Source organism: Gossypium arboreum, chromosome 9 (assembly GCF_025698485.1).
Source record: "Gossypium arboreum isolate Shixiya-1 chromosome 9, ASM2569848v2, whole genome shotgun sequence".
Taxonomy (NCBI): domain Eukaryota; kingdom Viridiplantae; phylum Streptophyta; class Magnoliopsida; order Malvales; family Malvaceae; genus Gossypium; species Gossypium arboreum.
In genome coordinates, this window is record NC_069078.1 from 66226933 (window position 1) to 66299021 (window position 72089).

Consider the following 72089-nt stretch of genomic DNA (forward strand, 5'->3'; position numbering starts at 1 on the left):
AGTCAATCACGCATCCCCTCAACATGTCCTCGAGAATCTGAATAACCCTTTCCGATTGACCATTAGTCTGGGGATGGAAAGTCGTACTAAAATTCAATCGCGTCCCCAACGCCTCATGCAACCTTTGCCAAAACCGAGATGTAAATCTGGGATCCCGACCAGAAATAATTGAAACTGGGACTCCATGAAGTCGCACAATCTCCGCCACATACAACTTGGCTAACTTTTGAAGTGAAAAGTCAGTACGAACAGGTATGAAATGGGCCGATTTGGTCAACCTATCCACAATCACCCACACCGAGTCTTTCTTTGATGGTGTCAAGGGCAGCCCACTCACAAAGTCTATGGTTACCCTCTCTCACTTCCAAAGTGGTATCTTCACTGACTGTAACAGTTCAGAGGGTAATTGATGCTCAGCTTTCACTTGCTAGCATGTCAGACATTTCCCTACAAACTCTGTTACTTCTCGTTTAAGTCTAGGCCACCAGTACAATTCTCGTAAGTCGTGATACAACTTGTTCCCTCTAGGGTGCATGGTACAAAGTCCTCCATAAGCTTCCTTCAATATTGTTTGCCTCAAATCAGAGTCCTACGGAACACAAATTCTTCCTCAGAAACACAGAACTCCTTCGCCATTTAACCCAAACTCAGAAGTTTCCCCTTTCTTAACTTGTTGAAAACGAGCAACCAAAGACTCATCTTCCAACTGCTTTTCCTTAATCTGGTCCACCCAGGTTGGCCTCACTTACAACTCAGCCAACAGACTTCTATCATCATACAGACTTAGACGAGCAAACATTGCTCTCAGATCAGATACAGTTCTACAACTTAGAGTATCGGCTACCACATTAGCTTTACCTGGGTGATACTCGATCGAATAGTCATAATCCTTAAGCAACTCAACCCATCTCCTTTGCCTAAGGTTCAGCTCCTTCTGAGTCAACAAATACTTAAGACCCTTGTGGTCTGTGTATATAATACACCTCTCCCCGTACAAGTAATGTCTCCAAATCTTAAGTGCAAATATCACTGCCGCCAACTCCAAATCATGAGTAAGATAGTTCCCTTCATGAGGTTTAAGCTGTCGTGATGCATATGCAACCACTTTACCCTCCTGCATTAACACGCAGCCCAAGCCTACATGTGATGCGTCACTGTACACAGTAAAATCCTTCCCAGACTCTGGCTGAATTAACACAGGTGCTTCAGTCAGAACTTTCTTCAACTTCTCAAAAGCTTCCTGCTGCTTCTTAGTCCATACAAATGGTACTCCTTTCCTTATGAGTTTTGTCAAAGGTGCTGCCATCACAAACCTTCCACAAACCTTCTGTAGTATCCTATCAGTCCTAGGAAACTCCGTATTTCCGACACTGACCTAGGCGGCTTCCACTCCAAAATCGCTTCAATTTTCCGAGGGTCCACCTTAATCCCCTCAGCAGAGACCGCATGTCCTAAGAAGGTTACCTCCTCAACCAAAGTTCGACTTGCTGAACTTCACAAAGAGTTCCTTCTCCTTAACACTTGCAAAGACTATACGGAGATGCTCATCATGTTTCGCTTCAGTTTCAGAATATACCAGGATATCGTTAATAAAGACGACTACGAACTGATAAAAAAAATGGTTGGAACACACGATTCATCAGATCCATAAATACTGCAGGAGTGTTCGTCAGTCCAAATGGCATAACCAGAAACTCGTAATGACCATATCGAGTCCTGAATGCTGTCTTATGGATATCTGCCTTCTTGACCCTTAACTGATGATATCCAAATCGAAGGTCGATCTTGGAAAATACAAAAGCTCCTCTAAGTTGGTCAAACAGATCGTCAATCCTTGGCAGTGGATACTTATTCTTAATCGTCAGTTTGTTCAATTGGCGATAATCAATACACATCCGCATCGTACCATCCTTCTTTTTCATGAATAGCACCGGTGCTCCCCATGGAGACACGCTTGGCCTAATGAAGCCCCTATCCAACAACTCTTGAATTTGAGTCTTTGACTCCACTAACTCCTTCGGTGCCATCCTATACGGTGCGATGAACACGGGCGCCGTTCTAGGCAACAAATTTTTTCCAAACTCAACTTCTCGGTTCGGAGGCAATCTTGGAAGCTCCTCTGGAAAAACATCTTGGAACTCCTTTACGGTCCTAACCTTATCCACTGTCAGTCCCTCCTCTTCTGACTGACTTACAAATGCCAAATAGGCCTCATAACCTTTCCGAATCCACTTTTCGGTTCTTAAAGCCGACACCATATTGGACAAATAATCCCTTCGCTCACCTATCACTATAACCTCCTCATTCTTTGTGGTCCTTAACACCATTCATTTAGCAGCACAATCCAGGGTCACCTTATGCTTAACAAGCCAGTCCATTCCCAAAATGAGATCAAACTCTCCGAACGCTAACTCCATCAGATCTCCAGGGAAAATTCTACCTTGAGTTTCTAAGGGTATATCCCTATACAGTTTGTTTACCCTAACCGAGTAACCCAAAGGACTTAGTACAGATACCCCACTCACAATCTCCTCAGAGCAGTTCAAGTTGTCCATAATCCGTTCTGTAGTCTCCAACCAATATTCTGCCACATTCGAGGCGATACCAGACACACCCCTAAAGATCTCCGCTCCGTTGGCCCGGAGTCGTTTAGAAATCGATCCTCAAATTCCGTTGCCCGAACTTGTCCCAGTAACCCTTTCCAGAATATGAAGTATTGCCTGCGACAGGGCATCATCCTCGGCACCGTGGTCATGAGACTCTATCTCATCTTGGTGGTACGGTGCATCCACCGCAAGCATATGTCTCAAGACGAAGATCTCGCCGAGCACTTTCTTAGCTCCGTCTCTACCTCTTGTACTCATATCGTATTATCTTGATTACGAATTTTATGCATCAATTAATATTCCGGTGTTTATTACGGATGTTTTATGAATCGACAATAGTTCGAGTTTGTTTTCGCAGAATCGAAGTCTAGCTGATTTGATCTCTTATCGATTTTCCTATGGTTTCAGTATCATCCTATCTAGAGTATCCTACTAGGGTTTCAGTACAGACAGATAATTCAGGAAAATATTCAGAAAAGTTCAGAATAATACTTACAGACTTGAGCCGGAGATTCGGAATGCCACCTTTTAAAGATCTAAATTTTGAAAATCGAGTTTTTCGAATTTTTTATAAAATTTTTGTTTTTGAAAATCTTTGTTTTTGTAAACCCATTCCACAGCCGAGTTGTTGTAACCTAGGCTCTGATACCACTAAATGTAACACCCCAAACCCGGCCTAGACTTTGTGACCGGATCTGACATGCCACATCGAAGCGTTCAAAACATTTTATATTATTGATCCTGAAAAACTTACTTAGTGTTTTAAAAGATAATTTCATTATAGGTTAAAGTGAATGGAAGCTGTGCACCAAGTAGGAAACCAGAAAAGAGGTGGTGAGTCCATCGAACTGCTTAAGTACCAAGCTCCCTTCAGATCCAATCCTAGACATGCATACCGCCATTGCGACACCTTAACGTCATGGATATTTCTAGGAAACCGATTTGATTAAGTCATTTTTAGGAAAAGTGATTAATTTTGGAAAATACTTTCATTGCAGAAGCTTTGCTTGTTGTCGTGTTATTTTGAAATCAATTGTTGTTTTTGAAAACGCCTAAAGCTATCCAATTTCAACAGTTAAATATAAATATTACCTATCTTAATAAAACATATAAAACCATCAAAATAAATAAGCAGCCTTATTACATTTAAAAGCCCAAAACCTCAAACGTAATTAAAAGGATGTCCAGTTCACCGAAGAAAATCAAACTTTCGAATGGGTGGCCACTCAATTCCCTCACGACTCCAAGCCCACTATGGTTGGGGATTACTGCGTGGATGAAAATAAAAGGGTGAGTTTGGGGAAACTCATGTGTAAAATAACCCAACCATAGCCTATATCACTCAAACCACAGAAATAGAATAAGTTGGCCTTAGCCCAGAACAGAATTCAGAATAAAGTCCATAGGCCCATAATAGAGCAGAACAGATATTACATGTTTTTGCAGAAACCCGACCCAGATTCATCCATAACACCCCCGTACCAGCCTTACACTATGTGGGGAGACTACTCGACCCACCCAACGCTACACACCACAGAAATCGCAGCGAGGTTGCCAGATATTGTGACGAAGTCACCAGATACAGATATTGTGGCAGAGCCACCAGAACAGATATATGTGGCAGAGCCACCAGATTAGATAATTGTGGTATAGCCACCAGGACAGATATATGTGGCAGAGCCACCAGATCAGATAATTGTGGCATAGCCACCAGGACGCTTTCTCCATAATATAACCCATGTCCCCATGCAACAGATATATAATCATGGCATACATCATACAGAATCAGATCGTCATGCTTTTCAGTCAAAATTAACCCTAGGGGTATAACGGTAACTTTGCACCTAAGGGTATAACAGTAATTTTCCATATATAGGGGTATTATAGTAATTTAGCTACTTTTAGGGTTTTCATGCATATCCTAACTATTTACGTACTATCAGAACACTTACCGTGCATACTTACCGAATTGGGCCCGTTGGCCCATGAACCCGATCTTTGGCCCATTAAGCCCAAATTATCAAAATGTACGAAATCGCGCGTACTGCAGTTTATTACTTTAGATTACCAAATATACAAACTCAACTATCTTACGAGCATTCGCACATCAGAATTCCCAAAATACCGACTTTTCGGCATTTCGCTTTTCGCTTTTGCCAATCTAGTCTATGAGAGGTGTGATTACACAATTGCTTATGCGACGATATGCTAACGAGATACACACACGAACCGCCTACAATTGGATTACTAACACGTTAATCTAACTATTCAAATACAAACTACGTATTAACCCCTTAGAAAATTCGGCCAACCACACCTATAGATCATAGTAAGCTTATAAGAAATTAATAAGGAACTCATTAACAAATTTTTGTAAATGTTTACCACATAATCATAATTTCACTGCAAGCTGTCTTCCTAAGCAACAGTCACTAAATCATTTATAACTGGAGCTACGAAACTCCAAATCAAGTGCCGTTAATTTTCCGTGAAAATAGACTCATATATCTTCTATCCATAAAATTTTCAGAATTTTTGGTTTCGCCAATCAATACCAGATTTTTCTTAAAGTTTCCCATGTTTCACTGTTTGACTAATCTGACCACTCTTCATTACGAATCAAGTTTCTCATTGTACAGAATTCAAAATATGTTCTCGTTTATTTCATTTGAAACTAGACTCATTAAGCTTTAATTACATAATTTATTCACCTTCTAACTCATCTCTCACAATTTATGGTGATTTTCTAAAGTCACTTTACTGCTGCTGTCCCAAGCAGATTTATTACCAAATCACTCTTTCACACATAACTTGCATGCATGTTATTTAAACATGTATATCACCAATCAATCATCACATATCTAGAGTTTACTTAAGTATAGTCTCCATTTCATCATTTTAAAGCACAACATGTTAGCCGATTTTTCCCCTTAGCATCTAAGGCACATGCATGCTCATTTGTTTGGCTCAACTTCACCTATCTTCCATTTTTCATCAAAAGAACATGAAACAACAACCATTTCCTTCATTTTAATTCATGACCAAATGCTCACAACACAACCAAAAACCAAAATATGCTTCAAGAGTTAAGGTAGAATCAAGAAGAACTCATGAACATCAAGATAGAAGCAAACTACCATGAACTTACCTTCAATTTTCTTCCCCAAGTGACCGAGCATTCAAGAGCTTTCTCCTCTCCTTTCTCTTCTCTAACTTTAGGCTATGATGAACAAAGATGGATAAAAATTTGTTCTTTTCACCCCTTTTTCTTTTAATAAAATTTCATATTTCATCCATTTAATTCTTTAATACAAAAGACATGAAATGCCCATCATGGAACATTTACCTAAACCATTATCATGGAACATTTACCTAACCCATTATCATGGAATATTTACCTAATCCATTATCATGGAACATTTACCTAACCCATTATCAATTTGTACCATGAATTATGGATATCAAGTGCTCATATTGTCTACAACAACATGATGGCTGGCCACTTCATGTAAAATGGGAGGTTTGTCATGCAAATCCTCCTATTTTGCACTCCTATTTATTTGGCCACTTCAATTTAGCCTATAGCATTTTCAAACATTTTCACATAGGTTCTATTTCATAATTTCACTCACAAATGACAAAATCAAAGAATGAAATTTTGCCAACATTCACAGAATTCCCGAAAATTGGGGCGTTACAGAATCAATTCAATTTCACATTTCATCAATATACAATTCTATATCAATACTTATCCATCATCAAATCATTTTCCTTTTCAATTTCATAATAATACTTACCTAATTTACTTACCATACATATAATTAAAAACTTAACATTTAATAAAAATAACTTGAATTATAGTAATACAAACCCGAATTTATTCGGTCACTCCTAGACAAATTTTTCCTTTCCTTTCGATGTCCATGCCTCGGGTTCCTTGTTAGCTACGAAAATTAAAATAATGTATACTATTAATACAGCACTAATTCACAATAAATAATTGAATTTCTTTTTAATTCAAACCTTGATTTCAATTTGATCCTAATTAACTCATTTACTTTTATAACTCAATTCATACTTCATTTCTATTCAATTTCCTATCATATTCACCCTAACCATCAAATATTCATAGTAAAACCCTAATTTCAAGTTTCTTTCAATTTGGTCCCTCTAACATAAAACTTATAGCTTCTTTTACAATTTAATCCCTTAATTAATTCTAACTTGAAATTCATTCAATTAAATCCCTAATTCAACAATTTGTTCAACATGAACCATGCTTAAAAACCTATGAACTTCCAAAACCTCAACTTTATTTCAGCAAAACTTTGTTTTAAAGCTTCTAAAACATCAAAATTAAGTAAAAAGAGCTTAATTGACTTACCAATCAAAACTTTAAACCTTAAACCCTTAGTTTTTCCTTTTTCTTTTCCTTCTTTCCTTTTCATGCTCTGTTTCGAATGCCTGTGTTTCTTTTATCTTTGTTTCATTTCTTTTATATATATATATATATATATATATATATATATACTAATTAATACTAATAATAATAATTATAATAAATATCTTTTATTAATTATTGCATATACTACAAATGTATGTATTTTTATTAATACACTTGTCACCATTTAATTTATTTATCACATAAAATCTTATAATATAATTATTTAATTAATAAATATCTTTTAACTTAATAATAATAAGTAATAAATATCTATTTACTTAAATAAAAGCAATTAAATATTTATGTCACAATTGTATCCATATTGTTATTACATTTGTATATTTTTATCACCATCCACTTGGAAAAATCATACTATATTTATCACATAAAAATCTAATTATTTCAAATTTATTTAATAAAATTTTATAACTAAATTAAATATTTATATAATCATTGTTTAAGTAAAAATCTCAAATTTTTACTCCATTTTGTCATTTATCTTCCCAAATAGGCTTAGTTGCCTATTTGGTCCTTGTTATTTCCTATTAATCTATAATTAGACTTTTACCTCTTATTCAATTTAGTCTTTTTTTTCTAATTACTATTAATTAAGTTAAATTCACCTAATTAAAACTTAATTAAGCTCACTACTAGACTCATAGTTACTCCTAATAATCATTTACTAATTCGGTTCATTAAGACGGAGGCCTGATACTATACTTTTTCGGTGCCCGTGAATCTTGGGTCATTACATTTCTTTCCCCCTTAATAAATTTCGTCCTCAAAATTTACTTGAGAAAAGATGGGGATACTGGGATCTCATCGTCTCCTCCGATTCCCAAGTCGCTTCTTCCACACTATGGCATCTCCATAAAACTTTTACTAAGGGAACCCGTTTATTTCTTAATTCTTTTACTTCCGCTGCTAAAATTTGAATCGGCTCTTCTTCATAAGACAAATCAGGTCGAACTTCGATATCTTCGGTAGAAATGATTTGAGAAGGATTTGATCTATATCTTTGAAGCATTGAAACATAAAAACAGCATGAATCTTCTGCAATTTCAAAGGTAAAGCTAACTGATATGCGACCGACCCGATTCTTTCCACAATCTCATATGGTCCAATATATCAAGGACTCAATTTACCCTTTCGGCGAAACCTCAAAACTTTCTTCCACGGTGATACTTTGAGAAATGCTTTATCTCTGACTGAATATTCAATGTCCCATCGTTTCAAATCAGCATAAGATTTTTGCCCATCAAATGCTGCTTTCAATTTGTCTTTGATCTTTCTAACTGTTTCCTTTGTTTCTTGAATTAATTCTGGCCCAATTATTTTTCTTTCATTCAATTCAGTCTAACATATCGGCAATCTACATCTTCAACCATATAATGCTTCATATGGAGCCATTTGAATGCTAGATTGGAAACTATTATTATAAACAAATTTAGCTAATGACAAATAAACGTTCCCAACCTGATTCAAAATTGATGATACAAGCCCGATGTAACACCCCTTAACCCTAAATCGTCGCCAGATCAGGGTTACGGAGCATTATCGGACATATTGAATAACTTAGAAATAATTCATAAATAAATAACATTCATAGCATAGTTTAACTTTTAAGTCTTTCTAATAGACCCTCGAGGCCCAAAATACGTATCAGGAGTGGAACGAATTTTTTTTTAAAATTTTGGCAGCATTTTTGCTTATTTTGTATAAAACCCCTGCAAGTTCAAACCAAAAACAACTAATACCATATATAGATACTATATAAACTTTTATACCATTTCATTAGTATAAACATTAAAATACTAAATACCATTTTTTTTTTACAACAAAAGTCTTGTAACATTCTAATGTGATCAAAATAACACCTATGTACATGCCACTTTTAATTCAAAATATGGTACCTACTTATGAAGCTCTTGAGGATGTGATGAGATGAGAGATCTTCTAGCCGACTCTACCTCTTCGAGTCTAACTGTACCTACGCATTAAAATTAAACGCGTTAAGCCGGTGAAGACTTAGTAAGCACTACAAGAATAAATAGGCAAATAAATCCTATTAAAATATTATAATCCCATTTGATCAATATATATTTATATGCATATAAGTTTCTTTAGCTGTATCTTATGTTAACAAAATTTAGTTTATTATTATATAAGTTATAAAACTTACTTTAGTACATTGATAATTCGCTTTGGTTCACAACTTATAACTTTAGACCAAAGTAGACTTTATAGAACACACTGGATATACGGAACAAATACAGAAGTGCATTATTATGTACAAACGAACAGAGAGCACTAAAGTGCTATACAGAGAGCACATATGTACTAAACAAAGAGCACTTAATGTGCTAATAATAGAACGGAGAGCACTAATGTGCTAATAATCAGAGAGCGCACTAGAGTTCCTTAATGGCATATGCCACTAATATCCTAGTAGTTCTAAACTCATCTACTTGGGCATTAAAACTGAATTTCATACATTTAAATACTTTACATAAATATCTCGAAAAAGATTTCTCATTTCTTCATCATTACAATTTAGTGCATATTACACAATTCACAAATATCACATCTTTTTCACACATATACTTTTGTCACAACATTATTACTTAATGTTCAAACAATATAACTTCTTATATTCTCCAATTATAATTTTCTTTTCAAATTTCATAATTCCATAATCTATTATTGTTATTATTATTATTATTATTTATTTACTTATAAATTTAAATATATACATATATATATATATATATTACATTTTATTTCTAAATAATTCTATACTACAATATAAGCATCTAAATAAAATTAATTTAAAAAATCTTGTAGTACTTACAACAAAAATGTAACGCCCCAATTTTCGGAAATCCTGTGAATGTTGGCATAGGTTTAATTATGTTAGTGGGCCTCTAGAAGGCCCAAGCTTAAGATAGAACCCGATAATTTTAGTTAATTTTTGTTCCATAAGAAAAAGGGAGTGAAATTATGAAATAGAACCTATGTGAAAATGTTTGAAAATGCTATAGGCTAAATTGAAGTGGCCAAATAAATAGGAGTGCAAAATAGGAGGATTTGCATGACAAACCTCCCATTTTACATGAAGTGGCCAACCATCATGTTGTTGTAGACAAAATGTGCACTTGATATCCATAATTTATGGTACAAATTGATACAAATTGATAATAGGTTAGGTAAATGTTCCATGATAATGGGTTAGGTAAATGTTTCATGATAATGGGTTAGGTAAATGTTTTATGATAAGAATTTCATGTCTTTTGTATTAAAGAATTAAATGGATGAAATATGAAGTTTTATTAAAAGAAAAAGGGGTGAAAAGAACAAAGTTTTGTCCATCTTTGTTCATCATAGCTGAAAGTTAGAGAAGAGAAAGGAGAGGAGAAAGCTCTTGAATGTTCGATCACTTGGGGAAGAAAATTGAAGGTAAGTTCATGGTAGTTTGCTTCTATCTTGATGTTCATGAGTTCTTCTTGATTCTACCTTAACTCTTGAATCATATTTTGGTTTTTAGTTGTGTTGTGAGCATTTAGTCATGAATTAAAATGAAGGAAATGGTTGTTGTTTCATGTTCTTTTAATGAAAAATGGAAGATAGGGGAAGTTGAGCCAAACAAATGAGCATGCATGTGCCTTAGATACTAAGCGAAAAATCAGCTAACATGTTGTGCTTTAAAATGATGAAATGGAGATTATAGTTAAGTAAAATCATAGATATGTGATGATTGATTGGTGATATACATGTTTAAATAACAAGCATGCAAGTTATGTGTGAAAGAGTGATTTGGTAATAAATCTGCTTGGGACAGCAGCAGTAACGTGACTTTGGAAAATCACCATAAATTGTGGGAGATGAGTTGGAAGCTGCATAAATTATGTAATTAAAGCTTAATGAGTCTAGTTTCAAATGGAATAAACGAGAACATATTTTGAATTCTGTACAATGAGAAATTTGATTTGTAATGAAGAGTGGTCAGATTAGTCAAACAGTGAAACATGCGAAACTTTGAGAAAAATCTGGTATTGATTAGCCAAACCAAAAATTCTGAAAATTTTATGGATATAAGATATATGAGTCTATTTTCAGTGAAAATTAACGGCACTTGATTTGGAGTTTCGTATCTCCAGTTATAAATGATTTAGTGACTGTTGCTCAGGAAGACAGCTTACAGTGAAATTATGATTATGTGGTAAACATTGACAAAAATTTGTTAATGAGTTGCTTATTGATTTCTTATAAGCTTACTATGATCTGTAGGTGTGGTTGGCCGAATATTGTAAGGGGTTAATACGTAGTTTGTATTTGAATAGTTAGATTAACGTGCTAGTAATCCAATTGTAGGCGGTTCGTGTGTGGATCTCGTCAGCATATCGTTGCAAATAGGTGTGTAACTAACACCCTCTTTCTTAGTCTGGATTGACAAAAGTCGAAAAGCCGAAATGCCGAAAATCGGTATTTTGTAGATTTGCGAGTGTGTGAATGCTCGTGAGGTAAATCGATTAATATTTTTGGTAAACTGCAAAATTTGGACTGCAAAGTGCATGATTTCTGTGCCCTCGATATTTTTGGGCTTAATGGGCCAAAATTTGAAATGATGGGCCAATAGGCCCAATTCTGTAAGAACCCTCGGTACGTGATTCTGTTAGTACGTGAAAAGTAGGAATATGCATGAAAAATCCTAAAATAGATAAATTACTGAAATACCTTTAAAAGTGGAAAATTTATAGTTTTACCCCTAGTAGATAAATTACCAAAATAACCCTAGGGTTAAATTGACCTAAATGCATGTTTGATTGTTGTTATTTACTGCATGCCATGTTGTTATTATCTGATGCATGGGACTGGGATATTGACGGAGGAAGTACTGAAAGTGGCTTGTCCACGTCTTGGAGGCTTTGTCTCAATTTTATCGTTAATCAATGCAAGGTCAGCAGTTGTGGAGTGTTGGGCTAGGTGGGTTGAGCTATTCCCACATGGAGTGTATGGTGGTACGGTGGAGTGTAGTGGTTGGTGGGTTGAGTAGTCTCCCCAAACGGGCTTGCATATGTTTCTTGATGTTGCATGTATTTTGAAATAGGCCTATGGGCCATCTTGTTATCTGAATAAGTGGCTAAGGCCCACTTATTGTAATCTGAAAAGGGCTCGCCCAAGACCACTATTACCCAAATGGGCTTGCATATGTTTCTTGATGTTGCATGTATTTTGAAATGGGCCTATGGGCCATCTTATTATCTGAATAAGGGTTAAGGCCCAGTTTATTGTAATCTGAAAAGGGCTCGCCCAAGACCCATTATTACTGAATGGGCTTAGCCCAATAGGCTTGAGTGACTTGGGCTTTGAATTGGTTTTCCTTACACTTGAATTTCCCAAACTCACCCTTTTATTTTCATCCACGAGGAAATCCCCAACCATAGTGGGCTTGGAACTGTGAGGGAATTCGGAGTGGCCACCCGTTCTGAAAGTTTGATTTTCTTCTGGTGAACTGGACATCCTTTTTTTTTTTACGTTTGAAGTTTTTGGTTTTTAAATGTAATAAGACCGCTTAATTATTTTTGATGGTGTTAATATGTGTTACTAAGATAAGTATTACTTATTTTAACTGTTGAAGTTGGAAAGCTTTAGGGCGCGTTTTCAAAAACAACAATTGATTTCAAAATACCACGATGACAAGCAAAGCTTCCGCAATGAAAGTATTTTCTAAAATTAATCACTTTTCCTAAAAAAGACTTAATCAAATCGGTTTCCTATAAATATACATGACGTTAAGGTATGGCAATGGCGGTGTGCATGTCTAAGATTGGATCTGAAGGGAGCTTGGTACTTAAGCAGTCCGATGGACTCACCTCCTCTTTTAGGTTTCCTACCGGTGCATGACTTCCATCCACTTTAACCTATAATCATCTTTTAAAACACTAAGTAAGTTTTTCTGGATCAACAATATAAAATGTTTTGAATGCTTCGATGTGGCATGTCGGATCCGACCATAACGTCTGGGCCGGGTTTGGGGTGTTACAAAAAAGATTGAGATGATGTCTTCCTTCACTCCTTAGCTTTGCTTTTCCTTTTTCTTCAATTAGGTCCTCTCATTTCTTTTCTTTCTCTTCAATTTCATATAAAACATATAAAATTTATATGTTAGAGAAAAATAATTAAATGACTTTCCTATGCTATTAAAAAATAAACATATATGATATAATAAATTCATCATTTCTTACATTAACTTACATTTCAATTTATTCCATAACTAAAATTATTTCCATTTCTATTACAATCTATACTTTATTTTTATTTAGATTCTACTTATAACTTAGTTTTCCACTAATAAACCCCAATTTCAAAACTTCTTATAATTTACTCCTTATTGCAATCTATTTCACAATTCAATCTTTTTCTCAATTCTAATTTGAATTTTCATAAGTTCAATCTCTAATTTATTCATAAATTCAACATAAACTATATAAAAAAATCTACTAACACTCAAAATTTCAACATATACCTACTAGTATTTTGTTCTAGGATCATAAAAACTCAATAATTACAAGAAAATGAATTAAATTAACTTACCAAATTGAATTTGAACCCTTGAAATCCCAAATTTTCTTTTTCTTTTCTTTCTCCCTTTTCTCTATTTCGTCCCTGCTATTCTGTTTCTTTACTTTACTTTACTTTATGTTTTATATATTATATTATATATAATATAATAATATAATATATTATATATTAATACTTAAATATTAAGTTAATATAATATATAATAATATTTTATATAAAAATATCTTAGATTTTTTTAACGATAAACCGCCTCATTTTATAATAATGGCATATTTGCCTATTTAGTCCTTTTTATTTTCTTTAATCTATAATTAAACTTTCACACTTATTTCAATCTAATCATTTTTCGTAATTACTTCTAATTAAGTCGAATTCACCTAATCAAAACCTAATTAGACGCACAACTAACTTCGTAAATATTTATAATAAATATTTACGAATGCGATTTATCGGAACGGAGTCCCGAGAATGCATTATTTTTCTTTCTTTCTTTTCTCTTTTTATCAATTTAACTATATAATCAATAAAATTTTCTTATCAAAATTTTCATGCAGTATTCCTATCGTAATATAGACTATGCCACAATATTAAAATAAATTTTCTTTCCAGATCGGATTTGTGGTCACGAAACCACTATTCCGATTTTACTGAAAATGGGCCATTACACCCAAAGCATATCTTCTAATATTTGAATTACCCGTTCGGACTGTCCATCGGTTTGTGAATGGAAAGCTGTACTGAAACCAAGTCGAGTACCCAATGATTCATGTAGCTGCCTCAAAAATCTTGATGTAAACCGAGGATCTTGATCTGAGATTATGGATACCGGAGTACCATGTAATCTCACAATTTCTTGGATATATATTTTAGCAAGTTTCTGCAACGTCCAATCTGTTCTGATTGCTATGAAATGTGCTAACTTGGTAAGTCGATCAACTATCACCCAGATGACATTCTTTTTGCTTGTTGACAGTGGTAATCCCATAACAAAATCCATCGTGATACGATCCCATTTTCACTCAGGAATACTAACAACACTAATTCACAATAAATAATTGAATTTCTATTTAATTCAAACCTTAGATTTCAATTTGATCCTAATTAACTCATTTACTTTTATAACTCAATTCATACTTTATTTCTATTCAATTTCCTATCATATTCACCCTAACCATCAAATATTCGTAGTAAAACCCTAATCTCAAGTTTCTTTCAATTTAGTCCCTCTAACATAAAACTTATAGCTTCTTTTACAATTTAATCCCTTAATCAATTCTAACTTGAAATTCATTCAATTAAATTCATAATTCAACAATTTGTTCAACATGAACCATGCTTAAAAACCTATGAACTTCCAAAACCTCAACTTTATTTCAACAAAATTTTTTTTAAACCTTCTAAAACATTAAAATTAAGTAAGAAGAGCTTAATTGACTTACCAATCAAAGCTTTAAACCTTAAACCCTTAGCTTTTCCTTTTTTTTTTCTTTTTTTTTCCTACTCTATTTTGAATACCTCTATTTCTTTTATCCTTTGTTTCATTTCTTATATAAAAAATAATAATAATAATAATAATAATAATAATAATAATAATTTCTCATGGCAAATGATAGTCTGCTACCCTCGCAAGTTTTTTGTCTGCCGCCTTTGGTATGTGTTTTTAGGTTTTTAGAGTCTTTTGTGTTTCTTGTTCTTTTCGTTTCTTCTGTAGCCAGCATTCAAAAGTCAAATTGAGCTCTCACAGTCGCTGGCTATCGCTGTTCTTTTGTCACTTGTTTTTCAAATCTACAGTCATGGATACTGAATTAGCGCAATTAAGGCTTAATGAAGAAGAAGAAGAGATTTTGCAATTACAGATAGATCCAGGGTCGGATAGAGGAGATGAGGAATTTCAAGTAGTGGGATGTTTTTTAACAGCCAGCGTTATCCACTTTCCAGCAATGAGAAACACTATGGCGAATTTGTGGCATCCGGTTTATGGGGTTCAAATTCAAGATCTAGGGACAAAGAGGTACCTTTTTCAGTTTTTTCATAGTATGCATATGGAGAGAGTCTTAAAAGGTCCACCATGGACTTTCAATAATCATCTATTACTGCTCTATAATTTGAAGAGGGGGAAAACCCATTAGAAGTCCCGTTAATATTTTCTCCTATTTGGGTGCAAATCCATGATGTTCCAATTAGTATGTTTTCTGAAAATTTAGCAATATAACTGGGTAATTTTATAGGGGCTTTTCTGGAATATGATGGCTCTAACCTGGGGAAAGAAAATCAAAATTTCATGAGAATACGGGTCTAGATCGATGTTAGGCGTCCATTGAAGAGGAAAAAATAGATCATGTTCTATGGTAGGTGTTCATACGTTAAATTTAAATATGAACTTCTATCACTTTTTTGTTTTTATTATGGACGGCTGGGGCATAGGGACTCTTTTTGTGAAGCAAGAATGATGCTTGGAGTAGAAATTGCTAAGATGGGCTAGGATTTGTCTTTGCGAGCACAATCTCGAAAAGCTTTATCGATGAAGAGTATTTGGTTGTGAAAATAAGGGGAAAGTAAATAGGAAGGCCATGGTAAGGATACACGAGGCCTAGGGGTTAGATCATGGGGGAAAATATAGGACAAAATGTAAATGGTTTGGACCCAATGTTGGGATTGAATTTAGAAGGGGAAACATCTTCATTTATCCAAAAAATGGATGGATTTTGGAAGGATTAGGTGCAAACTACTATGGAACATGATTCAGAGTATGGTATCTTAGAAGGAGAGTAGGGGAAAAAAAGGGCATCGGGGGGTGATGGAAAATTCAAATGAAAACGAGAAGAGTTGTAATGTTATGGTAAAAAGCAGGAGATTGGTGGATTCTAATTCTTTATTATCGGTGTCTGCCAAGAGGCAAGCTGACCGAACGTAATGAAAATAGTAAATTGGAACGTTCATAGGTTAGAGAGTTCACGCACGAGTCGAAGACTTTGACATATGCTGAAGAATTACAATTCCCAAATAGTGTTCTTAATAGAGACAAAACTTTAAAAAAGACAGATGGAACGAGTTCAGAGAAGTTGTGGCTTCATGAATGGTATTGAGGTTGATTCTGAAGGCACAATAGGAGGATTGTGTTTAGCTTGGAGAACGAATGTCAATACTGTACTTTAGAGCTATTCTAAATGGCATATTGATGTGGTAATTGAATATTCTGAGGCATGATACAAATGGAGATATACGGGTTTTTACTGATCCCCTTATGTACAAGATAGGAGTGATTCATGGGCTATTTGAAAGGGTAAAAATCTAATATGAACCTCCCTTAGCTTGTTTGTAGAGATTTTAATGAAATTTTGTATAGCTGTGAAAAAAAGGGAGGTCTGCCAAGAGACGAACGGAAAGTGGAGATTTTTCGAAGAACTTTAGAGGAGTGCCAATTGAACGACGTAGGATATACTGGTAACTAGTTTACCTAGGAGAGGGGTATCCTACCAGAAACGAATATACAAGAATGTTTGGACAGGGGTGTTGCAAATTCAGATTGGATTGCTGAATTCCCAGAGGTGAAAGTTCAACATCTAGTTCATTCCTTTTCAGATCACTACCCTCTTCTAATAAGCACAAAAATAAGTGAAGGATAGTTACAGAATAATTCTTTCAAGTTTGAAGCTTGGTGGTTACTGGAAGATTCTTTCATGGATCAAGTTAGAGCTTTATGGGAGAAATCAAATAGGGGATTGCTGTAGAAGCTGGAAAGTTTACAAATAGGATTGAAACAATGGGCGGAGCAAATCTAAATAAATAGAAAGAAAAAGAAGAAGTTTCCAATGGAAAAATTATCTTTGTTATCTGAAGCTAAAAGAGATGATGAAAACTTAGCCGAGCTGATTGATACAAAAATTGATTTGAACTTTAAGATTGAAAAAGATGAGTGTTATTGGGAACAAAGGGTTAGGATTAATTGGCTGAAATATGGGGATAAGAACACGAAGTTTTTTCATAGTCAAGCTTCGTAACAACGGAGGACAAATTTCATTCAGAAATTGCAGACTGAAGATGGATGAGAAATGGAAACATTACAGGAGATTGAGGTGGTTGCACGTTCCTATTTTCAAAAATTGTTTTCGAAAGAAATAAGAGGGAATTATGACCATTTGTTAATGGGGATCGATCGATGCATTACTGAGGAAGATAATCATAGACTTACAGCACCCTACAGCAGAGAGGGAATTCGAGAGGCCGTCTTTGATATGGGACTTACAAAGGCACCAAGGGAAGATGGTTTTTTGGCGATATTCTACAAAAAATGTTGGCATTTTATTGGCGAAGACGTCACCTTATTTTGTTTAAACCTCTTGAATGGTGAAATGGAGGTTAGTTCTATAAATTCCACAAATATAGTGCTTATTCCAAAAACTGCTAGCCCTTCAAATATGACACAATTTAGACCGATTAGTCTTTGCAATGTAATTTACAAAGTATTGGCAAAGGCTATGGCAAACAGATTCCGAGGAGTAATTGAAAAATGTATTGGCTGTGCATAGAGTGCTTTTGTGCTGGGAAAACTAATTTCAAATAATGTGTTACTAGCTTTTGAAATACTGCATGAGCTCAAACAAAAGAGATTGGGAAAAAAAGGAGTTTATGGCAGTTAAACTCGATATGAGCAAAGCATGCGATAGGGTGGAGTGGAACTTTTTAAAGGAAATAATTATTAGAATGGGATTCGACTAGAAGTGGGTAGATGCAATTATTAAATGTATATCTACAGTATCTTAATCTATGGTCATTAATGGTCATTTTGGAGAGAAATTTATACCCACTAGAGGACTTCAACAAGGTGACCCGTTAAGCCCATTTTTGTTTTTTATATGCGGGGAGGGTTTATCAAGTTTAATGAGACTTTCTTTGAATGAAGGTTTTTTCAAATGTGTCAAGGTTAGCAGGAATAGGCCACAGGTAGCTCATCTTTTATTTGTGGATGACTGCATATTATTCGGGGAGGCAACATGCATGGGGCTAATTTATTCAAAGAAATTTTACATGAATACAGATCTTGTTCAGGCCAGAGTGTAGATTTTGAAAAGTCAACGGTATTTTTTAGTAGGAACACAACGGAGGAGGACAAAAAGATGGTTGTTAATTTATTGAGAATCCGCAGTTCTAATGTGCCTGAGCGTTATTTAGGGTTGTCGAACATGGTTGGAAGAAAAAAGGAACCTTTCCAAAATCTGAAGGATAGAATTAAAAAGCGCATCGATAATTGGAGCAATAGGTTTTTATCGCAGGGAGGAAAAGAAGTATTTATAAAGGCCATCTTACAAGCCATACCTACTTATACGATGGCATGCTTTCTATTACCAAAAATTCTATATGATGAATTAGAAAATATTATAGCAAACTTTTGGTGGTAAAAATGTCACAGGAAAAGGGGAATTCACTAGTGCACATGGAAAAGCCTTTGTATTTTAAAAGAAAATCGGAGTTTAGGGTTCCGTAATCTTGGTCAATTCAATATTGCACTGTTAGCCAAACGGGGCTGGCGCCTCATTAATTTTTCAAATTCATTATTGGCTAGAGTTTTAAAAGTAAAGTATTATCCGCAGACGAGTTTTCCAAATGTTGAGTTGGGAAATTTACCTTCACTCACCTGGAGAAGCATTTGGACAGCTAAGGGCCTTCTTCAGAATGGAATGTGTTGGAGAGTGGGTAGATGGGATAAGATATTGATTTGGAATGATAGTTGGATCCCGGGAATTGAGAAACCTGAAGGGCAGAACAATTCAAACAATGAGTTAATAGTGGTGTCGGATCTTATTGATTCCTCAAATAGGAAATGGAGAACAGATATGATCATGAATACCTTTCAAACGGGTGTTGCTCAAAAAATCCTGCAGATTCCACTTACAGAGACCGATCGTGAAGATTTTCAGGTGTGGAAAGGGGAACAATAGGGAAAATGCTCAGTACGTAGTGCCTATAAACTATTACAAAAAGCTACTACGGATCCTAGGAATTATTTAGTACATGCTGAAATTAAAAACTTTTACAGAAAGCTTTGGAATTTACAACTACCCACAAAAATCACAATTATTATTTGGAAAATTTCATGGGATTTTATTCCCCATTTTTCTAATCTCAGGTATAGAAGACTCATTTCCAATGATAGATGTCCCCGCTGCCACTCCGACGTTGAAGATAGTTGCCACATATTTCGTCAATGTCCTTTATCAACTGAAGTTTGGACAAATTTACAGCTTTCCTATGTCATTAATGATATGAATCAAAACATATGGGAATGACTAACCTGGGTGTTCACGAAAGGTTCTACTGAGCAGTGTCGTCTATTTTGCTACGCGTTGTGGATGATATGGTCTTCCAGGAACCAACTAGTTCATGAACAGAAAATCTCGACCAGAATAGATCTAGCAAAAAGTGTGAAGAAACAAATGGAAGAATATGAAGGTGCGCAAGCAGTAAAAGTGCCATTAAACATTAACAGGAACTAGAGGAATCAAGAAGACATACTGAGAATATAGATCCAGTTTGATGCAGTATTCAATAATACAAACTTTCAGTCAGCGTCTGGTCTGGTGGTTTGGAGTTTGAGGGGAGAAATACTTGTATCAAAATTGACTCTTCACAATAATGTTCCGAATCCATTTGTAGCAGAGGCATTCGCATGTCTTGAAGCTTTAAATTTAGATATCTTGATGGGCATGAAATCGGTCGATATTATGGGGGACTCCAAAACAACAATAAAAAATGCCAAACAACATTAACAAACAAATCAGCCATTGGAGCAATCATCAAAGATATCCAGAATATAAAAAGGTGTTTTCGTGAGATTCATTTCCAGAATATTCACAGATCGGAAAACTCAACTGCTCAAAGACTTGTGAAGACTACGCTAGAAAGAAGAGAGATTGTGTACCTGATGAGAGAAGGTTGGAGAGGCCAAGAGAATGTTTCAGAGGGACGATGGGCACAACGGCCAGATTGAATGAAACTTGGTGAAGAATGTGATTTCAAAGTAGATAGCAATTGATTCTTTATCTTCCTTAGGGAGTGCTATCGGCAGAAAAAGATGGGATGGTGATAAGAAAAGTCGAATAGTCATGGGTGCCAACCGTCCTTTGATTTGACTAGGGTAGGTTTCCTGTTTTCTAAATTCAGATTCTTTTTATTGTTTTTCTTTTTTCAAGTCAGTTTCTATTTTTTTAAGTATTTAGGAGGCCTTATCAGTAAAGACAAAATTGAGGCTAGATATTATTTTGAGTTTTATTGTAGTTGGGTCTGAACCCAGTTGGTTAACGGGCTTTATACTCTTTTATAATTTCAAATAAAATGCCCAGTCTTTTAAGATAAAAAAATAATTATAATAAATATCTTTTATTAGTTATTGCATATACTACAAATATATGTATTTTTATTAATACACTTGTCACCATTTAATTTATTTATCACATAAAAATCTTATAATATAATTATTTAATTAATAAATATCTTTTAACTTAATAATAAGTAATAAATATCTATTTACTTAAATAAAAAGTAATTAAATATTTATGTTACAATTGTATACATATTATTATTACATTTGTATATTTTATCACCATCCACTTATCAAAATCATACTATATTTATCATATAAAAATCTAATTATTTTAAATTGATTTAATAAAATTTTATAACTAAATTAAATATTTATATAATCATTGTTTAAGTAAAAATCTTAGATTTTTACTTCATTTTGTTGCTCATGTTCCCAAATAGGCTTAGTTGCCTATTTGGTCCTTGTTATTTCCTATTAATCTATAATTAGACTTTTACCCTTTATTCAATTTAGTCATTTTTTCTAAGTACTATTAATTAAGCTAATTTCACCTAATTAAAACTTAATTAAGCTCACTACTAGACTCATAATTACTCCTAATAATTATTTACTAATTCGGTTTATTAAGACGGAGGTCCGATATTATACTTTTCTGGTGCTTGTGAATCTTGGGTCATTACATTAATTCTTCATCGTGCGTAACCGACTCCCGAAGCCATTTTCAGGATTTTTGTAGACTAAAAATCATTGTTTTAGTAAATCAAATATTTTATTAAAACGATCAAATTACGAGGTGATTCGATCACACCTCATAAAAAGAATTGGTGGTGACTCCCATTTTCATTTTAAAATAAAAAGTCGATTTCAAAAGGTTTTGACAAATGTATTATATTTTTTAAATTTGTTTTATATAAAATTTTAGTACGGGTAGACCGAGTTGGACTTGGGCTTAACATTTTTTTATCTAGACTAGGTTTGGATAAAATTTTAGACCCATTTTTTGAGTAGAGCTTGATCTAGGCCTAGAAAATAGAAATAAATTTTAGCATCAACTCGAATCCAACTCGATCCAGCCCATGAACAGATCTATTTGCAAAATGGGTATTTATAGGGTAAAGTTAAAGGTTGATAACTGGATAAAAAAAAGGGAATTTTTTTTGTTTTGATTTTAGGTGCGTTTTATATTAATAATTTTTTCAAGTTCTTCATTTTCCATAATAGTTGTTTTAACATTCTTCATTTTCCATAATAGTTGTTTTAACATTCTTTATGGTCTTGAATTTTTATTTATTAATAGTATAACAAAAATAGCTTTTGATTGTTTTTAAAACTGTTTTTTCGTTCTCAGTATTTTGAAATATACAAATATAACAATGTTTTTCGAAAACATGATTTCAGTGTCATGTTTTAATTTTTTTAAAAGAAAATGTTTTTTTTAAATATTCACGGATGAATCTTATATTTGTTTCAAATTTTTTAAAAATTACAAGAAAAATCCTTTTTCTTTCTTAAAAAAGAGCCTAAATTTTAAAGATTTTGGAAATGAATAAAAAAAAGAAGAATTACACAAACTCATTTTAAAACTTTAGATTTTACACATGAAAAGTGTGTGTTTCGAAAACATTATTTTTTAGCAACTCTCTTTCAAGTCTTCAGAAAGATACTCGTTGAAGTTATTTATTTTATATAAAACATTTACTTGGTTAATTAGTTTTGCAACGGACATTTCAAAGTTGTTTGTTTTGAAAATCATGATTCTAGTTTGTGAAAATGCACAATTTTGCAGTTTACCGATATCATAAATATCGAAAATCCAATGGAATAACCAAAATCGAAAAGTAAGTCCAAAAGTTACCAACAATCCCAAAAGTCCATAATTAAACAAAAAGTCTCTTAAAAATCGTTTTGTTACTGAGAATTCAATTCAAGCTCCTGGACCCCGTTCAATCCTAAGTTTGTTGATTACTTGAGAAAATAAAACATTGGGTGAGCTAACAAAGCTCAATGTGTAACATAGCCCAAATACTAAACAGAAAATGGATAATCATACTAGAATTAGTAATCAAACAGATATAAATGGCAAAGCTTATCATGTGATGCAACATAGCAACAAATCAGATTCATACGTCATGACTTTTTATGCGATACAACACTTTACACATATCAGAAACAGATCCTACCCCTATCCGCTACACACCATCTCTTTCTCACCCAAAGCACTAAATAGGGTAATTAATACCCATCCAACCCTGTCGAAACCATTTTTTATTTGTTGAAAAAAATAGTGATCGACTTTAAAAAATGAAATAGGGAGTCGCCACCAATCCTTTTTATTTAGGTGTGATTGGATCACCTTATAAAATATTTTGTTTTATTAAAACCTCGATTTTGGTCTACGAAATTTGTGAAAACGGGTTCGGGAGTCGGTTACGTACGAGGAAGGATTAGCACCTTCGTAGCGCCCAAAATTAGTACCTAATTGATTAGTTAATGTTCTAATGTTGAAAATTTGAAAAGATTTTAAAATATAATCCCTTTAGAAAAAAAAATTGAATAACTCAAATTGAATGTTAAGATTCTCTTGCTTGACATGACCTTTTAAACCCTCGAAACCAAGATCGACTCTTGATTTTCAAAAATTCATACATTGAAAATTACAAAAGGATATTCGGTTATTTGGTCCAACAAAAAACCTAAACCCAGCACGTTAGGACACGATTTCTCGAATATCCAAACACAAAACATTGCCTTGTTTTGAAGTTAAGAAAACACAAATAAAATTTTGAAAGAATATTCGGTTATTTGGTCAAATAGAAAATCGAAACCCAACACGTTAGGGCACAACTTCTCAAATTCCCAAACATGGATTATTACCTTTATTTTTATCAAATTCTTTGTTTAATAATAATGATTTCAGAATAAAAACCATATTAAAACACGACCTTTTGAGCGAACGTAGTGCAATGGAATAATATACAACGTAAAGTAGTAATTTACAAGCAAAATGCTACAGTATTGAATCACAAATAACTAATAAACACAATGCAAGAATTATAAAACCCGTGATGATAAATATGTAACATACAATCTCAATATTTAGAAATGATACAAAATGATATACTCCAAAAAAACTAAAAAATAAATGATACAAAAAATTAAAATAAGTAATAAAAAGAGAAAAAATAAAGGTTTAAAACAACGAAATAAAAAGAAAAATAAAAGTTTAAAAAACTATTGTAAACAAATTAAAAATAAATACTATAAATGGCAATAATATGAAATAATTTAAAATAGTTGATATGCAAAACGGTTTTAAAATACAATAATATATAAAATGATTTAAAACAATTAATTTAATAGCAACTTAAACTAATATATAAATTTAAATTTACTAAGTTTGAAATGAATAATATATATAAAAATGTGAAACAATCTAGTAAAAATAAGACACAAGATCTTAAAATAAATAATCATAAAACAATTTTAAAATAAATAATACATAAAAGAAATAGAATAAATAATATATGAAATAGTTTAAACTAACCAATATATATACAAATATTTAAAGTTAATAATATATAAGTTTAATATAAATAATATACATGAAAGAAATTTAATAAGAAAATAGTTGAAATAAATAATATATAGAAGGATTTAATAAAAGTATTAATAATAAAACTGAAAAGTGATAAATAAGTAAATCAAAACAAGCTAAGGAAAAATTTGAAATTAAAACGAAATCTGCAGTCTAAAAACTAAATATTAAATTAACAAGAGGATCCAGATTGAATGTATGCGCAAAACATAGGGATTGATTGCGCAATTATCCCTAACCCTTAAAACGTGTCATTCTGATGCGGACCCAAATGAATCATTGGTAAAATCATGGGACAAAATTGAAAAATAAAGATAAATATAAATTGATTTGAAAGACCAAGAAATGAGGAAGGGCCAAATGCGCAAATTGCCCGCTAATGCAAAACATGCGGATCCTCCCCGGGTTGGGTCAACCGCCAATCCACGGCCTTGAAACGACGTCGTTTAGACGTTCAAACCCCAGGCACAAAACGGAGCCGTTCCATAGGCAATATAAATCTAAAAAATTTTAACTAAACTTCATTTGGTCATTCAGTTTAAAAAAAACAAAGAAAAGAAAAAAAATGCTCCCCATTCCTCTGCTAGGGTTTCGACCCTACTTTAGGGAGCCACATAGGAGGGTCATCGGTACTTCAGCACATCCGCCTTTGACGCTGATCCATAGAGCGAACCCAGGTAAGCCCTTTCTCTTTCAGTTTTTATTTAAAATCCGTTTGTAAAAAACACGAAAAGAAGGAATAAAGGAAACGCGAATGTGAAAAGAAAATCCTAGAAAAAGAATGAAAAACAACCTTTTAAAACTTGGATTTGATTTTTTTTATTGCTATTGATTGTTTTTTTATTCAGTATCCGTAAAAACTTTACACCGATTCTCTGGCTTTTTATAGCCGAAAAAATGAAAATGAAATTACAACCCCATTTTTCTTCTATATTTTCTGCTATTATTTTTTACTATTTTCTGTTATTTGCAGGTTATTTGCTGTATTCAGTTTCTTCTCGCAGGTTCTGCTGATGTGGAAGTGATAAGTCGTAATTTATACATATTTTTATCCCATGCTTAGCGTATTTTTGGATGAATTATCATCGGATTTGTGGAATTCGATGCTCTTAATCCTTTAATTTCATGTTTTATACTTAGGTGAGCATAGGAGAGTAAAAAGAGCGAGAAACATGCCAAAAACGGAGAAAATGGGTGAACGTGGGAAATCAACACAGCTTAGACTTCCTCACACGAGTAGTTCACACGCCCATGTCTATTTAATAGATTGCAACATGGCCTAAGCCACACCACACGGCCGTGTCTATTTAGCAGACTCTAAACAGGCCTAAGCCACCTCACACTGGTGTGTCCCTGTCCAGCCCAAGTCTAGTTCTATTCGGAAAAGGCCACTCTTGAAGGTTTTGAAACATTCTAAAGCCTATATAAACACCCTAGGAGGTACCTAGAAAAGACACACGGAGTAGGAGGCAAGGAATTACTCGAAGAAAGCTGATTGATCCATCTCAGAAGTCGGATTCTCCTTCAAGACTGAAGATCTCCCTTTAATTTCCTTCAGGGTTTTTGGGTTTTCTTTATGTTTTGTTATTATTATTCTTCTGAAATGTTTCCTTTTACACTTATGAACTAAGTCCCCTAAATACCTAAGGGGAATGAAACCTAAGACGGATCTTGTTATTATTTTCTGAATTATATCATAAATACATGATTTGTTCTTAATTATGTGTTCTTAATTCTTGTTTTAATATTCCAGGATATTGATTCAAGTTTTTATGTGCTTATTCAGAGGAGCAAAAGTCCCTGTCTAAGAGTAGATCTAGCATAATTTAGCGGAGTTTATTGCACCCCTAAACATAGTGCGACATAAATCTGCCGAATTAGGGTCAAACCTAATAAGGGAATCCATAGATCGAGTTAATGCAACACTAGGGGTTTTTATTAGAAAGAGATTTCAATTAATAAACCTAGGGTTAGACGTTGTTAGTCTCAAGAGAGATAATAATATAACTTAGGGATTTCTACGGATCGAGTCAAGTGAATAAATCGTCTGGTTCAGAGTCAAGTAACAAGTGAGGTCTAGGTGGAATTTTCCTTGGGTATTGTCCAAATCAATTAGTTTTCCAAAAATTATTTTCCCAATTTTCTTCCTGTGCATTCTTAGTTTAGTTAATTAGTTTAGATAAAGTAAATCCTCTTATTTTTTAGGCTAGATAATAAAAAGAAAGTTAATACTAGTACTTTTAGTTCCTGTGGGTTTGACATTCCGGTCTTACTATAAACTATACTACTGTTCGATAGGTACACTTGCCTTCATCGCGATAATAGTTAGTTTTCAAGTACGATTAATCATAAATATAATACTTATCACGCATACACCAGGAAGTGTACGGGGAAGAAGGCCACTCGTGGGGAGGCTACGGCGCGCATGAGCAGCAGCTTGGTAGCCCAGGGTTTCCAGCAGATCTCATCTGCTCAGGCCATTTGGGCTAGTTTACCTTTGGGCCCCTGGAATTGGGTCTGTTTTGGGTTCTTAGTAACTTGGTTTGGTCTAGGTCTTAGGTTGGGTCTGTTGTAAAATGGGTTTTGAAGTTTGGGCTGTAACTTGTGTTTGGGCTAAAAATTTGTGATCTGGACTAATATTTTATTTTTTGTTTTGGACTATTAAAAAAATGGTGTAAATGGACTTTTATTTATTATTTTTTTTGTTTTAAGTTATTTTATTTACTTTTGGATAACTTTATGGGCCCGGGCAAAATGGGCCTTCTACAGCTGCTCCTCTTTGCCCATTGTTGTGTAACGGAAATGAGCAAAAACTTTAAAAGGACCAATTTTGCCCAGTTTTGCTGAATCTTGACCTCTTGGCACTTTTTTTATTCAAGTAGCCCCATCCTATCCCACTACATATTCCGGAGGTATAAGAGATAGTGCTTTAATTTAGTCCACTGAAACTTCAAGGAGATAAGAATCAGTGGTTTCAACCTACTCCACTGCAATCTCAGGGAGATAAGGCTGGTGGCTTCAATCTGCTCCTTTACTATCTTGGGAAAATAAGATTCGCCATCTTTAATTTGCAGGGAGATAAGGTCTAGTCTGATCATTTGCTACCTCAAGAAGATAAGACTACAATCTTTAACCTGCTTTCTTGCTAGCTCAGAGAGATAAGGTTGGTGGCTAAAATGGACTCCTCTGCTATCTTGGGAAGATAAGATTCGCTATCTTCGATTTGCTCCACTATTGTTTAGGGAGATAAGATCACAATCCTCAGTCTGCTTCCTTGCTACCTCAGGAAGATAAGACTACAATCTTCAACCTGTTCTCTTGCTACCTCAAAGAGATAATGTTGGTGGCTAAAATCTACTCCCCTGCTACCTCGAAAAGATAAGATTCGCCACCTTTGATCTGCTCCACTACTGCTTAGGGAGATAAGATCTACAATCTTTAGTCTGCTTCCTTATTACTTCAGGAAGATAAGACTACAATCTTCAACCTGCTCTCTTGCTATCTCAGAGAGATAAGGCTGGTGGCTAAAATCTGCTCCCCTACTACCTCGAGATGATAAGATTCACCATTTTTCGATCTGCTCCTCTACTACTTAGGGAGATAAGATCTGACTTCACCGATGTTACTACACCATCTTCTAGGACATGTCTTGTAGACTCGGTTTTATATGCCTATGTTTATGCCAAATGATTAGGATGCTATGATCAAGATGAATGAAATGCTTCTAACTAGATATGTTATGCATGATATATGAATGTAGAAATGAGAATAGTCCTTTGTTAAATGCCTAAGGTATCATTGCTTGTTGTTCATCAGGCCATTATCACTGACGTATTACACTGCCATCTTGTTTGGATGGTGTTTTCTTAACAGGAAATCTGAATTCACATTTTGTTCAGCAAGACTGCCCCGCTGTAACTTTAAGGTCCACCTCTAGGGCCTAATCTTCAAACTCTCTTACTGCAACTCAAGACGTAGGATTTGAAATTTTTTCAATCGGTTTGGTCTATTTACAACATCCCCGAGTATCATGGCCAAACATTTATAAATGTAGAATTTTCTTCTCCAAGAATAATACCCTTTTAATGCTTAGTGAACATTGCTTGCTTATTCATTGAAGCTTTGTCACTGGCGTAGTATCTTGCCGTTTTGTTCAATCAAGAATCCGAAGAGATAGTCTTAATTTAGAATCTTCCTTCTTAGATATTTCTTTAAACTTGGTGAATTCTAAACAATAGTGCTGTTTCAGGTTCCTGTATTATTTAGAAGCTTTCAAAGTAATATGCAAAACTCTTTTTGTGAAAGTATTACTAGTCCATTAATCAATATTTCAATGCAACATGCTTGCAACAAATCATAATAATGGATAAGAATGGAATTGAATTGGAGCTCAAAGTGAATAAATTATCAAAAATAGAAAAATAAAAATGGCAATTGATTAGGAATGCATATCTTGAAAAGGAAAGAATATCTCAAAGATAGCCAATTTATTATGAATAAGATGAAGACTAGGTACCCCTGATATCGCAGCCTGAGTTTCTCTGTATGAACTTCTTGAAGACCAATTTAAACTTGACATGTGTTTAGGAGATCAGAAGTACTTTATCAATGCCCCAAGATGTAGCATACCCTTGTGCTTGTTAATTTAGGTATAACAATATCATCGCCTTCCCCATCTTAGATCAAAATTTGAGCCGGCCTTTTTAGCTTTTCAACTCAAATCCCATCTAGTCTCGAGGCGCCCTTTGCGGGTTTTCACCTTGGCCCTTTTTTTTTTCAAGAAGGTCTTAAAGCGCTCTTTGCGGGTTTTCACTTGGGCCTCTTTCCCTCTTTAAGTGTAGAACTTCTAGACTGAATCCGAATTCACAGGATTGGACAAGTTTTTACCATCCATTTCAGCTAGAATTAATGCTCCTCCAGAGAAAGCCTTCTTCACCACATAAGGTCCTTCCCAATTTGGCATCTATTTCCCTCTAAAATCCTTTTGTATAGGAAGGATCTTTTTCAAAACCAAGTCTCTCTCATGAAATTCTCTTAGGCGAACCTTTTTATCATAAGCCCGCATCATTCGTTTTTGATACATCTGACCATGCTGGATAGCCCTTAGCCTCTTTTCCTCAATTAAATTCAACTGATCATAACGAGACTGTATCCATTCTACAGATTAAGCTGCCCAACAAATTGAAAGATCCAATGAGTTTTACGATTCCTTGTTTAATTGGTAGTTTTGATGTTAATAATACATTGGCTGATTTAGGGGCGAGCATTAATGTTATGCCTTATAAAATGTTTAAACAGCTAGGTCTTGGGAAACCCAATCAAACTTGGATGAGCATTCAATTGGCTGATAAAACCATTTGATTTCCTAGGGGTATCATTGAAGATGTTATTGTTAAAATCGATAAATTTATATACCCAATAGACTTTGTTGCTCTAGATATGGAAGAGGATAGTAACATACCTTTGATTTTAGGACGACTCTTTTTAGCAACTGTTAGAACTATTATTGATGTTGGTACATGTGAACTCACACTTCGTATGGGTGATGAAACAATCACTCTTTAAGCTCGTAATTCGAGTAACACATAGAATATCGAGGGTGGTTGTATAAATCATGCTATTAATATTGATCATGTGGTGCAACCTTCTTTGCAGGAAACACGTTCGAGGAGCATGTATGAGCCATGTTCAAGTAATAGCAAAGGGCCCATCTATGAAGAGCGAAGGCTACAAATTGAGGAACTAGATGAATGGCGCGTATAGAAACCGAGAACACACGATAAACCAAAATCACGCCATGACGGACTCAATGTTTCACCAAATCAACTTAAGGTTGGAGACAAAGTACTATTAGATGCAGTAGACCTTCGCATTACCACTTTTGAACCTAATGGAGCAATCCCTTTTATGGTACTTAACATTTTCCCATACGGTACAGTCGAGGTCACTTATTCCAAATTTGGCACATTTAAGGTAAATAGTACTCGTCTAAAACCTTATTTTGATAAAATTAATAGCAGGAATGAGGAGTGTAAACTCCTCACACCACTATGACCGCGCAACAGAGAGGTAAGTCTAGCTTAGACTATAAATAAGCGCTTCTCGGGTGGCAACCCGAGCACTAACGGTGTCGATTTCTTTAAATTTTTGTTTTTAACATCTAAATTACTAACTGAGTCCTTGAACACAGGTTTTCTAAATCTACACAGCCAGGCACACGGGCGTGCCTTAGGCCGTGCTCATACCACGGGCAGTGACACTGTCATGCTATACGACCTTGTGAAAACAGAGCAAAATTTCTCCCCAACACGGGATTCGATACGTTGCCACGACTATGCGACATGGCCGTGGGCAATCCTGCTAGATCAACATGGGCGTGCGACATGCCCGTGTCTATAAGTCATGGTAAAAATTGAGAAATTAACACGGGAGCATGACACACCTGTGCCAACACCCGTGGTCAAAATTGTCAACATAACACGGGCGTGCGCACATATACACGGGTATGGGAGAAGCGAACGAAGTAGGACACGACCGTGCGACATGGTCGTGTGCACCAACACGCCCAAGGAACACGGGCGTGGGCCGAATTCTAGACGTGCCCAAATTTGAAAATTACAAAATACACGGGTTAAAATAAGGGCACACGAGCATTCCCCACGGTCGCGTGCCCCAAAATCTATATAAACCCCCACTATTCATCATCCCCTTCCTTAGAAAACCCTAACCCTAACCACTGCAATCTTTCCCCCGACTGACCGGCCACCCTTAGCTCTCCTTTCTTCTTTCATTTTCTCCTCTCTCTTGTCTCTCTTTCCCCTCTTCTCACCCTTGCGCGCCTTCACTACGAATCACACGGCCTCACTACCCACGCCCGTGGCCGTTGCACTAGTACCACCGACGCTGCCATCTGCCGTACATCGACGAATCACTCCTCCTCTATCAAGCACCACCATCGTTCATTAGTCGTATACCATGTCAAATCCACGTGGTAAGAAAATTGTTATCCCCGCCTCAAAGAAGTGAAAATGAGCAACATCATCCTCGAGTCCTACCACCAAGATTCGACACCCATTCCTCCAATTTCCACCGGGACTATAAGAGGAACTATTTCAGATACTACGGGCCCGACCCCTAGGTGTGGGCCGTTGCATTGATTGGACCGCCCTAGAGCAGATTCAACTCGCTAATACAGTCCGAGCTCTCCTGACTACAGACCCGTGGGGGCTATTCTTCGAGATCATCGAGATGACATACCTCGAACTCTCACTCGAACTTTATTCGACTTTCTATCTTCAAGTCATCATGACAGAGTTCGATAATCCCAGAATGGTCCAGCTCCGTCTCGACGGTTTAGTTTGCCAGTTGAGCATGCCTAAGTTCGGTGTAGCATTAGGACTGTATACGGAGGAGTTCATGGACGACAATAACTTCGACAACCTCCATCGCCACATCTACTATTCTCCTTCAAATTGCTGGAAGGCCCTAGTCCCTGCTTCGGCCACTTATGACCCTAGCCGCTCCAAGGCATCAGCTCTCGCCCCAACCCTTAGATACCTACACGCCATCCTAGCTCACACCCTGATAAGACGGTGAGAGAGCACCGACGTCGTCAACACTAACGACGCGTATTTTTTATGGAGCATGGCACATGGGCACATACTCGACCTTGCTTATTTCATCGCCCTAGCCATTCGACATCAAACAGAGCGGCATAGGAAGTGAGTCATTTTTATCGGCCCTTATGTGACTCGCCTGGCACGGTACTTCGGTCTCTTTGACACGGCGATGTAAGCATCCTCCCTTACCCTCATCGGTCATATGTCCCCACAGGGCATCTCGAGTATGCTCCATATGAGGATGATCAAGCGATGACGTGGATTTGATCCTCCCCAGTACCGCCTCGTCTAATCAGCCGAGCAGGAGGACCCAGAGGACATTACTGATGATGTTCCACCATCTCACGAGGATCCACCCTCTCAGCCACCACCTATTCATCGCCCAGTTCATGCGGCTACTTCACTCTCTTACATCTCTGAGCGTTTCACTCGATTCGAATAGCAATGTTTTCAGCGCTTTGATCACATTGATGGAACCTTACATCAGATTTGTTAGCACCTTCACATCTCATCGCCACTCCCACCTCGCGAACCATCTGGCGATGAATAATTTTGAAGATTTTTATTTATTATCTTTATGTTTTTACTTTTATCTTTTTAAAACTATTTTTTATTTTATTTCTCTTTAATTTTATTTTTACTTCATCCTTAGGTTTTAACATTTATATTAAGAAATTTATGTTTCAGCCATTTCTTTACGAGTAATCATGCTACTTTATATTTCGTAAAGAGTTATTGATTCTATCGTAGTTATAAAGAGCTCCAAAGCTCACTATTACTTAGGAACTTGCAACTCCACAAGAAAAGGTCCTCCACGACTGCCATGTCTTGCTCGACCACCAAGATAGCCTCTTCGCTGGACACTGTGGTTGTGAGACCCAACCTCTACCACCACCAGAGTATCCTCCTCCTATCTCACCCTTGCCTTAGCGGATTACTTTCCATAACTCCAATTTAAGGATTCCATCTAAAATTCAAGAAGTTTCACTTCTCTCACTATCATATGATCTTATATCTATATTTTTCAGTAAATCTAACTTTGTACATTGAGGACAATGTACATCTTAAGTGTGTGGGGGGGTTATTTATATCATTATTAGAAAATCCCAGAATTTTATCTTATTCTCACGTGACTCACTCATATCACTATTAGAATGAATTTTGATTAATTTATGATTTTTATTCATATGTCTTGGCATTTATGCATTGATTGTTTAAAATTTAAGGAATTAAAGAATCAAGCATGATAAATTGCTTTTTTTGAGAATTAAAAATTTTTAGGCTGTTTCCCGAAGTTTAGGTATTATCTTGAGTTGAAATTCACAGGTTTAACATCAAATACCCATAATTTTTGTGAGATCTTGAGCCTTTAGAGCATATATTATTTCTTTCATGCTCACTTTTATTGTTGCTATAAGTGTGTCAATATTGATTTGTTATTCTAGAACTTGTTTCGATTATGCATGTCAAGACCACACCATTTGATTTGACATGTCGAGATGATAAAGGCACTTAGGTTTAACCCACTTACTCCATAAAAGTCTACCCTCATAATTAACCCTTAGTGAACCCCCTTGAGCCTAACAAGCCATTCATTGATTTACCCTCAATATTAACCCATAACCCATTATTGTTGAAATCCCCTCATTTGATCCCTATTTTTGTCGAGATTTGATTTGAATAAATTGCTTAGCTATGTTTTTATTTTTGATAGTTAGCAAAGTTCTATGTTGTTTTGATTTGTTCTTAAATATATATATATACACATACATACATATTAGTAGTAATTCTTTGTTTTTGAGCTTAAGTATTTAATTCTATATTCCATGAAAAAAAGCTCAATTCTAGGATCTTCTAATTAGGAATGTAATTTGTCAGTTTTAGTATTTTTTCTAGTTAGGTAATTTTTCAATTCAATCTCGATTCTAACCCTTTCTTTTAGCTTGTGACCACAGCCCCTAACCAAAGCCACCTTACAACCCTCTAAAAACCTTTTGATTGATGTATCATTTCAATATATAGTGGTGGAGTTTTGATTTTCACGCAAGCCTATGGTAATAACTTTTCATATTGACTGTTGAGTGCTAAATTTCTTGTCCTTAAACACCTCTAGTAATTTAAGTGAATCTTTAGTGAGGATGTGAAACTCTGTGATATTTTGAATCAAAGGTGATTACTTAGATGAGGGGAGTCACCTATGTTTTCGTGATAAAATGCTCAACTTGGAATGTTTGAAACTTTGATGTTCTTCGAGTTGAATTTTCAATGTATGATTACTTATGGATTATTTTGAGATACTATTGATGAGAATTATAAGTTGAGAAGAATTTATTTTTATTATGAGTTGAGGATTTTGCTTGAAGACAAGCAAACGCTTAAGTGTGGGGGTATTTGATAAGTCGTAATTTATACATATTTTTATCCCATGTTTAGCGTATTTTTGGATGAATTATCATTAAATCTGTGGAATTCGAAGCTCCTAATGCTTTAATTTCATGTTTTATACTTAGGTGAGCATAGGAGAGTAAAAAGAGCAAGAAATGGGCCAAAAATGGAGAAAATGGGTCAACGTGGGAAATCAACATGGCCTGGACTTCCTCACACGGGTAGTTCACACGCCCGTGTCTATTTAACAGATTGCAACACGGCCTAAGCCACACCACACGACCGTGTCTATTTAACAGACTCTAAACACGGCCTAAGCCACCTCACACGGGCGTGTCCCTGTTGAGCCCAAGTCTAGTTCTATTTGGAAAAGGCCACTCTTGAGGGTTTTAAAACATTCTAAAGCCTATATAAAACCCCAAGAGGTACCTAGAAAAGACACACGGAGTAGGAGGCAAGGAATTACTCGAAGAAAGCTGATTGATCCATCTCAGAAGCCGGATTCTCCTTCAAGACTGAAGATCTCCCTTCAATTTCCTTTAGGGGTTTTTGGGTTTTCTTTATCTTTTGTTATTATTTTTCTTCTGAGATGTTTCCTTTTACACTTATGAATTAAGTCCCCTAAATGCCTAAAGGGAATGAAACCTAAGATGGATCTTGTTATTATTTTCTGAATTACATGATAAATACTTGATTTGTTCCTAATTATGTGTTCTTAATTCTTGTTTTAATATTCCAGGATATTGATTCAAGTTTTGATGTGCTTATTCAGAGGAGTAAAAGTCCCTGTCTAAGAGTGGATCTAGCATAATTTAGCGGAGTTGATTGCACCCCTAGACATAGGGCTACATAAATCTGCCGAATTAGGGTCAAGCCTAATAAGGGAATCCATAGATCGAGTTAATGCAACACTAGGGGTTTTTATTAGAAAGAGATTTCATTTAATCAACCTAGGGATAGACGTTGTTAGTCTCAAGAGAGATAATAATACAACTTAGGGATTTCTACGGATCGAGTCAAGTGAATAAGTCGTTTGGTTCAGAGTCAAGTAACAAGTGAGGTCTAGGTGGATTTTTCCTTGGGTATTGTCCAAATCAATCAGTTTTCCCAAAAATATTTCCCCAATTTTCTTCCTGTGCATTCTTAGTTTAGTTAATTAGTTTAGACAAAGTAAATTCCCTTATTTTTTAGGCTAGATAATAAAAAGAAAGTTAATACTAGTACTTTTAGTTCCTGTGGGTTTGACATTCCGGTCTTGCTATAAATTATACTACTGTTCGATGGGTACGCTTGCCTTTATTGCTATAATAGTTAGTTTTCAAGTACGATTTATCATAAATATAAAACTTATCACGCATACACCAAGAAGTGTACGGAGAAGAAGGCCACTCGTAGGGAGGCTACGGCTCGCATGAGCAGCAGCTTGGTAGCCCAGGGTTTCCAGCAGATCTCATCTGCTCAGGCCATTTGGGCTAGTTTACCTTTGGGCCCCTGGAATTGGGTCTGTTTTGGGTTCTTAGTAACTTGGTTTGGTCTAGGTCTTAGGTTGGGTCTGTTGTAAAATGGGTTTTGAAGTTTGGGCTGTAACTTGTGTTTGGGCTAGAATTTTGTGATCTGGACTAATATTTTATTTTTTGTTTTGGACTATTAAAAAAATGGTGTAAATGGACTTTTATTTATTATTTTTTTTGTTTTAAGTTATTTTATTTACTTTTGGATAACTTTATGGGCCGGGCAAAATGGGCCTTCTACAATGCTCCTCTTTGCCCATTGTTGTGTAATGAAATGAGCAAAAACTTTAAAAGTACCAATTTTGCCCGTTTCTTTGAATCTTGACCTCTTGGCACTTTTTTTATTCAAGTAGCCCCATTCTATCCCACTGCATCTTCCGGAGGTATAAGAGATAGTGCTTTAATTTAGTCCACTGAAACTTCAAGGAGATAAGAATCAGTGGTTTCAACCTACTCCACTGCAATCTCAGGGAGATAAGGCTGGTGGCTTCAATCTGCTCCTTTACTATCTTGGGAAAATAAGATTCGCCATCTTTAATTTGCAGGGAGATAAGGTCTAGTCTGATCATTTGCTACCTCAAGAAGATAAGACTACAATCTTCAACCTGCTTTCTTGCTAGCTCAGAGAGATAAGGTTGGTGGCTAAAATATACTCCCCTGCTATCTTGGGAAGATAAGATTCGCTATCTTCGATCTGCTCCACTATTGCTTAGGGAGATAAGATCACAATCCTTAGTCTGCTTCCTTGCTACCTCAGGAAGATAAGACTACAATCTTCAACCTGCTCTCTTGCTACCTCAAAGAGATAATGTTGGTGGCTAAAATCTACTCCCCTGCTACCTTGAAAAGATAAGATTCGCCACCTTTGATCTGCTCCACTACTGCTTAGGGAGATAAGATCTACAATCTTTAGTCTGCTTCCTTATTACTTCAGGAAGATAAGACTACAATCTTCAACCTGCTCTCTTGCTATCTCAGAGAGATAAGGCTGGTGGCTAAAATCTGCTCCCCTACTACCTCGGGATGATAAGATTCACCATTTTTTGATCTGCTCCTCTACTACTTAGGGAGATAAGATCTGACTTCACCGATGTTACTACACCATCTTCTAGGACATGTCTTGTAGACTCGGTTTTATATGCCTATGTTTATGCCAAATGATTAGGATGCTATGATCAAGATGAATGAAATGCTTCTAACTAGATATGTTATGCATGATATATGAATGTAGAAATGAGAATAGTCCTTTGTTAAATGCCTAAGGTATCATCGCTTGTTGTTCATAAGGCCATTATCACTGACGTATTACACTGCCATCTTGTTTGGATGGTGTTTTCTTAACAGGAAATCTGAATTCACATTTTGTTCAGCAAGGCTGCCCCGCTGTAACTTTAAGGTCCACCTCTAGGGCCTAATCTTCAAACTCTCTTACTGCAACTCAAGACGTAGGATCTGAAACTTTTTCAATCGGTTTGGTCTATTTACAACATCCCCGAGTATCATGGCCAAACATTTATAAATGTAGAATTTTCTTCTCCAAGAATAATACCCTTTTAATGCTTAGTGAACATTGCTTGCTTATTCATTGAAGCTTTGTCACTGGCGTAGTATCTTGCCGTTTTGTTCAATCAAGAATCCGAAGAGATAGTCTTAATTTAGACTCTTTCTTCTTAGATATTTCTTTAAATTTGGTGAATTCTAAACAATAGTCCTGTTTCAGGTTCTAGTATTATTTAGAAGCTTTCAAAGTAATATGCAAAACTCCTTTTGTGAAAGTGTTACTAGTCCATTAATCAATATTTCAATGCAACATGCTTGCAACAAATCATAATAATGGATAAGAATAGAATTGAATTGGAGCTCAAAGTGAATAAATTATGAAAAATAGAAAGATAAAAATGGCAACTGATTGGGAATGCATATTTTGAAAAGGAAAGAATATTTCAAAGATAGCCAATTTATTATGAATAAGATGAAGACTAGGCACCCTTGATATCGTAGCCTGAGTTTCTCTGTTGAAGACCAATTTAAACTTGACATGTGTTTAGGAGATCAGAAGTACTTTTGTCAATGCCCCAAGATGCAGCATACCATTTTCCTTGTTAATTTGGGTATAGCAATATCATTGGCTTCCCCATCTTAGGTCAAAATTTGAGCCACCCTTTTCGAGTTTTCAACTTAAATCCCCTTTGGTCTCAAAGTGCCCTTTGCGGGTTTTCACCTTGGCCTATCTTTTTTATCTTTTTTATTTTCATTTTTTATTGGGTCTCAAAGTGCCCTTTGCGGGTTTTCACCTTGGCCCTTTTTTTTTCAAGAAGGTCTCAAAGTGCTCTTTGCGGGTTTTCACTTTGGCCTTTTTCCCTCTTTAAGTGTAAAACTTCTTTTCTGAATCCGAATTCACAGGATTGGGCAAGTTTTTCCCAGCCATTTTAGCCAGAATTAATCCTCCTCCAGAGAAAGCCTTCTTCACCACATAAGGTTCTTCCAATTTGGCATCCATTTCCCTCTAAAATCCTTTTGTATAGAAAGGATCTTTTTCAAAACCAAGTCTCTCTCATGAAATTCTCTTAGGCGAACCTTTTTGTCATAAGCCCGCATCATTCGTTTTTGATACATCTGACTATGCTGGATAGCCCTTAGCCTCTTTTCCTCAATTAAATTCAACTGATCATATCGAGACTGTATCCATTCTGCTTCATCTAACTTTAGTTCTAAGAAAACTCGAAGGGAAGGTATTTCTACTTCAATGAGTAAAACTGCTTCCGTTCCATAGACCAATGAGAAAGGCGTTTCCCCAGTAGAAGTTCTGACAGATGTTCGATAAGCATAGAGAGAAAATGGTAACTTCTCGGGCCAATTTCTATAAGTTTCAGTCATTTTCCCCATAATCTTCTTAATATTTTTATTAGCTGCTTCTACTGCACCATTCATTTTTGGGTGATACGGTGATGATTTATGGTTTCTGATCTTGAACTGACTGCAGACTTCTGCTATCGTACTGTTGTTCAAATTTAATGCATTGTCAGGTATGATTCTCTCAGGCATTCCATACCCACATATGATTTCCTTCTTTAAAAATTTACTGACTGCCAACTTAGTCACATTGGCATACGAAGCAGCCTCCACCCACTTGGTGAAATAGTCGATGACCACAAAGATGAACCGATGCCTATTCAAAGCCTTCGGCAAGATTGGCCCTATGACATCCATGCCTCACATGGAGAAGGGCCATGGGGAAGTCATCATATGTAAAGGCGAAGAAGGTACATAAATCTTGTCACCATAAATTTGACATTTGACACCTCTTGGTATAATTGATGTAGTCTCCTTCCATAGTAGACCAGTAATAGCCAAATCTCATAATTTGTCTAGCTATTGTGAAACTGTTAGCATGTGTTCCAAAAATACCTTCGTGAACTTTTTCCAAAATTTTCTTGGCTTCCACAGCATCCACACATCTCAATAGTACCTGATCCTTTCTTCTTTTGTACAGGATCTCCTTATCTAAGACATAATCACAGGCTAGTCTTCTCAATGTCCTTTTATCATTCTCAGTTGCCTGATCAGGGTACTCACGATTTCTCACGTATCGCAATATATCCTGATACCAAGGGTGGTCATCTCTCTCTTCTTCCTCTATGTTGCAACAATAAGATGGGGCCTTGCAAATACTTAGCTGAATGGATTTTACATCTTCTTGTTTGCTCACTTTGATCATAGAAGTCAAAATGGCCAAAGGATCTGCCATCTGGCTTTCATCTCGCGGGAGATAATTGAAAGTAATATCATCAAACTCCTTAATTAACCTCAGTACTAATCTTCGATAATTGATCAATTTGGGGTCTCTTGTCTCCTATTCACTTTAAGTTGGTAAATCACCCGTGCAAAATCTCCATATACTTCCAATGCTTTGATCTTACATTCTATGGCTATATGGAATCCCATGATGCATGCCTCATACTCTGCCATATTATTTGTGCAATAAAAATCCAATTTACATGTGAATGGATAATGATCTCCATTTGAGGATACCAAGACTGCCCCGATTCCATTACCTACAGCATTTGAGGCTCCGTCAAAGTTCAGTTTCCAAGGGTGATCTTTTGTAGCGTCCTCCTCGGTAGCTGCCACATACATTAATTCTTCATTGGAGAAATCAAAATTCAATAGCTCATAATCTTCTAAGGCTCCGCTGGCCAGAGAATCTGCTATTGCTCTCCCTTTCACGACCTTTTGGCTCACAAAAACTATATCAAATTCAGAGAGCAAAATTTGCCACTGGCCATCCTTCCATTCAAATCATTTGACTCCATCATATATTTTAGAGGGTCCAACTTTGAAATTAGCCAGGTCGTATGGTACAACATGTATTGCCTCAACCTTTGAGTTATCCAAATCAAAGAGCAACATAGTTTCTCAATCGGCGAATATCTCGATTCACACTCAGTGAATTTCTTATTGAGGTAATATATCGCCCTTTCCTTTCTTCCCGACTCATTATGTTGACCAAGCACACACCCCATAGAGTTATCAAACACTGCTAAGTACTGTATTAATGACCTATCTTGGTTTGGAGGTGATAGCATTGGAGGACTTAATAAGTACTTTTTAACTTTATCGAAAGCTTTCTGGCATTCATCATCCCATACACCTTGGTTGTGTTTTTTATGAAGAAGAAATATGGGATCACATTTCTCAGTTAATTGTGAAATAAACCGAGTAATGTAATTTAGTCTTCCAAGGAAGCCTCGAATTTCTTTTTGAGTATGCGATAGAGGTAATCCTTGTATATCCTGAACCTTGTCTGAATCAATCTCAATTCCCCTCTCACTAACCACAAAGCCCAGCAGTTTTCCCAATCTAGCTCCAAAAGTACATTTTGTTGGATTGAGCTTTAGTTGAAATTTTCTCAGTCTCAAGAACAACTTCCTCTGAACTTGGATGTGTTCCTCTTCGGTTCGGGATTTGACAATCATATCGTCAACATAAACTTCGATCTCTTTGTGCATCATATCATGGAACAAGTTCACCATGGCCCTTTGATACATCGCTCCAACATTCTTCAGCCCAAACGGCATCACCTTATAACAGAATGTATCCCATAAGGTTATGAAAGTAGTCTTTCCCATGTCTTCAGGATACATCTTTATCTGATTATATCCCGAGAAACGATCCATGAAGGAGAACAATGAGTAGCCAACCGTATTATCCACTAGAGTATCAATATAAGGTAAGGGGAAGTTGTCCTTTGGGCTAGCCTTATTTAAGTCTCTGTAATCCATGCACATTCGTACTTTTCCATCTTTCTTAAGAAAAGGTACAATGTTGGCTACCCATTCCAAGTACTTGACCACCTGTAGGAATCCAGCATCAAATTGATTTTTGACTTCCTCTTTTATTTTTACCACAATGTCTGGCCTCATTCTTCGAAGTTTCTGCTGAATTGGCTTGCAATCTTCTTTTATAGGAAGGCAATGTACTACAATGTCGGTACTTAACCCGGGTATATCTTGGTATGACCATATGAAAACATCTTTAAATTCTTGAAGCAACCCAACAAGGTCTCGCTTTGTTTCTTTGGTTATACACGTTCCAATTTTTACAACTTTTCCTTCTTCCAAAGTCACCACATCCACTGTCTCTTTATGAGGTAGAATTTTCTTTTCCTCTTGTTCTACCATCCTTAACAAGTCCGGAGATAAGTCACAATCTCTGTCATCTTCAAAGTCCCGGGATCCCTCTAAACACATGTCTTGCTCAAAAAGTGATTTTGAGTCAGTAACAGTGTCACTTATGACATTGATATCTAAGGACCTATTATAGGTACAAAAATATACAAAAAATGAATAAATTTAAGAATTATTATCTGTATGGTATGATTATGAATGAAATGAAAGAATGATTGAAGAAAGTCCAAAAAGGTCCAAGATAATTACTTGAACGGAAAGAATAAAATAATTACTTGTGGAAAGAATGAAAGAATATTTGCTCAAAATGATAGCAAAAATGTACTTCATTGAAATAATGATGTTTGAACATGAGCATATTTCACAAAGAAATCCTTATTGCCTCTAGGATTAAAGCAACAAGTTTGTTTTGAACATTACTCTGAGTAAGCTCTAAAAACTATAGGAATGTCTTCTGCAGTCCAGTTGTCTAGAACACTCCCAGGTTCATAAGGACGAATATCTGACAAAGTCCACTCTTCAGTTGCTTCTTCAAATATGGCATTGATGTGAACATTTCCCAACATTTCTTCAATGTCTTCTCTCTTTGGCATCCTTCGTTTAGGATGAATAATCTCTTTCGATACGAAAGTCTTGGATATGTGAGGGATTACCATGGGTTCTCATTTAATTTCTTCACCACTCAACGTGCCCTTCTTCTTTCTTGCCTTCTTTCCAATTCCTTCTTTATTCGTCTCGCATCTGACTTGAACCCTAAACCAAAGTGGTCATACTTGTCCTTCAGCATTGGAACCTCAACTCTTCCCTAGAGACGCCTCCCAAGCCCTTTTCCTGGTAAAGCTCCCTTTCCAACCATCAACTGTAGACCCATCCTTGTAGTTTTGGATATTTTTGGCGCTAGAATCTTGCTCCCTTCAGTGATAAATTTTGCATTTACAAACTCCAAAGATTGAAAAGAACATTCGATCGCTTCGTCATCTGTCTCCAAATATGGCGCATCACTGGTTACAGCTGCAATGATATCTTCTTCGACATTTATCGTTACCAGCTGACCTTCTAATACTAGTTTTAACTTCTGATGTAACGACGATGGTACTGCTCCTGCCGAATGTATCCAAGGTCTCCCTAATAGGTAGTTGTAGGAGGGCTTAATATCCATCACTAAGAAGTCCACCTCGTATGTAGTTGGGCCAATCAACAAAGGTATTTCTATTCTCCCCATGACCCGTCTTTCGTGCCATCGAATGGCCGCACTATATTCTGACATCCTTCATGTATGAGCTATCCACAGGTAATCTATTTAATGTAGTTAAGGGTAATACATTCGATGCTGAACCATTGTCTATCAAGATTCCTGACAACGTGTACCCTTTGCATCTGGTAGTAATGTGCAGGGCTTTGGTGGATCCTATACCCCCTGGTGGTATTTCGTCATCATTGAAGAAGATGAAATTATCAGCACTTTTGTTATTAACCAGCCGATCCAATTTATTGACAGAGATATCATTGGTCACGTACGTCTCATTTAGCACTTTCATCAATGTACTTCACTGTACCTCTGAACTTAGGAGCAAAGCTAGTATAGATATGCGGGCTGGTTGTTTATGCAACTGTTCCACAACATTATACTTACTGTGCTTAAAAAATTTTAGGAATTCCTTAGCTTCCTCCTCCTTTACTGGTTCATTAACAGGCAACTCAGGTTCGACTGTTTTTTCCTTCTTTTGTTCCACTGTCAAAGCCTTTCCTTTTATAGGTTTTGTCCAGGCACTTATCAAATCATAACGTCTTCCACTATGCGTGTGAGAACCTACATCCTGATTCCTATTTAAAGCGCTAGCTGAACTCTTCTTTCCTGCGACTGTTACATTACAATCATAATTCCAAGGGACCCTTTTGCTATCCTTGTAGGAGAAAACTGTTGTTTTCTGAATTATGATCTTTGGTGTCATCTAAATACCCACTTCATTTTTAGGACGCGAGATAATGACCACATAATAGTTGATTTTTGGGACCTTTTTTGTTGATTCTGACGCACATATACTCCATTCCCCTTTAGCTTCTTCATAGAATTCTATCTCTTTGTTGTCCATCAGGCCCTGCACCAAATTTTTGAACTCCTCACATTCTTGAATTTCGTGCCCCTCTTCATGATGGAGCTCACAGTAGTTCCCTATCTCTTCGCCACTCTTTTCTAGATTCGAAATAACTAACCCCCTCTTTGCCATCTCCTTCCAGACTCATCTCAAAGGAATTTTTACTTCTGCAATATCTGCTTTGATCCTTCTCCCTATATTTTCACTTATCGCGTTTACCCTATTATCGACATAATTGGGTACTGGATTTTTCGCACTAGGCGCATCATCAAATTTCAAAATGCCCATTTGAATAAATATTTCTACTAATTTCTTAAAGATAGTGCAGTTTTCTATTGAATGCCCTGTGATCCCTGCATGGTACTCACATTGAGCGTTTGCATCGTATCATTTAGGGTATGGGGGCTGTAATGGCTTCAAATAAAAAGGGGCCATCACATGTGCATCAAATAAACTTTAATATAGCTCTTTATACGTCATTGGGATTGGCATAAATTGGAGCTTCTCAACATTTTGCTTCGCACTAGATTCTTGTCTTGATGAGCCTTTGGTTGGCTCACAGTAACTGATTTTGAGTACCTCACATTTGTATTTCTCACTTCTTTTTTCTTTTTCCACATGGCTGAGCTTTTAGTATTCTCTCCTGCCTCTATTCTTCTACTTCTTATTGCATTATAAATCATTTCCCTAGTCATTACCATGTCTGAAAAACTTCTTGTGGCACTTCCCAGTATGTGGGTGATGAACGGAGCCTTTAGGGTGTTAATAAAGAGCATTGTAGTTTCCTTCTCCAAGAGCGACGGATGGACCTGGATGGCTACTTCCCTCCATCTCTGTGTATATTGTTTGAAACTTTCATTTGGTTTTTTCTCCATATTCTATAAAGTAATCTTATCAGGAGTCCTATCTGTCACATGGTTGTATTGCTTCATGAATGCTTATGCTAAATCTCTCCATGAACCAATCCTGCTCCGACTCAACTAATCGTACCATTTGGATGCTGACCCCATCAAACTGTCTTGGAAGCAACGGATCAATAATTGATCATTGTTAACATACCCAGTCATTCTTCTGCAGAACATGGTAATGTGAGCTTCAGGACAACTAGTCCCGTTGTACTTCTCGAATTCTGACATCTTGAACTTGTAAGGAAGTACCAAGTCTGGTACCAAACTCAAATCTTTAGCGTCAATTCCATGATGACTATCATCACCTTCCATTGCCTTGAACTTTTCCTTCAGCCATTTACATCAGACTTCTAGCTGCTTTTGTGATTCTGCCCTTGCTTTTTCCTCTTCCGAAACTTCATCCAAATCAGAAACAACTATATTATTTGAGTTATCTCCCGGGTTAGAGCCTGAGCTAGCCTGGAAGTTTATTAACATCGAAGCTCTGGCCTGAAACTGTTAAGGTCTAATCGTAACAGATGGTCTCCGTGGGTTTACTTCAGGTTGTGTTTGTGCATGTGTTGGAGTGAGACCAGGAGGATATTGAGGGTCTTCATCATTCTCTCCAACATTGCCCATGGGGCCCTTTCCTTTGTCCATCCCCCCTAGCCAGCAGCTGGGTCAATTGGGTCATCATGTTTCTTTGGGACTCCATCATTTGGTCCCTCATCTCCTGCTGAATCTTAGCTAGTTGTTCTTACATCTACACTTGCATTTGTTCTTGCATTTCTTTCTGCATTTTTTCCAACTTTTCTAGTCTTTTGTCCATTACTTTGGTTTTCTTTCTCGTACCGTAAGGGTGCGTACTTGGTTGGTTTTTGTTGGTTTCCAGATTACTGAAATAATTTTTTAATTAATCAAGATCTTTTAATGGACTCTAATTCATTTGAAGTAATGTAATGCATATGCATGAAATGAATGCAAAAAAGGTATCGATTCTGATTCAATTCCCTTCAGAAAACTTTACTAGAAAATAAAATTCTTTACATAAAACAGGCTACAAATAAGGCTTTTCCCTAATGCTCAAAGTTTTAATCTTCCTAAGTAGTGAAGCTAGTTCCTACCCCCGGTCTGACTCCAAATCATACTTCATGCTCAGTATATCTACCTGCACCGCGAAAGTCTGCAAGTAATTGGCTACTTCTTAAATCTTAGCCACAGCTTTCCCCATAATGTAATATCTATTTCTGACTTGATTTTGGGAATAGTGAAGCTCTTCCTTCCAATGCTCTGCTCTTGCTTCACGAAACTCAATCCGCATTTCACAATTCTGTAATGCCACCTCTAACTCTTCTACTCTTCTTTTCATTTCCTCCATCTTGTCTAAGCTCACTCTCAGCTCCATTATAGAGTTGCGGCTACGATGCTGATGAAGCGATTTTTTTAGTTCAACTATTCTAGCCTTCGACCCAATCTTCTCATCTTGAGCTTCTGATAGACTTTTCTCTAGGGCTTCATTTCGCGATTGAGCCTATTGAAATTTCCTTTCCCACTGATCCGCTTTGATCTTTTCCGCTCGAATCTCTTGATGCCACTATTCTGAAGTTTTCCCCAGCCCAACAGTTCCCATCGATAGACGTAGCTTCTTATAATCCGTCTTCAAACTATCCAAATCCTCCTCGGCCTTATTTTTCCCTTTTCTTAACTTTTCGGCCTCTGATTTCTGAATATCCATGTGTAATCTCAAATTCATTTTTTCCTCCTCTAACTACCCAATCCTCTTACCAAGCTCTAAATTATTCCTTTCGAAGTCTTGCCTTATGATCTCTTTGATAGGACCACTTGCAAGTATTCCTCCATTGATCGAGCACCCTCTAAATTCAGTTCAGGAATATTATCATTGACCCTTTTGCTAAACCATCCATTATATTCAGGAGACGTCATTGAACCCGAGGCTAACCTCTTCATCCAGCGGGTCTGCTTCCAAGCATCAGAAATCTCTCGAACCTTTTTTTTATAATTTTCCCCTTTATACGAGAACTCACATTGAGCTAGACCATGCGTCGCTGGTATAAACTGCCTTGATTTGTACTGCCTTAACAAAAGCAATGGGGCATATCCAACAGCTCCCCAAATTCCAAGCAAAGGTACCCAATCAAAATTCCCGCACTAATAGAGGATCTCATCGGGGACCATCCAAAAGGTTCTCCATTCAACATCCTCCTCCTTGAGATTTTGAAGAATTGTTATCCACATTTCCTCTGAAATGTCGTCCCTTTTTTGCATACCTACTTCCTTATTTAATGGGGAATAATTTTCAGAGAAAACTCGGTAAGAGACTTTGTCCATTTTCCAAAAATGACCATGAAACCATACCAATTGTAGCTGTGCACATCCAATAAATCTTCCTTCGTCTGCCCTCCGGCACATGCTCAAAGATCTGAACGTCTTAGCTAGAATTGTAGGTATAGGTGGGACTTTTTTATCAACTCGATCAAATAAATCAGTGACTACTTCATCTATATACCTTAAAGCTTTAGGAAAACTCATTAAACTATAGACACTCAAGGCGAAGATGTCCACTTTCTTCTTTACATCCGGATGTGCTAGGATCAGGTCCCTCAAATTTACCCAAGAAATTCATTTACCATTCCCTTTTTGCTGAATTTGAGTCGTAACCCAAGGCTCATTCATCCCAGTAATATTCATTAACTTCTTCATAAAAGTTGGAACGTTAGCAGCCCTAGAGTAAGCTTTGCTGACTTGGATCTTTGGACAACGAAGCAAGGTGGTGTATTCTTCCATAGTGGGCACCAAGTCCACCTTCCCGAAAATGAAGCAACTATAAGCAGGGTTCCAAAACTGAGCCATAGCTCGAAACAAATACTTGTCTATCTTGATGTCAAGCAGATAAGGTAGATCGCCATAATTATGGTAAAACAACCACTTAGTTTCATCATCCTACTGGACCCATATATTTCTCAATTCTTGAAGCTCATTTTGAGTCACACTGATACGGGTGAAGTCCCACAACTCCGATGTATACCCCTCAGCTAGACTATCCCCTTTCTCTAATTGCAATTTCTCTGACCATACATGGACAACCGCATTATCCCCCACTTTATCAAGAAATTCATTCTCCATGGTAAGCCTTCTAACTTAGTAACCGAATGCGAATCGACACCTCTTTAAATATGTAATGTCATGCAAAATACAACCAAAATAAAATACAACAAGTCAGTATCATATACAAACGATAAAATTCAAGGCAAATAAAACAAAGATAATCAAAACACCTATCTGGGTAACCGCTAAGGTTTAGCATAGCTCTACCTAAGATGGGCTCCTAGGGTTCACTATATGTGGTTCAGTTCTAAGGAAAGGGTACCTAAGCCAGCAGATTCCTCGATCCTCACCCATTATAGGCTCATATGGGTTGAGTTCAGTTTAGGGGAATACATTTCCCTATAACTATGCAGAGATGAAAATCTCACGAAGACATAGGTACGGATGTATCCCGAAAGCAATCAACTAGACCATGCGGAGGTGAAAACCTAATGAAGGGATAGCTTCTCACTCCCATTTAAAGGTGTAACCACAACGGTCATGCAATACAATGCAAGAGTATTCTAAAAGACTCAAACCAAAACAATCATACAAACAAAATGCAACAAAAGAATCATGATTTTCAAATCAAAATTTCAATTTTTGACAAAAGGACAGAAAATAATCAATTTATGTCTTGACTCTCTTATTGGTCCCCAATGGAGTCGCCAAGTTGTCGAAGCAATTTTTTATTTGTTGAAAAAAACAGAGATTGACTTTAAAAAATGAAATAGGGAGTCACCACCAATTCTTTTTATTTAGGTGTGATCGAATCACCTTATAAAATATTTGTTTTATTAAAACCTCGATTTTGGTCTACGAAATTCGTGAAAACGGGTTCGGGAGTCGGTTACATACGAGGAAGGATTAGCACCTTCGTAGTGCCCAAAATTGGTACCTAATTGATTAGTTAATGTTCTAATGTCGAAAATTTGAAAAGATTTTAAAATATAATCCCTTTAGAAAAAAAATTAAATAACTCGAATTGAATGTTAAGATTCTCTTGCTTGACATGACCTTTTAAACCTTCGAAACCAAGATCGGCTCTTGATTTTCAGAAATTCATACATTGAAAATTACAAAAGGATATTCGATTATTTGGTCCAACAGAAAACCGAAACCAAGCACGTTAGGGCATGATTTCTAGAATATCCAAACACAGAACATTGCCTTGTTTTGAAGTTAAGAAAACACAACTAAAATTTTGAAAAAATATTCGGTTAGTTGGTCAAATGGAAAATCGAAACCCAACATGTTAGGGCACAACTTCTCGAATTCCCAAACATGGAATATTACCTTTATTTTTAGCAAATTCTTTGTTTAATAATAATGATTTCAGAATAGGAACCATATTAAAACACGACCTTTTGAGCGAACGTAGTGCAGTGGAATAATATACAACGTAAAGTAGTAATTTACAAGCAAAATGCTACAATATTGAATCACAAATAGCTAATAAACACAATGCAAGAATTATAATACCCGTGATGATAAATATGTAACATACAATCTCAATATTTAGAAATGATACAAAATGATATACTCCAAAAAAAACTAAAAAATAAATGATATAAAAAGATTAAAATAAGTAATAAAAAGAGAAAAAATAAAGGTTTAAAACAACGAAATAAAAAAACAAATAAAAGTTAAAAAAAACTATTGTAAACAAATTAAAAATAAATACTATAAATGGCAATAATATGAAATAATTTATAATAGTTGATATGCAAAACAGTTTTAAAATACTATAATATATAAAATGATTTAAAACAATTAATTTAAGAGCAACTTAAACTAATATATAAATTTAAATTTATTAAGTTTGAAATGAATAATATATATAAAAATGTGAAACAATCTAGTAAAAATAAGACACAAGATCTTAAAATAAATAATCATAAAACAATTTTTAAAATAAATAATACATAAAAGAAATAGAATAAATACTATATGAAAATAGTTTAAACTAACCAATATATATACAAATATTTAAAGTTAATAATATATAAGTTTAATATAAATAATATACATGAAAGAAATTTAATAAGAAAATAGTTGAAATAAATAATATATAGAAGGATTTAATAAAAGTATTAATAATAAAAGCGAAAAGTGATAAATAAGTAAATCAAAACAAGCTAAGGACAAATTTGAAATTAAAACGAAATCTACAGTCTAAAAACTATATATTAAATTAACAAGAGGATCCAGATTGAATGTATGCGCAAAAAATAGGGATTGATTGGGCAATTATCCCTAACCCTTAAAACGCGTCGTTCTGATGCGGACCCAAATGAATCATTGGTAAAATCATGGGACAAAATTGAAAAATAAAGATAAATTGATTTGAAAGACCAAGAAATGAGGAAGGGCGAAATGCGCAAATTGCCCGCTAATGGAAAACACGCGGATCCTCCCCGTATTGGGTCAACGTGCAGATCCACGGCCTTGAAACGACATCGTTTAGACGTTCAAACTCCAGGCACAAAACGGTGCCGTTCCATAGGCAATATAAATCTAAAAAATTTTAACTAAACTTCATTTGGTCATTCAGTTTAAAAAAAAAAGAAAAGAAAAAATGTTTCCCATTCCTCTGCTAGGGTTTCGACCTTGCTTTAGGGAGCCACATAGGAGGGTCATCGGTGCTTCAGCACCTTCGCCTCTGACGCCGATCTATGAAGCGAACACAGGTAAGCCCTTTCTCTTTCAGTTTTTATTTAGAATCCGTTTGTAAAAAAAACGAAAAGAAGGAATAAACGAAACGTGAATTTGAAAAGAAAATCCCAGAAAAAGAATGAAAAACAACCTTTTAAACCTTGGATCTGATTTTTTTTATTACTATTGATTGTTTTTTTTTATTCAGTATCCATAAAAACTTTGCACCGATTCTCTGGCTTTTTATAGCAAAAAAAATGAAAACGAAATTACAACCTCATTTTTCTTCTATATTTTCTACTATTATTTTTTACTATTTTTTGTTATTTGCTAGTTATTTGTTGTATTCAGTTTCTTCTCGCAGGTTCTGGTGATGTGGAAGTGTACGGAGAAGAAGGCCACTTGTGGGGAGGCTACGGCGCACATGAGCAGTAGCTTCGTGGCCTAGGGTTTCCAGCAGATCTCATCTGCTCAAGCCATTTGGGCTAGTGTGCCTTTGGGCCCCTGGAATTGGGTCTGTTTTAGGTTTTTAGCAACTGGGTTGGGTCTAGGTCTTAGGTTAGGTCTATTGTAAAATGGGTTTTGAAATTTGGGCTATAACTTGTGTTTGGGCTAGAATTTTGTGATCTGGACTAATATTTTTTATTTATTTTGGACTATTAAAAAAACCTGGTGTAAATGGACTTTTATTTATTATTTTTTGTTTTAAGTTATTTTATTTATTTTTGGATAACTTTATGGGCCCAGACGAAATGGGCCTTCTACAAACCCCACACACCAAATTAGTGATCATATGTCATTGTATAGAAATATGCAGTTAAGCTGCCAGATATAGTACAAAAAACTGCTAGAATTAGATATATGCAGTGTTTAACTGCCAAATACAATAATTTGCAGTGTTACGGCTAGAAATTGCAAAACATTGTCTATCAGAACTTACTCCATCACATATCATATCCCACCCCAAATACACATGCAATAACATAACATACATTAAGGCATATTCAGAATAACCATGCTTATAATGCTTACAAGTTTACATATTAGAAACACATTTTGAAAGGTAGACATACCTTTAGAATTTATGTGATCATAATAGAACATTAGTTTTCATTTATCAAACAACATGCACATCACTTAACAAAACCTATAAAATCACTAACCTCAAAATGCATTTTAAAAATACGACCATAACTAATTTTACTTAAAATGGGCCCATAGGTTCGTGTGGCCCGCATGACCTACCTGGTCCAGCTCGTGTGGCCCACATGGCCTAACACACGGTCGCATTGCTCACATGGCCTGGCACACGACTATGTAGTGTCGACAATATCATTTTTGGCTTCGCGCCGTTCACTGATTTTTTGGGATTAGAGTTACACACCTGTCTGTTTTTCAAATTGTTGCCACAACAACAGCACCCAAATCTACAAACAACAATCACCATTCAAAAAATAAATAAGATTGCACAAAAAACCAAGTTGAAAAAACTCTGTCTTTGCCCATTCTAACTTTTCAGCCAAAAGAATGGCTCTTACGAACCAGCCCCTAAACTAAGGTATTCAATCACTTACCCAAAACAACAATGACCTAACAACACCTAGATCATTGAAAAATTAACCACTCCACCACCATCACCTAAAATATTTACTGAACCAATTAGAACGAGGATTTTCATATCACTAAAATTACCTACCTTGCATGGGAAAACTATATAAACTTACAAAAGAGAGGATATAGATAGTATAAAACTTATACTGCGATGATAATTCTATTCCCCACTCGAACACATGACACAAAGGAGTAACATTACAGAGTTGGTGGCAATACAAAGGCAAGGTAATAATTAACAAAACAAAAAGAAAACAAAAGACAAGGGGACGATAACCAAAGAAATGTGGTAGAGAAAAAAAAGAAAAGTAACCGAAAAATGGAAAATGAGAGTAGTGGGGGACGTGAGAGTGGAAAGTGGGAAAGATTTTTGGGATAATTTTCAAAAAGAATTTTTTTAAAAAAACTACCAATATCCCACTAATAACTATCTTATCATATTTCCCTAAAAATTGAATTCAACCCAATTTCTAACTACTTGGGCGACACAAACAGCGAGAAGAAAAAAGAATTCTACACAAACAGCGAGAAGAAAATAGAATTCTACTTTTGCATACAATAGGATTTGAACACAAGACCTCTAGGTAAATTGAAGCCTTATCACTGAACTAATAGGCTCACTCTTATCAGTAACTACACAAAATTTCATGATAAGCCAGATGTTCCAAGTCAGGGGTTGGGACAAAAATAGTAAAAATTCAAGGAAAATGATTTGAACGCAAGATCTCAGGCACATATAACTAACATTTAGCCACTGCAATAGATTAATTTCCTTGGCATGATTTTACAATTCAAAAATAAGAATTTTAGGGTGTTACAACACTTCCCTCCTTAAAAAAATAGATATGGGTATTGCTTGATAAACCGTAATTTATACATATTTTTACCCCATGCTTAGCATATTTTTGGATGAATTATCCTTAGATTTGGTGAATTCAATGCTCCTAATCCTTTAATTTCATGTTTTATACTTAGGTGAGCATAGGACAGTAAAAAGAGTGAGAAACAGACCGAAAATGGAGAAAATAGACCAACATGTGAAATAAACACGGCCTGGACTTCCGTACACGGGCAGACCACACGCCCGTGTCCTTTTAGTAGAATCGAGCACGACTTACACGGGTAGACCACACGTCCGTGTCTATTTAACAGCCTTAAACACGGATTGAAGAAATCAAACACGGGCGTGTCTCTATCGAGCCCAAGTTTAGTCCTATTCAGAAAAGGCCACCTTAGAGGGCTTTTAGGCATTCTAAAGCGTATTTAAACACACTAGAGGAGGATTAAAGGGGACACACAGAGTAGGAGGCAAGGAATTACTCGAGGAAAGCCGATTGATCCATCTCAGAAGCCGGATTCACCTTCAAGACTGAATATCTCCCTTAATTCCCTTCAAGAGTTCTTGGGTTTTCTTTATGTTTTGTTATCATTATTTTTTTGAGATCTTTTCTTTCATAAATATGAACTAAACCCCCTAAATACCTAAGGGGAATGAAACTTAAGACTGATTTTGTTATTATTATCTAAATTATATGATAAATATTTAACTTGTTCTTAATTATGAGTTCTTAATTCTTGCTTTATTATTCTAGGATATTGATTCAAGTGTTGATGTGCTTATTCAGAGGAGCAAAAGTCCCTGTCTAACAGTAGATCTAACATAATTAAGCAGAGTTGATTGCACGCCTAGAGATAGGGTGACATAATTTTGCCGGATTAAGGGTGAAACCTAATAAGGGAATCCATAGATTGAGTTAATGCAACACTAAGGTTTTTAATTAGAAAGAGATTTCAATTAATCAACCTAGGGTTAGATGTTGTTAGTCTCAAGAGAGATAATAATATAACTTAGAGATTTCTACGGATCAAGTCAAGTGAATAAATAGTCTGATTCAGAGTCAATAACAAGTGAAGTCTAGGTGGATTTTTCCCTTAGGTATTGTCCAAATCATTCAGTTTTCCCAAAAGTTATTTCCCCAATTTACTTTCTATGCATTCTTAGTTTAGTAATTAGTTTAGATAAAACAAACCCCTTTATTTTTAGGCTAGATAATAAAAAGAAAGTTAAAACTAGTACTTTTAGTTCCTTTGGGTTCGACATCCCGGTCTTGCCATAAGCTATACTACTGTTCGATAAGGTGCGCTTGCCTTTGTCGTGATAATAGTTAGTTTTCAAGAACGGACATTCAAAAATTATAAAACTTATCACGATTCATATCACATCATTGCTGTTGAATCGAGTATTTCAATTCCTAAATGACTTACTCAGTACCATGATTTCGGTACAGAACCTTAACCAAAAAAATACTTTTCCTTCTCAAGACTTTTACCTCTCGATCCAGAATTTACACTGTCTCCACCTTAAAGGTCAAATTCGACCTCACATTAATCTCTTCAATAGGTATAATGTGAGATGAATCTGATCGATACCGTATTAACAAAAAAACGTGGAAAGCCTCATGTATGCGGTCTAACTCTAGAGGCAACTCCAACTAATAGGCAATTGGCCCCACTTGCCTCAAAATCCTATAAGGCCCAATGAACTTAGGGTTCAACTTGCCCTTACCTGCAAACTTTAGAACATTCTTCCACGGGGATATGTAACGCCCCAATTTTCGGGAATTCTGTGAATGTTGGCAAAATTTCATGCTTTAATTTTGTCATTTGTGAGTGAAATTATGAAATAGGACCTATGTGAAAATGTTTGAAAATGCTATAGGCTAAATTGAAGTGACCAAATAAATAGGAGTGCAAAATAGGAGGATTTGCATGACAAACCTCCCATTTTACATGAAGTGGCCAGCCATCATGTTGTTGTAGACAAAATGTGCACTTGATATCCATAATTTATGGTACAAATTGATACAAATTGATAACAGGTTAGGTAAATGTTCCATGATAATAGGTTAGGTAAATGTTCCATGATAATGGGTTAGGTAAATGTTTCATGATAATGAGTTAGGTAAATGTTTCATGATAAGAATTTCATGTCTTTTGTATTAAAGAATTAAATGGATGAAATATGAAGTTTTATTAAAAGAAAAAGGGGTGAAAAGAATAAAGTTTTCTCCATCTTTGTTCATCATAGCTGAAAGTTAGAGAAGAGAAAGGAGAGGAGAAAGCTCTTGAGTATTTGGTCATTAGGAGGAGGAAAATTGAAGGTAAGTTCTTGGTACCTTACTTCTATTTTGAGGTTCATGAGTTCTTCTTGATTCTACCTTAACTCTTGAAGTATATTTTGATTTTTAGTTGTGTTGTGAGCATTTAGTCATGAATTAAAATGAAGGAAATGGTTGTTGTTTCATGTTCTTTCGATGAAAAATGGAAGATAGGTGAAGTTGAGCCAAACAAATGAGCATGCATGTGCCTTAGATGTTAAAGGGAAAAATCAGCTAACATGTTGTGCTTTAAAATGATGAAATGGAGATTATACTTAAGTAAAATCATAGATATGTGATGATTGATTAGTGATATACATGTTTAAATAACATGCATGCAAGGTATGTGTGAAAGAGTGATTTGGTAATAAATCTGCTTGGGACAGTAGCAGTAACGTGACTTTGGAAAATCACCATAAATTGTGGGAGAAAAATTAGAAGCTGAATAAATTATGTAATTAAAGCTTATTGAGTCTAGTTTCTAATGAAATAAACAAGAACATATTTTGAATTTTGTACAATGAGAAATTTGATTCGTAATGAAGGGAGGTCAGATTAGTCAAACAGTGAAACATGGGAAACTTTGAGAAAAATCTGGTATTGATTGGCCAAACCAAAAATTCTGAAAATTTTATGGATAGAATATATATGAGTCTATTTTCAGGAAAAATTAACGGCACTTAATTTGGAGTTTCGTAGCTCCAGTTATAAATGATTTAGTGACTATCGCTCAGGAAGACAGCTTGCAGTGAAATTATGATTATGTGGTAAACATTGACAAAAATTTGTTAATGAGTTGCTTATTGTTTTATTATAAGCTTACTATGATCTGTAGGTGTGGTTGGCCGAATATTGTAAGGGGTTAATACGTAGTTTGTATTTGAATAGTTAGATTAACGTGTTAGTAATCCAATTGTAGGCGGTTCGTGTGTGGATCTTGTCAGCATATCATCGCAAACAAGTGTGTAACTAACACCCTCTTTCTTAGTCTAGATCGGCAAAAGTCGAAAAGCCGAAATGCCGAAAACTGGTATTTTGTAGATTTGCAAGTGTGCGAATGCTCGTGAGGTAAATTGATTAATGTTTTTGGTAAGCTGCAATGTTTGGACTGCAAAGTGCATGATTTCTGTGCCCTCGATATTTTTAGGCTTAATGGGCCAAAACTGGAATGATGGGCCAACGGGCCCAATTCGGTAAGAACCCTCGGTAGTGATTTTGTTAGTACGTGAAAGGTAGGAATATGCATGAAAAACCCTAAAATAGATAAATTACTGAAATACCTTTAAAAGTGGAAAATTTACAGTTTTACCCCTAGGAGATAAATTATCGAAATACCTCTAGAGTTAAATTGACTTAAATGCATGTTTGACTGTTGTTATTTACTGCATGCCATGTTGTTATTATCTAATGCATGGGATTGGGATATTGACGGAGGAAGTACTGAAAGTGGCTTGTCTACGTCTTGGAGGCTTTGCCTCAATTTATCGATAATAATCGAGCAAAAAGGCCGCAATCGTGGAGTGTTAATGGGTGGGTTGAGCTATTCCCCACATGGAGTGTAAGGTTGGTACGGGTGGAGTATAGTGGTTGGTGGGTTGAGTAGTCTCTCCAAATGGGCTTGCATATATTTACTGATGTTGCATGTATTTTGAAATGGGCCTATGGGCCATACTGTTATCTGAATAAGGGGCTAAGGCCCAGTTTATTGTAATCTAAAAGGGCTCGCCCAAGACCATTATTACCCAAATGGGCTTGCATATGTTATTGATGTTGCATGTATTTTGAAATGGGCCTATGGGCCATATCATTATCTGAATAAGGGCTAAGGCCCGGTTTATTGTAATCTGAAAGGGCTCGCCCAAGACCATCTATTACTGAATGGGCTTAGGCCCAATGGGCTTGAGTGACTTGGGCTTTGAATGGGTTTTCCTTACACACCGAGTTTCCCCAAACTCACCCCTTTTATTTTCATCCACGCAGAAATCCCCAACCATAGTGGGCTTGGAGTCGTGAGGGAATTCGGAGTGGCCACCCGATTCGAAAGTTTGATTTTCTTCCGTGAACTGGACATCCTTTTATTTACGTTTGAAGTTTTGGGTTTTAAATGTAATAAGGCCGCTTAATTATTTTTAATGGTTTTAATATGTATTACTAAGATAGGTATTACTTATTTTAACTGTTGAAATTGGATAGCTTTAGGTGCGTTTTCAAAACAACAGTTGATTTCAAAATAACACGACAACAAGCCAAGCTTCCGCAATGAAAGTATTTTCCAAAATTAATCACTTTTCCTAAAATGACTTAATCAAATCGGTTTCCTAGAAATATCCATGACGTTAAGGTGTGGCAATGGCGGTATGCATGTCTAGGATTGGATCCGAAGGAGCTTGGTACTTAAGCAGTCCGATGGACTCACCACCTCTTTTCCGGTTTCCTACGGTGCATGACTTCCATTCACTTTAACCTATAATGAAATTATCTTTTAAAACACTAAGTAGGTTTTTCTGGATCAACAATATAAAATGTTTTTAACGCTTCGATGTGGCATGTCGGATCCAGCCATAACGTCTGGGCCGGGTTTGGGGTGCTACAGGATACCTTTAAGAAAACTTGATCTCTCACAACAAACTCAATATCCTTTATTTTAAGATCTGCATAGGATTTCTATCTATTAGAAACTGCATTAAGTCGATCTCGAATCATTATGATCTTATCCTCAGTCTCATTAACCAAATTTCGACCCATAATCTTCCTCTCGCCCAACTTAGTCCAACACATCGAGGTGTGACACTTACAACCATACAGAACCTTGTAAGGTGCCATGTGAATATTGGTCTGATAGCTATTCTTATAAGCAAACTTGGCTAAAGGCAGATACTCTTCCCAACTACTTTGGAACTTTATAACACAATCCTGAAGCATATCCTCCAAAACCTGAATTACACTCTCGGACTATCCATCAACTTGTGAATGGAATGATGTACTGAAATCCAACCGAGTACCCAAAGCCTCATGCAGTTTCTTCCAAAACTGAGATGTGAAACGAGTCGATCTGACATAATTGATACAGGAACCCCATGGAGTTTAACTATCTCGAAGATGTACAATTTAGTTAACTTCTGCAATGAGTAGTATGTTCGAACTGGAAGAAAATGAGCATACTTAGTCAATTGGTCCACGATGAGCTAAACATAATCCTTCTTAGTGAGTGTCAAAGGCAACTCACTAATGAAATCCATGGTTACCCGTTCCCATTTCCAGTGCGGAATCTTAATGGGTTGTAACAAACAAGAAGGAAGTTCATCATCAGCTTTAACTTGTTGGCACGCCAGACATCGAGATATAGAATTAGTCACCTCTTGTTTCAAACTAGGCCACCAATACAACTCTTGTAAATCACAATACATCTTGTTTGCACCGGGATGTATAGCATAAGGGCTACTATGCGTTTCCCGTGGAATAGACTGCCTCAACTCAACATCATTTGACACACAAACCCGACCTCAGAAGCACATAGTACCCTCTTCGAAAATAGAACATTGGGTGAGCTAGCAAAGCTCAATGTGTAACTTAGCCGAAATACTCAATAGAAAACAAATAGTCATACCAAAATTAGTAACCGAACACGTATAAATGACAAAGCATATCATGTGGTGAAACATAGCAACAGATCAGATACAAATGGCATGACTTTTTATGCGATGCAACACTTTACACATATCAGAAATAGATCCTACCCCCATGTACTACACACCATCTCCATCCCACCAAATTAGTAACCATATGTCACTGTACAGAAATATATAGTCAAGTTTCCAGATATAGTGCGAAAACCACCAGGATCATATATATGCAGTGTTTAATTGTCAGATATAGTAATTTGCGGTGTTATCGCTAAAAATTGTAGACCATAGTCTGCCAAAACTTCCTCCGTCACATATCATATCCCACTCTAAATACGTATGCAATAACATAGCATACCTTAAGGCATATTCAAAATAATCATGCTTATAAGGCTCACAAGTTTACATATCAAAAACACATTTTATAAGGCAGACATACCTCCAGAATTTATGCAATCAAAAGAGAACATTAGTTTTCATTTATCAGACAACATGCATCACTTAACAGAACTTATAAAATCACTAACCTGGAGATGCACTTAAAAAATATAGCCCTAACTAATTTTACTAAAAATGGGCCTATACGACCTTGTGTTGTCAACAGTATGGTTTTCGGCTTCGCTGTTTTTCGGATTATTGCCACAATAGGAGTACCAAAGTCTTTAGGCAACAATCGCCACTCAAACAATAAATAAGATTGCACAAAAAACCAGATTGAAAACACTCGATCCTTACCATTTTGACCCTTAGGCCAAAAGATTGGCTCTTACGAACTACACCTTAAACTAAGGTATTCAATCACTTACCCAAAACAGAAGTGACCTGGTAGCACCTAGATCACCAGAGAATTACCCACTCCATGACCATCATCTAAAATACTTATCGAATCGATTAGAACGAGGATTTCTGTATCACTAAACTCACCTAGCTTGCAATAGAAAATGGTATAAACTTACAAAAGATAGGATACATATAGTTTAAAACTTACACCACAACGACAATCCTATTCCACACTTGAACATACGACACAAAAGGAGTAAAACTGTAGAGTTGGTGGCAATACAAAGGCAAGGTAACAATTAACAAAACAAAAGGAAAACAAAAGACAAAGGGACAATAACCAAAGAAATTTGGTAGAGAAAAGAAAGAAAAAGGAATAGAGAAAAGAAAAAAAAAAGTCAGAGAGGATGGGGAATCAAAAAAAGGAAAATAGGAGTAGTGGGAATGTGAGAGTGGAAAATGGGAGAGATTTTTGAGATAATTTTCAATATTTTTTTAAAAACTACCTAATCCCACTAATAACTATCCTATCAGATTTCCCTAGAATTTGATTTTAACGCAATTTTTAATATCTTGGGCGGCACAAACAGGGAGAAGTAAAAAGAATTCAAATTTTACACACAACAAGATTCAAACACAAGATTTTTGAGTAAATTAAAACCTTACCACTGAACCAACAAGCTCATACTTGTTAATAGTTACTCAGATTTTCAAGATAAGCCAGATGTTCCAAGTCAGGGGTTGAGACAACAATAGTAAAAATTCAAGGAAAAAGATTTGAATACAAGACCTGAAGCACATATAACTTAGACACTACAACAGATTAATTTACTTAACATAATTTCACAATTCAAAAACAAGAATTTTGGTGCGTTATAAGATTTTTAGTATTGTATTTTTCTTTCACCAACATGATAACTACAAGCTATAAAAAAATGACAATACCACAATAAACAATTAGAGTGCATTTATTATTCTTAATATGATGTATTTACCTATTTAATTTCTTTTTACCCACAATTTAAAATATTTTTCTGTTTAATTTTGTACATATTGCATATGTGTTATTGTTATTAGTTTCAAACCGAACATTGTATTATTTGTTGTATGTTATTTTTAAACGCCTACATTTATTCCAAATACGTGGTTTCCACATGCATACAAAAATTTTATACTAGAAATTCTATCACACCCGTATGCATGTACCTTGCCCCCCTCTAAAATGGAAAAATTTCTATTCAGGTCCCATTATAGTTTATAAAATTTTAAATTAGTAATGGTAAAATTGCACTTTGGCCTCCCAAAACGATAAAAGTTTGATTTAATCCTTTAAAAATTATAAAGATATAGACTATTAAAATGATAAAATTGTAATTTTACTATCATGAGAATATATAATTTAATTCCGGTCGCCCATAAAAATTTTCTAACTTTGCCCCATGCAGCATGATATTATACCTTAGGTTAAATTTTGCATTACATTGGTTCATTCTTCACTACTTTGATTTTTTGTTTTATATTATTCTTCACTAATTTCTGGTCCTAGCAAGATTCAATTTTATTTATCCAATCTTTGTAGGAGGTGATCTTATTCCTCTATCTGGACTTTAATATTTTTTTTAAAGTGTAGGAAATTAAATTGGGTGAATTCAATAGGGATCAAATTAGGATGCTGCCACAAATTAGAGTCAAATCTTAACAAATTGCCCATTCAGATTTAACAAAATTTCCAAGGTAATTCAAATAACATTGAGTGCAGCTAAGTCTGAATCAAAATTTTCCGAAGGCTTATCACCAAACGCAGCCCCGCAATACCATTTCTCTTGGCTCGGATCATCGCATATCTCCTTTTTGCCACCACCTTTATTTTTCACTACTTGCCATAGTTCCTTAGTGTTCACTTTTTATTCTTCAACTTCCTCCAATGTCAAAACTCCTACTCTCCTTGGAACTATCATCTTCTTCTAACTAATTTTTCGATGTTTCCAACGTACTACTCACAACCCGGCCGGTTGCTTTCAGATTAGGACCACCACCGGAATTAATGGAACTTCACCATATTTCTCAAACTCTAACTGCAAATCTCTCATCACCACACTGAACAGTAATTGACTCTCCATTGTTGCTCGCGTCTCATCGTCCACAAAAGAAGTTAAAAAAATGATTTCCACTAATCAATGTTTCTATTATAAAATTTTCTCTTAGAGATAGAGAATCATTAAAGCACCTTGCTGTACCCACTAAACACTTTTCTAGTTGCTTCACCAAGTCTTCATCCACCACCCCTACTACAGTTTTCCTTTTGTGGTCACCTCTCTAGCCGTTGCCATCTGGGCTCTCTGTCCCTAAAGATGAACCCTCACCATTTTAACTTCCCAACTTAAACTCTTTTCTAATATTTGCCATTTCCGTTATCTCCTTCTCTTCAGTCCAATGACCGGTCCCATACCAACCTTCATTCACCATCTTTCTTACTCTTCTCCAGAAAGTACTTCTCCGATTGAACCTTGCCGTTGAAACAAAAATCTTGCTTCCCAACATCATAAATTTCACAATATAAACAAATTTAAATATAATTTAAAATTAATTTATTTTTTACTTTATAATAACATATTTAAAATAAATATTTTAATTTTTAGAACTCTTTCTAACAATAATATTAAATGTAATGTAAAATTAGCTCGTAAAAGTCAACAAATTCAAGTTATATAATGAAACCTTTGAAATTGCATTAGAGGTTTCTATGAAATAGGTTATCGTGGTGGGAAATGTTTGTACACTTTTCGTTTACGTGCATTTGAGCCGCATTGTCAAAATTCGTATTTAAATGGTTGGCTTGAACTATTCAGTAATTGCAAGAAATAAAATATGAGGAGAAGTTGGTACTTCTGCAAGTACTGCAAAAAAACAATTAAGTTTCTTTAAGTCTACAAAGTCTAACTCAATGAGATAATTCACCATCTTCAAATAATTACAATCAATGAACCTAAATTCATCACAACCTAGTGATGATTCCTCACTCTTGTACTTAATAGCTTAGTGACTTAAATAAATTTTTGTTGAATAGTTTAATGATTTAAATAAAAACTTTCGAATAGTTGAGTGACTATTTTGTAACTTTTTGAACAACCAAAATTTAAACTTATTAATAGTTTAGTGACTTAGTAATTCTCATCTTCATCTCCATCTTCCTAGTTTTCTTTGCTTGTTTGTGGGTTGATTTCAATATGTTTCGATTAAGTTTTTTTTCCGAACTGATCAACAATAACTTGGCTTGTTTTTCGGTTTTTCATTTTTTTTTGGATTTTTAGACTTATCTTATAAAAATAAGCTTTGTTAATGGTTTTTTAATATTATTTGATAAAGTTTCAAAATATTTTCATAAATCTTTCTAAAATAATAATTTTTAAGTAAATAAAAATAATTTATTATATTTCTTATAAAATAATCAAATGAAAGAACACTAAAAGTAAGCAGAGAATTTTATCGTATCTCTTTTTCATTTACAAAAGAGTTTAATTTATAAATAAATTGAAATTCAATGCAATACAATAAATGAAGCTTATTTAAGTGCTTCATTAACACATTAAACAACTTGCATAATGAATGAGAGGTTTTACCTGATAAATGAACGGGTTAGAATATGGATATTCACATTTATTTGTAACACTCCCCCTTGGATGTCTACTAGAGAAAACTGTGCCTCATTAAAACCTTTATTAGGGAAAATCCTGTGAGATAAAAATCTTGTTAGAATTAAGTGACCCTGAATCCTTATTTAAATAAAATACAGTGAAAAATAAAATAGAAGTAAAGTCCATATAGAACTACACTTCTTTTATTTTATTTTAGAATAAGGTTTTTTAAACTTTATTAAACTCCATCTATTTTATATTGATTAGAATAAGGTGTTTCAATCTTACTAGAATATGGCTTTACAAGCCTATAAATAGACATAGTCTATTCCTCTTGTAATTAATTCGAATTCGATATAGTGAATTTTCTTCTCCTCTGCCCGTGATTTTTTCCCGAAAGGGTTTCCACGTAAAATCTGTGTGTTCTTAATTTTATTTTATTTTAATTTTATTTTATATTATTTTCACTAATTGGTATCCGAGCTTCTGGTAGTTCATCTCTATTACGGTAATGGCGTCTTTAAAGTATAAAATTTCACTGTTGGATTGCAACACTATATTTGCGTTGTGGTAGATTAAGATGCAAGCAGTTCTTGTGCAGATGGATCTGGAGGATGTCTTGCTAGGGATAGATAAGATGCTTTCGACATTAACAGATGAAGAGAAGAAGCGTAAGGATCGAAAGACGTTAACACAATTACATCTGCATTTGTCCAAGGAAATTTTGCAAGATGTGATGAAGGAGAAAACCGCCACTGTATTATGGAAGAGGCTAGAACAAATATGTATGTCAAAAACTCTAACAAGCAAGTTGCATATGAAGCAACGTCTTTATGCTCATCGTTTGGAGGAAGGTGCATCTGTACACGAACACTTAACAGTGTTTAAAGAAATTCTCTCAAACTTGGAGGTCGGATAAGGAAGATCTAGGGTTGATTCTACTTTGTTCGTTGCCCTGTCTTATTCAACCTTTAGAGACACGATTTTATATAGTTGCGAGTCTCTCACAGTTGATGAGGTTTATGATTCTTTGACCTCGTATAGTAAGATGAAGCATCTTGTGGTTAAACCCGACTCTCAGGGAGGGGGTCTCATTGTTCGTGGGAGACAAGATCAGAATGCTGATGATGATCGTAGATGGACACAGGAACGAAATCCTCGTGGTAAATCTAAGGGTAGATCGAAGTCTTCAAATAGAGGTAAAACTTGTAACTTTTGCAAGAAGAAAGGACACATGAAATCTGAGTGCTATAAGCTATAGAACAAGATTAAAAGGGAGGCTGCGAATCAAGAGGGAAAACAACCAGAAAATTCTGGTGAAGCTGATGTTGTAGAAGATTACAACGATGGTGAACTTCTAGTCGCTTCTGTCAATGATTCAAAAGTAAGCAAGGAGTGGATACTTGATTCAGGCTGCACCTTCCACATGAGTCCTAATCGGGATTGGTTTACAACTTACGAAACAGTGTCTGAAGGTGTTGTTTTGATGGGAAATAATGCTTCATGTAAAATCGCAGGTGTTGGAATAATTAAAGTTAAGATGTTTGATGAAGTTGTCAGAACACTTAGTGACGTACGATATGTTCCAGAATTGAAGAGAAATTTAATTTCGTTAAGTACTCTTGATTCAAAATGGTACAGATACATAGCTGAAAGTGGAGTTTTAAAGATTTCCAAAGGTTCCCTTGTTGTGATGAAAGGGCAGAGAAAGACTACCAAGTTATATGTTTTGCAGGGTTCTACTGTTACTGGTGATACAGCTATCGCTTCCTCTTCCTTGTCAGATGATGATATTCTAAACTTTGGCATATGCGCCTAGGGCATATAAGTGAGAATGGCATGGCAAAATTGAGCAAAAGAGGACTTCTTGATGGGCAAGGAATTTGTAAACTGAAGTTCTGTGAGCATTGTATTTTTGGGAAGCAAAAGAGAGTTCGATTCACCAGAAGAATCCATAACACGAAGGGAATATTGGAGTATATTCAATCTGATTTGTGGGGGCCATCCAGAGTGCCTTCGAGAGGTGGAGCTCATTATATGCTAACTTTTATTGATGATTTTTCCAGAAAAGTTTGGACGTTCTTCCTGAAGTAGAAAAGCGATGTGTTTTTCGCATTTAAGTCTTGGAAAGTTATGATTGAAAAACAGACGGGAAAAAAATAAAATACCTCCGCAAAAACAATGGCTTAGAGTTCTATTCTGATGAGTTTAATAGGTTGTGCAAGTCAGAAGGGATCGTGAGACACTTGACAGTTCGTCATACTCCATAGCAAAATGGTGTTGCAGAATAAATGAACAGAATGATCATGGAGAAGGTTCGATGTATGTTGTCAAATGCTAACTTACCGAATTCGTTTTGGGCAGAAGCAGCCTCTACTACATGTTTTTTGATCAATCGATCTCCATCTGTTGCCATTGAGAAAAAAAACTCCACAAGAGGTATGGTTTGGTAATCCTGCTAATTATTCTGACTTAAAGATCTTTGGATGTCTTGTGTATGCTCATATTGATAATGGAAAATTGGAACTGAGATCCATTAAATGTATTTTTCTTGGTTATAAATCCGGTGTAAAAGGGTAAGTTATGGTGTCCTGAAAATAGAAAAGTTGTGATTAGCAGAGATGTCATTTTTTATGAATCTGCTATGCTACCTAACTTATCTCTTAAAGACTCTTCCAATAAGAAAATCAAAAGTAGGTAGAGCATCAGGTTAATACAGAGTCGACTCCTTAAGCCAGTACAAAACTTGACAATAGAGTTGCTTCTTCACCACAATACACTATTGCCAAAAACAAAACTAGAAGAGAAATTAAACATCCAAAGAAGTATGCCGAGGTTGATCTAGTTGCTTATGCTTTAAATGTGACTGAAGATATAGATGCAAACTGAAAGCCCTCTAATTATTCTGAGGCAGTTAACTGTGAAGACTTAGAAAAGTGGATGTTTGCTATGCAAGAGGAGATGGAATCACTCCACAAAAACAGAACATGGGATCTTATGAAATTTCCTAAAGGTCAAAAGGCTATTCATTGTAAATAGGTGTTTAAAAAGAAAGATGGGACTCCAGGAGTTGAAGAACCCAGATATAAAGCAAGGCTTGTTGCAAAGGGTTACAGTCAAATTCTAGGAGTGGACTGCCCAAATGTGTTCTCCCCAGTTGTGAAGCATAGTTCGATTCGAGCTTTGCTTGGTATTGTGGCCATGCATGATTCGGAGCTTGAGCAGTTAGATGTAAAAACTGTATTTTTGCATGGAAAACTTGAGGAGGACATTTACATGCAACAACTAAAGGGTTTTACAGTCTCAAAAAAAGAGGACTATGTATGCTTGCTGAAAAAGTCTCTTTACGGTTGGAAACAGTCACCAAGACAGTGGTATAAGAGGTTTGATTCCTTTATAACTTCTCATAATTCCAAAAGAAGTAGTTTTGACAGTTGTGTTTACTTTAAGAAAAACAGTGATGCTTATTTCGTGTATCTACTTCTTTATGTTGATGACATGTTGATAGCAGCAAAAGATAAAGGAGAGATAAGAAAGGTCAAAACCCAACTAAGTGAAGAATTTGAGATGAAAGATTTGGGACCAGCAAATAAGATACTTGGTATGAAGATTCTCAGAGATAGAAAAGCAAGTAAATTGTACCTAAGTCAGAAGGGGTACATTGAGAAAGTTCTTTGCAGGTTCAATATGCAGAGTGCTAAGCCTGTTAGTACTCCTTTAGCAGCCCATTTCAGACTTTCATCGGCTTTGTTTCCATAATCAGATGATGAGATTGAGTACATGTCACATGTTCTATACTCTAGTGCAGTGGGATCTCTCATGTACGCTATGGTTTGTTCACGTTCAGATTTATCATATGCAGTCAGTGTAGTTAGTAGATACATGGCGAATCTGGGTAAAGAACACTGGAAAGCAGTTCAGTGGATTTTAAGATACTTACGAGGTACTACTGATGTCTGCTTACAGTTTGAAAGAACTAGAGATGGAGTCATTGCATATGTTGATGTTGATTTTGCTAAAGACCTTGATAGAAGAAGATCTCTCACAGGTTATGTCTTTACAATTGGAGGTTGTACAATCAGTTGGAAAGCAACTTTACAAACTACAGTCGCTTTGTCTACTACTGAAGTTGAGTACATGGACTGAGGTTTGTAAAGAAGCTATTCGGTTGAAGGGACTCTTTAATGAACTCAATGAAGACCTTCAAATCAATATAGTATTTTTTGACAGTCAGAGTGCAATCTTCCTTACAAAAGATCAAATGTTTCATGAAAGAACAAAACACATTGATGTTCGGTATCATTTTGTTCATGATATTATTTCTCGTGGTGATATTGTTGTGAGCAAAATTAGTACTCATGAAAATTCTACAGATATAATGACTAAGTCACTTCCTATAACCAAGTTTGAGCATTGCTTAGACTTGGTTGATGTTCATTGTTAAAGTTAAACCCTTAAGGGGTTTTATGGAAGAGGTGGAGAACTTGTTCGTTGAGAGTTCGCAATGAAGAACTTGTTCATTGAGAATTCGTGTCAAGATGGAAATTGTTAGAATTAAATGACCCGAATCCTTATTTAAATAAATACAGTGGTAAAATAAAATAGAAGTAAAATCCATATAGAACTACACTTCTTTTATTTTATTTTAGAATAAGGTTTTTTAAACCTTATTAAACTCCGTCTATTTTATATTGATTAGAATAAGGTGTTTCAATCTTACTAGAATATGGCTTTACAAGCTTATAAATAGACATAGTCTATTCCTCTTGTAATTAATTCGAATTTGACATAGTGAATTTTCTTCTCCTCTGCCCGTGGTTTTTTTTTCCGAAAGGGTTTCCACGTAAAATCTGTGTGTTCTTAATTTTATTTTATTTTCACAAACCTAATGAAGGAAAAAGAGTATACAATTTCCTATTACAAGTTATCTCATTAAAAACCTTTACCAGGAAAACCCAGTGGGATAAAGCCTTGGTTAAAGGAAAATAGTACAACGTGTTTTTTACTCCCCCTAATGGCAATATCACATTACATCTTTCAGTTGACGCATTCCAATCTTGTGTAGTAGTCTTTTAAAAGTTGAAGTTGGCAATGTCTTGGTAAAATATTTGCTAAATTATCACTAGAACGAATTTGTTAAACTTCCATGTCACCTTTCTTCTCAAGATCATGAGTAAAGAATAATTTTGGTGAAATATTTTTCGTTTTGTTACCTTTGATATAACCACCCTTCAATTGAGCTATACATACTGCATTATCTTCGTATAAGATAGTTGACATCTTTTCTTGTAAAGGCAAATTACATACCTTCTGGATATGTTGGGTTAATAACCTTAGCCAAACACACTCTCGGCTTGCCTCATGCATTGCAATTATTTTAGCATGATTTGAAGAGGCAAGAGCTAATGTCTGCTTTGTCAAATGCCATGATATGGCAGTACCTCTACATGTAAATAAACATCCCGTTTAAGATCGACCTTTATGTGGATCAAGTAAATATCCAACATCAGCATAGCCAACTAATAGAGATTTTGAATCATTTGAATGAAATAACCCTATTATCAATTTTCCTTCTGAGATATCTAAATGCATGTTTAATTCCATTCCAATGTCTACGAGTTGAAGAAGAACTAAATCTTGCTAACAAGTTTACAGTAAAAGTTATATCAAGTCTTGAGTTGTTTGCAAGATACATCAATGCTCCTATGACATCTAGATATGGTCCTTCAGGACCAAGAAACTCTTTATCATTCTCATAATAACGAAATTGATCTTTATTCACATCTAACGATCATACAACCATCGGGGTAATCAATAGATATGTTTTATCCATATAAAATTTCTTTAAGATCTTTTTCGTATAAGTTGATTGATGGACATGAATTCCATCTTTTAAATGCTCAATCTACAGGCCAAGACAAAACTTTGTTTTTTCAAGATCTTTCACCTCAAATTCTTTCTTCAAATTACTGCATTTTGAAGCTCATTAGAACTTCCAATAATATTTAAATCATAAACATAAAAAACAATTATCACAAATTTTTATCCAAACCTTTTTATAAAAACACATGGGCAGATTGGATCGTTTTTATAACATTCTTTTAACAAATATTCACTAAGACAATTGTACCACATACATCCAAATTGTTTTAATTCATATAAACTTTTCTTTAATCTGATTGAGCAATTTTCTCAGGAAACTTTATATCCTTGAGGGATTTTAAATCCTTTTGGGATTTTCATATAAATTCCACTATTAAGTGTACCATACAAATAGGCTGTAACAACAACCATTAGATGCATGCCAAGATTTTCACGTACTGCCAGACTAATAAGGTATCTAAACGTGATTGCATCAACCATAGGAGAATATGTCTCTTCATAATCAATGTTGGGCCTTTGCGAAAATCCTTGTGCTACAAGTCATGCTTTATATGTTACGACTTCATTTTTCTCATTTCGTTTTCGCACAAATATCCATATATATCCTACCAGCTTTACTTATTTAGGTGTTTGGACTATAGGTCCAAAAACCTCAAGTTTAGAAAGTAAATTTAATTCTGCTTGAACTGCGTCTTTCCATTTTGGCCAATTATTTCTATTTCTACATTCCTCAATAGGTTTAGGCCCAAGATCCTCATTTTCTTTTGCTATTTCAATAGCAATATTATAAACAAAATTGTTGTAAACAACTATATTTTTTTCTGTTCCATCTTTTTCCTGAAGTAATATAACTTATTGAAATCTCTTCGTTATCACCATTTTCAGGTACCTAAACCTCTTCTGGGGTTTTTTGATTAGTTATATCTTTGGCCTCTTCTTGGGTACTTGCCTCCACAATATTACCATATTAAATAATTGTTCCTTTCCTTTTACGATGATTTTTATCTTTAAAACTGATTGGCCTTTCAAGTTTTAGGTGTAAATTACTTTCTTTTGCACTAACAATTTTCCCTATTGGGATATCAATTCGTATTGGAACATTTTTAGCTGGTATGTGAGATTTTGTAATTCTTTTTAGGTCAATAAATGAATCTGGCATTTGATTGGTGATGTTTTGCAAATGTATGATCCTTTGAACTTCTTGTTCACATTGACTTGTGCGAGGATCTAATTGAGATAATGATGATTCATTACATGTAATTTCATTTACCAGTTTTATTTTCTCTTCCCCTAATGTTGGGAATATTGTTTCATCAAAATGATAATAATAAATCATGCAGTAAATAAATCTCCAATTAATGGTTCAACATATTTAATTATAAAAGGAGATTCATAACCAACATATATTCCCAACCTTCTTTGAAGAACCCATCTTTATGTGTCATGGTGGAGCAATTGGAACATATACTGCATATCCAAAAATTCTAAGATGAGAAATATTTGGCTCCTGACCAAAAGCCAATTGTAATAGGGAGTATTTATTATAACTTGTTGGCTTTAAGCGCACAAGTGTTGCTGCATGCAAAATAGCATATCCCCAAGTTGTAACAGGGTGTTTTGTTTTCATAAGCAATGAACGAGCTATTAGTTAGAGGCGTTTGATAAATGATTCAGTTAAACCGTTTTGTGTGTGAACATGAGCTAGAAGATGTTCAACTTTTATCCCAATTGACATACAATAATAATTAAAAGCTTGGGATGTAAACTTACCAGTATTATCAAGACGAATAATTTTGATTGTATAATCCGGAAGTTGTGCTCTTAATAGAATAATTTGAGTAAGTAGTCTCGCAAATGCTAGGTTGCGAGTCAATAATAAACACACATGTGACCACCTATTAGATGCATTTATCAATATCATAAAATATTTGAATGGTCCACATGGTTGATGAATGGGCCCACATATACGTTCCAAAAAAATGCGGGAGATTCAATCTCAACTTTAGCTGGTAATGGTCTAATAATCAATTTTCCTTGAGAACAAACAACACAATATAAATCCTTGAATTCAAGAATCTTCTGGTTCTTTAATAGGTGTCCAATTGAATTCTCGAAGTATTTTCGCATCATAATAGATCCGAGATGACCTAAACGGTCATGCTAAATAGTAAAAGTATGTGGTTCTACAAACTTCTAGTTTGTAGTAACATGTGACTCAATTGGACTAATATGTGTATAATATAAACCTGATGAAAAAATAGGTAGCATTTACAAAACATATTTCTTTCCACATTCAACATTTGTAATATATAAATATTCAATATTTTTCTCATTCATAGTCTCAATATGATATCCATTAAGATGAAAATCTTTAAAACTCATTAACTTTCTTTGAGACTTAGTGGAATATGAATCATCATCAATAACAAATTTAGTACATTAGGTAATAATAGCTCTTCTGAAGCCTTCAATAAGTTTTGAACTACCCGATATTGCATTAAATGGGCATTACTTATTATCAAATGAGAAAAATATTTTTTTTGTCTTTGAGTATTGTATGTGTTGCAGCACTATCTGCAAGACACATGTCTCCATTGATTTTGGGTCCATCGAAATTTTGTTGAAACATTGCAATATTTATTAAATATATAAATTATTCTTTATGAAAGAAAATAAAGCATACTTAAAACAACATAAAAATGTTAAAATAACATCAATTTTTCTAATGATTTTCAAAGAAATCTGTCACATCTAGGTGAGTTATGTTATTAAGGTCATTAAATTTATCACCCTCGTAGGCATGGTCAGTTTTGGTATTATAGTGAATATCTTCATCTTTTGCCTCCATTTCATCATTTTGGGATATAAAATTTGTCTCTATATGTTCTCCTTTCTTTTTAATGGAT

The 72089-nt window shown here is 35.3% G+C and overlaps 2 long non-coding RNA genes across 3 annotated transcripts; one reads left to right on the plus strand and one right to left on the minus strand.

The window, feature by feature from the left end:
• The first annotated feature begins 10311 nt into the window (after positions 1–10311).
• Positions 10312–12663, plus strand: LOC128280927 (uncharacterized). The gene is made up of 3 exons (XR_008271141.1): positions 10312–10506; positions 11422–11463; positions 12478–12663. It is a non-coding gene; the product is annotated as an uncharacterized LOC128280927 (long non-coding RNA).
• A 286-nt stretch (positions 12664–12949) lies between these two features.
• On the minus strand, positions 12950–20845 carry LOC108456971 (uncharacterized). Of its 2 annotated transcripts, none has more exons than XR_008271140.1 (6): positions 20552–20845; positions 20146–20362; positions 19925–20042; positions 19481–19842; positions 14330–19383; positions 12950–13180 (listed from the first exon to the last, which is right to left on the minus strand). It is a non-coding gene; the product is annotated as an uncharacterized LOC108456971 (long non-coding RNA). The 2 variants fall into 2 exon arrangements; XR_001867040.2 differs by having other exon boundaries at positions 19481–19851.
• Between the last annotated feature and the right edge of the window lie 51244 nt (positions 20846–72089).